We start from the raw sequence: 72,089 nt of genomic DNA, 5'->3' as shown, positions 1-72,089 counted from the left end.
TTGTATGCATTGTGTTTTGTTGTTTGCGTGTGACTTTGGGGATGCTCATGGGCACGTTTGATATTTATAAGCTCTGTGCACAAAGGACATGTATGTGTAAGAACGTGTGTATAATGCAGTTCGATCTACAGGAAAGGAAACTTGATTGTAAACTGCATCCATATGATACACAAGTTGTAATGTTTATTTGGTCCAAATATCATTAATATTATTAAAATTGGGAGAGAACTCAATTGCATGCTAGGATAATTATCGCTCTAATTGAATCCAAAATGATGCTCGGAGTTGCCAGATGTACACCATGTGCTTTTAAAACATATCATATTGTCTTAAGCAAAGAACACTGTGTGATGTGTTGTTTTGAAATTCAAAGACAGCCACAAGGGAGATGAACGTGGCAACAGAGTTCCTCTCCAGCGCACTGAGGTTAAGACAATTATCGTCTTGCTGCTACTGGCCTTTTTATCTGACATTGCATTGTTTTCTGTGAAGCATTGTGCCATTTAAGGATATGCAATGAATGACTCCACTCTCAGGCATGCACCATATGGCGCATTCAATTCGTGCACTTTACTGAGACATCCTGGGCTTTCTTTCTAAAAGGAAACCCACAAGAAGACATGCATTCACAGCGAGACAGAAAACAGCTTATTCTTGAAGGACCAATCCAGCACTCCTATAAATCTGAGGGAGTCAAAAGCTATGCAGTAAATTTTAGCCAGGAACAGTCAAAACAGATGCAGCATACATCAAAACATCATGACCTTTAGCGCCTTATATAGGTTTAAAAGACAGATTTAGATGAAACAAAGTTCTGATGATGAAAACAGTCACATGTTTGTGTGTTGTTTGGCTTTGTTAAAATCAGTAAGGTTTTAGTTTAGTGGAAGAAAAAGATGCTTTTAGAATGACTAATTAAACATAACATATAAGACAAACCTGCAATGCTAAGGGGCAGTCAGTGCATCCATACTGTATTATGCATAATTCAGATTGTCATGAGATGCTTTTATAAGGCACCCTGGGAGCATAAATGCTACAATTAGGTCAATTTAGCCCATTGGTTGGTGGTTGCTGGGCAGCATGATGACATCACAAAATATCAGATATAATTCAAGTTTTGTGGGTATAGTTTAGATGTTACTGTGGTGAAATTAAAATGATACGATGCTTTTATAAGGTGTACTGGGTGCATAAATGCTACAAATGAGACGTTTAAGTCTGCAAGCTGTTGCCTGGCAATGTCATGACATCATAATACCTGTTTGTAGATAGACAGACAGAGATTGAGTGATTAATTTTATCATTAAATATTAGTGTACATGCGTTTTATTTTTTCTTTAGTTATCTGTTATTAACAGGTTGAGAAAGCCCTGCAAGTTTTGACAGATAAAATTGGTGGCATGCCCCTGTAACTCCTTTTCTTTGTCATGTGGATAGTATTGCCCTCTTCAGTATACGACAATTAATGTTGAGGTTCGTGGCCACTTAATTTCATGCAGGTCAGGTTATGAAGTGTTTTGCCACAGCGGTAATCTTTTAAATGCCAAACAATTTTCAGATGGTGTATTGATGGTCTAAATATATCGACAAATATAGCAACGATGCAAACACGTGTTGTCATGAAGTGAGGCCGGCATTGACAGTACAGAATAATAGTACTAGCTCAGCAGTAAAAGGCCACACGTCACGATGTTTTTCTGTATGCTCCACTGAGCCTTCAGACAGACTACAGGCCCGTGTTCTCATAAATGTACTATACATGTCTGAGTTCAGCGTCATAGTCTTTTCGGCACAGAAAGAGCAAAGGAAAGATCAGTCTGTCCACTCATGTGTATTCAGGCAGAAGGAACAACAGCCCGGCGCATTCTGTAGTGACTATAGTGACTTCTATCTGCCCATTTAGAAAGACCATGCAGGATTAACAATGCCTGCTTTAGAACCAAGTAAATCTTCTATGCTCACACAAACACACACACACATACACACGTTTACGGTATTTACACGGCATGAGTGCAACACAAGCATGCATGCACACATCATAAACGCACTGCATAAGTCCCCCATCATGAATATTGATAGTAATGAGCTTTTCCTCTGTACCTGGGTTCATGCTGTTGAGAAGGGATTGTCCCTTATGGCGGCGGTGGCACTGTCACCAAATGAAGATATGCAGTTCATCTAATATTGAATATCATCCAGGCTGGGATCCATAATTCATTATCTAAGTGAAGACGTGACTCTCGTGAAGAGGATGAGATTTAAAGGCTCAATGGGAGGGGTTGATAGAACAATGGCCCGCACCAGGTGCCCTCATTCAGACGGCAGCTGAGATCACTTCCTCTGTCTCTTCCATATCCCTTCAAGAGGTGAAGTTCAAGGCTTGTCATTGCAGGAGGTTATCTTGGTCTTCTAAAGAGCAGCCACAGTCCCTGCCATGCAGTACTTATGCTAATGAGCCCAAGGAAGCACCTAAAAGCTTTTAATTTGCTCTGTTTGACATCATGCCATTGGTGATGTTGTCTGTCTGCCTACATAGGAAACATACAGATTGTTACGACTTGCACTTAATTGCATTAAAAAAACGGCATTGGAAAAAAAAAAGAAGCTTTTTCATAATTTTTTATATTTATAATCTATTGGATGGAGACCTGTGACAGTGGAGGCTACATGAGTACAACGGATTCATTGTCACGTTCAAGGATCCAGTTTCAGTGATATGAGCTTTGTGACATGGCACATTATCCTGATGGAAGAAGCCATCAAAAGATGGCTACACTGTGGTTGTAAATAGATGGTCAGTGACAATACTCAGGTAGGTTGTGGCATTTTAACAATGCCCAGTTGGTACGAAGGGGCCCAAAGTGTGCAAGAAAATATTCAGAACACGATTACACCACTAGCAGCAGCCTGAACTATTGATACATGCAGGATGGGTCCATGCTTTCATATTGTTTAGCCAAAATTGTTGTTGTAGCAGAAATTGTTCTGAACATGTTCTGCTCTATTATCCCCGTGTTGGTGTAGTTCCTACGTCATCATAATAATGCTGGTGACCAATTACAGTATCTGAGCATTATATTAGCATTAATCAAGAAGTTAGGTAAAGGTATTAAAAACTATCACTAACAAAGTCAGTAGCAAAGTTGATCTGGACCACCATTATTATTAGGATGCAGGAACACCACCACCACAGGGATATCAGATACACCAGTCAATGTTTTTCCAATTTCGGTGAGTTCATGAAAATTGTGACTCTTGCTGTAGCTGATCTTCAAGGTTCGATGTGTTGTGCATCCAGAGATGTTCTTCTGTGTGCCTTGGGTGTAAAATTGGTTATTTGAGTTACTGTTTTCTTCTGGTTATCTGGTGCTGTTAACCATGTCATGTTCAAGTGACTTAAATCACCTTTCCTATCCTAAGGTTTAATTGAATGACTGTATAAAAGTATGCAGGCATGCTATAAGAGACTCTGGCTACTGAGTCACAGCATTGTTTTGAGCTAAAAGTTAATACCAACACACTAACATGCTCAGGTATAATGCTAACATTAGCATGACTTCTTTGCTATATATAATTGTGTTCACGATGATAAGTCCGGTTATAGTAACAGTACATTTCACATCATTAGTAGTTGACTGAATAGACAACTTAACTCCATAATGTGACACAGTGAATATTGATAGTTTTACTGTCTTGGTATTTTTAGCTATATGCGAGCACAAGAGTGCTAAAATGCTTAGTATAGGAGCACTGATTGTTTGTGATACACAGGACATGCTGCTAAAAGTCCAATGTGCTGAATCTAAGTTGAAGAGTGCTCCTGTTGTTCTTCTAGGTTTCAAAGGAAATAGGAAAATAGTGAAAAATCCTGTCCTTGGTGATTGTGGATTCCTGCTACAGCTCTGAAGAGTGATGGAGTTATACAGACATATCATTAGGGTTTCAAGTGGGCGCATACCATCCTCAGCATTTTGCTGACTTGGCCCACAACGCCTCCAGTAAGTTCAGCAGTGAGATCCGGTGTCCCAGAACAACCCCTTCTCAGTGTCTGCTTAGTCCACTGGCTTTTTTGCCCAGTTACAATAGTTTCTCTTCAGCCACAACCATTCACTGCCACATTCTGCTGCTTGTGATGTTTTTTTGATGGTTTGCCGAAATGCTTGTCCTTTAATCTCTAGGTCTTTGTGGAGTCTTACTGTAGATGTTGCCACAAATCCCTTGCATCCAACTTCCACTGGCCAAATCTGAACCTTTCAGCCTGGTTGCCTTGCTTTCACAGCCAGTTCACAGTACTATAGTTTCTCCCTCTCAAAAGCTTCTTATATGGGGCACAGTGGACTCAACAAAGTAGGCAGTATGATGTGAGTTCAACCACAGCACAATGTCTGATCTAAGGCTAGCAATGGCAGTTTCAGGGGCCTAGTTTAAGTTGCTGTCCATCCACCCGCATCTTTCAATCTTGGGCTGCTCCAATGGATACATTCCAGGATTGGAGCTGTAGCTTGGTGGTGTTTTCCTCGGCATATTCTCAACTGCTCTTGTAAATGATATCAGGTGAACAGACATCAGGCTGGCTTTGCACTGATTTTAGAACTATGAGTTTCCATATATATCTGCCAGGCACTTGAGCACTTTGCTTTGCCTCCAGGTGTAAAAACCTTGGGAAAGGCGTTACATCCGATGAGAATATGCTTGAGCATTGATGGTGCAGAGTCCAACGCTCAAGATGGGTCTTCACCCACCCACTGTAAAAGATTTGTGGGCATTGGGATGACATCATCAGTTGCTATGATGATAAAGTGAACCCTACTGGTTTTCATCTTACGTTATCTAGCTATAGATTTCATGACCTATCCAGCAGCTTTGCGATATGTCCTTCTGAACTGACTGTCATTGCTGCTCACACAACTAATAAAAGATCACTTAAGTAAATCTTGATGGGTTTTAACTGTACAGGTTGCACTAAAAGTAAAGTCACCCTTTTAAACACTCCTTACCTTTGTTAAACTTTCAACCAGACAATTCAAAGATGTGCTAAATACCGGATATTTAGTTAGGTGATGGCTTCCATTATTTTAATATTCAAATGCCATCTCTTTTTTATGCTTTCTATGCTGTGCTTATGGGGTGTTGTTGAATTGCTTGTTCAGTCTGTAGATATAATGTTGCATTTACATTTAAAATCATTTATTTTAAAGATTGTTGTATGTGCTATGTTCTGCTTTGTACTGTGGTAGGTTGTTTGTACATTTATTGCTCCTGCTATTGAATTATCTCATTCACTTTGGAGACGTGTTGTTGCTGCCTGGAAGGCACTTTCAAAACTGATGCATCTGAATACTTTTCTAGGGCTATAGTTCATTAACTATAATTTAACACTTTAGCAAGTCAGATAGACTAATCGTTCAGACTGTAACTTTAACTTGGAGGGGATCATTTGCCCTGTAGTTGCAGCTGGATCCAGTTTACCATTATGAATAATTCAAACGATACACAAGGCCACTTTTAATTTAGATATTCAGAGCAGCTATGTTTACTGCGTCATCCCCTTTACAGTCAGCACTTTTTTTTCCCATTTTGTGTTGTGCTCACAGTAAGGGGAGGGTGAGGGAAAGACAATGAGATGAAAGAGGAGGCGAACATGAGGAAGCATTTATGCAGCTGCAGCAGCAAAGATAAAGAGCGCGCCTGTATGTGAGCGTGAATGCACGCCCGCTGCTGCTCTCAGGTAGATTGTTGTCAGACATGTTTTATTTGTAGTGAGGGGGAAAAAAGAGATGTAGTTAAAGCCTGAATATCTCCTCTTTGATGTCGCAGCGAACTAACAAAGCAAACAGGGAAACAGCCGCGTGTTACCATTCACACTGCTTCTAAACTCCACGGCATATCATCAGGCTTTCAGTGGTGGACCACATAATTGATATCCCTGCCCCCAATTAGAATAATAATTATCCCTGCTGTTCTGTTGGAGCCATCTAACTCCAGGGGGTTAAAAGTGATGGGGTTTTTTGTGTATTTTTACCCCGTGACTTTTAACATGATTGTTTACTACATGGTACAATAAAAAAAATCTGTTATTGCTGACCTACAACATGAAATGTCATGACATAATAAGATTTTAGTGGCAAATTAGTTTCCTTACAAAGGCAATGAGGATTTAGAACAGAGCTCTCTTTTATAAGTGTGTGCAACTGTAACAGATCAGAGAAAGTAAACTCAGATACAGCCGGACTCCTGCTTCTGTGAGCATTCATCTCTCACTGCAGGACATGTTAGTCTGCACACACAGCTTTAATTATCCAGAAAGATGACTTTGCTGCTCATTAGGCTCAACCAGGAGACAGGTGACTGGCATAAAGGATAGATGCAGGTGATCTAGAAAACACACAACCCTAACCCACCACTCACTTCTCAACATGGACTGTTTGTCAAAAGCGATCGACCATTGAAGGATGAGAGGACAAGGGAACACGGTGGCCCTTCTGCATTTCCTCCTTTTCTCTGTAAATTTGCCCACCGGGGGAATTATAAAGAAGGAAAAACTGTCCAGTTTCATTTTCAGCAGGCCTAAAGAAAGCTAAGATGACTCATGTGGTGAGTGTTTGCACTTAAAGTAAAACCATAACTGTTTGGGGCAATGCAACATGATGTACTTTCCTTATTCTGATTCAGTCCTTTTATCGGGGAATATTTTGGACAGTCATTATTTTGGGCAACCTAAAGAAAAAGCCTGCGCTGTGAATAATTGATAACTAACCGGAGATGGCTCCCAGCCTGTAGTTTATTTCTATAAAAAAAAGTTAACTTGCTGAACGTCAGCCTTGTGTGGTGCATATCTGTCATCTAATGGTTCGTGCAGAAAATACTGCTCAGCATATTTTATACAGTGGAACTTGAGATGTATACAAACTGAGGGGATTATCCGTTTTGTGGGGAGTTTGAAAGTTTCTCATTTTCTCCTTTCTTTCCTCCCCAAAAAAGGTTTTTGCTCTTCTTGCCAGTGCTTTCATCAAGACAAATGGTCTTGGCAAAGCCTTTGGCCCCATAATTAACACCAGCCCAAGGAGGAGCCATCTCGGCCTGCGACCTGACAGGCCTGTGCTCACAATGGCCTCACACATCAGGGCCAACGTGTCACAGCAGATCTCCATTCACACCAATTTCAGTCCGCACATGTCTCATCTCATCACTACACTTCCCCAGGCTTTGTTGGATGTACAGTTTCTACCAGGTTACATGGATGATAATATCAGTATTGTAACCATCATTACCATTGCTCTCTCCACGATATGCTCACATTATATTGTATATTTATAGGGAGTATGTTTATTTCCCCTCTAAAAACGAGAAGGTTATTTTTCGTAGCACTCCTTTTAGCTATTTCAGGCAGAAAGCCACCATGTCCTTCACCACTGCGCTGCCTCCTTTGACAGAGTGGCTCTTTAGTATGGAGGTGGGAATGGACAAAGGAGACTTGGGAACTGAGGGCTCAGCAAGATTTGTCACATTTTGACACTCGCTTTGCTCTACTAACCCATGTCACACTAGGTCAGCGTAATCCACCCCATTTTTCCCATTTCCCAGAACAGATAGAAGTAGGATAGAGGTCATTGTGCATCCAGTTTCTTTCAGTTAGTCCATCTTTGATTAACGCAATAGTCTGGAGTATACATGCTCTAGATATTACCAAACTAGGTTTTAAAAAGTAACAATAGGTAGGTTTGAGTTTTGAGATTATTAGAGGGAATAAATTAGAATTTAAGTACTTGATGAAGAAGTGAATGCCTAACAGTTTTCCAAATAGGAAAACTCAGAGATAGAGTAGTTACAGTATAGCAATGAATGCAAACTTTTCCATATATGCTAAACCAAAGTTTTCTGTGCCCATAAAAAACCCAAAAAAGACAAGAAATACAAGAAATACATGTAATTAAATGTAAACATTTTTATGGATAGAATATTGAGGTGTACTCAAGGGGTTGAGGATGTCTGTTTTGTGGTCCAGGATCACTGGTTACCTTGGCTCTCAGCTGGAAGCAGAAGGATTGACCACTTTGGGTTAGGGATGAGTTACTGCCTCAAATGAAGGAGTTCAAGAATCTCCAGCTTGTTCAGGGTTCAGGGGAAAGGTAGAGTGACTGGTGCATCACACTGTACCAGTGGTTGTGGTACGTGCTGTGATGAAGGGAGCTGAGTATGAAGGCAAAGCTGTGAGGTAGTGATGGTAGAAATTAGCTTCCTCCAAAGGCTGTCTAGGCCTCAGAATAGAAACCCGTTTCTCTGGATCAAAAAGAAGCCTGCTGATGTGGTTTGACCATCTCGCCAGATGCCTCATGGGTGCCTCAGGTGAGTTGTTTTGGGCAGGTGCAACTTAGAGGGCAGGAACAGGATAGTTTATGTCTCTCGAGTAGTCATGGATCTCAGTATCCTCCTGGATGAGCTGGAGAAGGTGACTTGGGAAAGGAAAGTGGTAGAAAATTAATGGATGGTTAATATTAAAATGTTTAATAACTAGAGACAGATAATTTATGCATGAGTAGAGGGATTATTGTACATATAACGATACCTAACATTTAAATTCCACGGTCTGGTTTCAATTCACTTTCCCATTTCCTCATTGAGCAGAATTTCCATTCAGGTCTAAGTTTGTTTATGGATTTCTACGTGGAAAGTGACGTGTGACCGGCAGGTCTCCTTTCCCCATCTTTTCATGGTGATAAAGGGTCGCACAGACGCACAGGGATCTGCAAAGACAAAAAAGTAACTTTGAGAAGACGTTCCGACTGCATACAGTGTGGCATTATCACCTTCCCTAGGGATACTCTGATTAACTATTCCTAACCACAGAGATTTATGTGCTGCTTCTTTTACATAATTCCTTATCTCTGCTGCTATGAATAATTCATGTGAGACTAAAGAACTGAGAAGACATTGTGGTTGAGAGTGTGGGGAAATGAGTGAGGACATCTTGAATTGCCTTTGTAGGAAGTTTGAGACCTGAAGTAAATACTGGATTTTATAATTGGAGGACTTCTAGTGCAATCTTATAATGAAATCATGACAACCTCAGCATATTTATCCAGATTAGTAAGTAAGTTGCTCATAGTATAAAATATAGATTAAATAATTAGTGTAATCATGCTCAAAATACTGAGTTACCGTGGTAGCCACTTATAAAATGTTTTTTGTCTTACTCTTGCATATTTCTTAACGTTAAATTTACATTTTACAGCATTTCTAAGCTAAGTAAAGTATGACATAGAGACTTGGGGTCACAGTAACGTGTCCTTTTCTACCTCCTTTTCACATTATGCATGGCTACACTTTCATTAAACTGCATCAGCATTTTTATGCTTAGCAGCACTCACCCCCTACATAGTACCCCTGAGCTGAGCTCCAAACTATTATTTCTTTAAAAAAATTTGTTGAGTCCATTAAAGAACAAACTCGAAGTTGTGATCAGATATTATGGACTTCTTGTGCTTGTGCACTGTCATATGACGAGTTGACAATGACATATAGCTGACTATAATAAGGCAGGGGCCAGTAGAAAGGTCCAAATGCATATAGGTAGCCTACTCTTTGCAAACCTTTCATGCTTGTGTACTCACGCTGCATTAAATGGTGTAATGGTGTATTTGACAATATAGACACCAATTTTCCATACTTGTATGAATCATCTTGTTTCACGTCTTCAATGAAACTATATGCTTTTATGTGAAACTGCACAAGAAACTCTTTATATACACTTTTACTTAGAATAAACTTATGGAATGTCACCATGTCACATTTATTTCTATTGACAGTTGCAATAAGTTTTCACCATGATCTTGATTTGATGATGGGAGAGCTGGACTTTCCCATCTCAAACACATTCCAGAAGGAATCTCGTTGGGGTTAAGGTCTGGGCCCTTTGGTGGCCAATCCTAGTGTAAAAGTGGTCCACGAACCACTCTTTCACAAGCCTTGAGCCCCATGAATTTTTATAATGTTAATGTGAAATATACGGCTGACATCAGGGAGGAAAAGAATCCAGTGATGGGGGGAAAACTGGTAATTCAGTATATTCAAATAGTCAGCTGATCTCATTTTTTGTGCATAACATTGCTGAACCTAATCCTGATAAACTAAAGCAACTCCAGATAATAACAATGAGTCCAATCTTTAGGCTCCCTAGCAAATGGAAACCCTGTGTCCCAATTAGCTTAACTGATAAGTGGTTTTCTTAAGGCTCTACAGCTGTTTAGTCCCAACCCCTTCACATTGTGAGTTCTCTTCACATTGTGTGGAAATACTTGTACTTTAATTTTTAAACGTAGTTCTACTGTTAATTAAAAAAAATTAAATACTTTGACATTTAAATGAGCTCTAAACATTATTTTTTAGATGATAGTTCAACACTGTACATAGTGTTGTTACTCTGTTTGTTGCCTGTGATGTTATGCACTTGGTCTTTGGCAGTGTCTTTAAAGTGGACCAGCTTTATTTCCAGATTTGCAGCTCCATGTTTTCATTCTCAAAATCTGTTAGGTGTACCTCTGCATGAATTACAGTTCAAAATAATCTTGATTTATCTTATACTGAGCCTCTCTGCAGCTGCTCAGTTAATTCACTAAAAAAAGCAGTTTTCGCTCTTCTCCCTCATCACTCAGTGGCATCACTCAGCACTCTTCATTAAGGATATTCTCTCTGTTTGACATCATTTAGAGCCACGGGTCTAAAAAAAACTGCCAATAACAGAACACGTGGTTTAAGTTTAAGATTTTATGTGAGGAAAAGCAGAGTAGGTTCACTTGATGGATGTATCGTCCTAGATACCTGAGATGCAACCGGAACCAAAGTAACGTTAATTCTCCAACAGGACTTAAGTCACAAACTTATTTTTCTGTTATGATCAAGTAAACTTTTCACCATCTTCATCAGGTCCTGTTTGCATCTTTGGGTTTTATGCTTTATTTTGTGCTGTTTTCACTCGCTGAATTGTTATACTTGTACTCACTTTTTAATTTGTTAAGTTTAGGCATGAAAAACTATGTGATTGGCTCTAAAAACTGTAGCTCAATGCTGGAGTCACTGGTTAAAGCTTTTACTATGTATGTGAATGATCTCTGCTTCTGGTTTGTGTTGCGCTTGTTACAGTATCACTACTAGTCAGCAGCGGGCAGTGTTTGTAGACAAGTCAGCATCTTCCATGCAAACTACAACCAAAGCAGTCACAAAGACACCAGTTCTGACCAATTTCACCTGGTGACAGCTAAAAACCACTCATCAATAAGTCCGAGAATACATATTTTTCCAGTGGGTCCCAGGGGATGCCAGGGGGTTGCCAACTGGTCTCCGGGCTGTGACTGAGGTTGTACCCAGTGTGTATAAAATAGCCAACAAATACCCACATGTGACAAGTTTGGAGTTGCAGATCCGTCTCACTAAACCTGATGTCTCAGACAGTGATGCAAAGAGGTGCTTTGCACATGCTCAGTTTGACAGTATTTTGGCAGAGTATTTGGTAGATGTTGTTGATAAGTGTTAACTCTTGGAAAGAATTAAATATAATTAGAATTAAATATTAAAATGTAAACATTTTCCTTCAAGTACTTCCATTCATTCATTTTCTTAACTCCTTCTCCATCTTTGAGCTGTGGTAGGTCAAGAGACTGGGCACACTATACACAGGCCGCCAGTCCATAACAAGGCTAACACAAAGAGACAGACAACCAGTTACACCCACACCTACGGCCAATTTAGAATCACAAATTAAGCATGTCTAAGCATGTCTTTGGACTGTGGGAAGAAAAGTGAAGTGGTAATTTATACAGAGGCTTTCATCATTTACAACAGATTCATTAAAACTGTGACAGTGAAATCTGAGATGTGGTAATACTCATAAATCTTTAGAAGATATCATAAAGATGAATCACACTTGATGGCAGAAACATCCATACAGGAAACTTTCACAAAATTCAGACAGTGGGTTGAATGTAGGTGATGCTGAGTCTGAGTCTAAATCATGAGCCTCTGCTCCTGGAGAATCTATAATTTAATGATACAAAATCAATAAACACATTATTACTCATGAGTGGATCTATTTAAGTAAACAATGTGCTGTTAAGTGGACTTCCTTTAATCACAGTTTGGGCAGGCTCCTCTGACTGCTGGCTGCAATCATAGGGCTGTTTTTAACACTTTAGTTGAGCATTGACTGACCTGAGTTAAAACCTAGTAAAGTACAAGGTAAAGACAAATATCTAAGCCTTAACTTAGGCTACGTCCATACTAATGCGTTTTCGTTTGAAAACACATCGTTTTCTCTCCGTTTTGGCCTCCCGTCCACACTGAGATGGCGTTTTCCCCAAGGAAAAACGCAGTGTTTTGAAAACATTCTTGAAAATGTAGATAAACGGCAGCGGGAAATGACGCAGGTCGATGATACAATGCTTTTATAGCTGTTATAGAGACTTGAATGTTAGAAATGCGTCATTTTAGCCCAATGGTAGGCTGGTTGCTAGGCACAATGATGACATCATAATATCTGATGTAGATACAAACCGAAAGCTACACCCACACTGAAAACGACTCACTCTTCCTCCATTGCTTTCAAGCTGACTGCTGGTCGTAATTCCAGCTAAATCAGTCATCAGTATCCTGTGCTCTCATTGGTCACTTTAGTCACTCTCAATTTCTTGGGTCACTTCTGGTCTCTGGTCTAGCCATCTCTTCCACTGTGGATGCTACTCAAGATGTAACCTTTGTGCCAAGTTTGCCTGGTCAAGGAAGCCGTTTGCAGCAAACAGACAAGCAGAGATTTGGTGTAATCCAGTAAGAGGGCTTAAAAAACAAGAACTTTTTGGTCTGAGCTGCTAGCAGCTAATTAAAACTGAAAATGGTCAAAAGTGAGGCTACTCCAACTGAAGAGACATTAGAAAAAGGTCTGAAGGAGCAGCTACTTAAAATTGCTGATCATTACTTCACAGTTGCAGACATTTATCTGAAAAAAAATAAAAAAAATAAAACACTTTAAAATCAGAGCTGATCAAAACAAGACTAAGATAAGATAAGATAAGATAACCTTTATTAGTCCCACACGTGGGAAATTTGTTTTGTCACAGCAGGAAGTGGACAGTGCAAAAGTTATGACGCAAAAATTAGAATACAATAAGAATAAATACAGTACACAGCTGTACAGAATAGAATAAAATAATATACTATATACAGTAGAATAAAATAGAATAAAAATATACAATAAGATAAAAATAGAATACGAATGCTATATACAACTGAGTAAAAATACAACGATGCCAGAAAAGATTATTGCACTTAGTGTTATTGCACATGTGTGGATGTGTGTGTTTGTTCAGTTAAAGTCTTTGTTGTGGAGTCTGACAGCAGTGGGGAGGAAAGACCTGCGAAATCTCTCCGTCCCACACCGTGGGTGCCGCAGTCTCCCACTGAAGGAGCTGCTCAGTGCTGTCACAGTCTGCTGCATGGGGTGGGAGACGTTGTCCAACAGGGATGACAGCTTAGCCGCCATTCTCCTGTCACTCACCACCTCCACTGGGTCCAGAGGGCATCCTAGAACAGAGCTGGCCCTTCGGATCACCCTGTTCAGTCTCTTCCTGTCCCCAGCAGAGATGCTGCCGCCCCAGCAGACCACACCATAAAAGATAGCAGAAGCCACCACAGAGTCATAGAAGGTCTTCAGGAGTGAGCCCTCCACCCCAAACGACCTGAGTCTCCGCAGCAGGTACAACCTGCTCTGCCCTTTCCTGTAGAGGGCGTCTGAGTTATGAGTCCAGTCCAGTCTGTTGTTCAGATGAACACCAAGGTACCTGTAGCTGTCCACAGCCTCAATGTCCATACCCTGGATGTTCAGTGGTTGCAGTGGAGAATGCTTGTGCCTGCGGAAGTCTACCACCAGCTCCTTGGTTTTACTGGCGTTGATCTGGAGGTAGTTCAGCTGGCACCAGTCCACTAATGATGAAGGATTGAAAAAATCTGTAGTGGGCAGTAGCTTGATGGGGGTCAACCTGTGCAAACAAACCAGTGTCTAATTACATGTGGAACGTGAGAAATGGCTGCCGTGCAACTCATGTTTACCCCAAATTGCAGTGAAGAAGAAAACTCACGGGGGAAACGGCTAACAGCAGGGGAAAGCTAATCAGAGAGTTAATTAACTAAATTGACACATTATTGAAATTGAATCATGATGATAACATACCCATGCTGACATCACAATGCAGTGAACAAATAGATTAATTCCTCTCTGTTTTGCCCTTTAGAGGTATTATTTCTTCTTTAGCTACACAGATATTATGATGTAGACGACTGTATCCCGTATCAAAGAATCAATGCACTATGACACCAACTATCACATTAAAATGTGATCATAGAATTTCACAGCATTGCATTAACTGTTTCGGAATTACAACTATTTTTATACACAGTCCCCCATTTTCAGAGGCTCAAAAGTAACTGGACACACTGGCATAATTTTAAATACAAGGCTTATTGTTTATATTTGGATGAACATCATTTCCAGTCATTGACTGCCTGAATTTTAGATGTCATAATCATCTTCAAATGCTACCTGTCCTCTCTTAAGATGATTTGACGGGCCTTTCCTGCAGCCACTTTCAGTTGCTTGTTTTCAGTTACCATTTTTGAGGTACACATGAGATGCACATTCTCTTTTACAAACAGCAGTGCGTATAAGGCAAGCGGTGCATGCATGCTTGTTGGGTCATACATTGCTAAAACATCTAGTCATTCATATTTTTTATCCCTAAAGAACTACATCACCCCCAGCATCGGATGTGATCGCTGGCACTGAATTACGCCATGATTCCCACCCCCTGAGCATCTCTATTGACACGCATTTCTTAATAAATATATGCAGGCGTTAAACTGAGTGAGCTTTTGCTTCCTTGCGTGATTCTTACGTGGCGACTGGTCGGTGAGGCCAGTCATCATTAGCAGTATTAATGCCTTGGGTGGTTTGCGTAGACCGCGACCCTCTGACATTTTCTCTTCTCATTCTCTTATATACCCAAGCTGGAGATTAATGTGTGGTTTTTATTTTTGCTGCAAACTGTTTAACAGGGAAACCAGCACAGCCTCAGACTCAACCCTGCTGAAGGCAAGAAAGCACATGAGGAAGAGTTGTGTGTAAGCTCTCAAAATTATTATCCCAAATATGTACGCCTCCACTGCTCTGCTGTCCGGTCTGAATTAGCATCTCTGCTCTAAGCCACAGCTCTCAGCCGCTTTACACCATCTGTATATTTGACAGGAAACAAAGACGGGTTGTAGTGGTAAAGCAGTGGTGCCACAGATCTTATGAGAATGGCCTCTGTGTTGCTGCCACCTCTGAGCATTGTTCCTATTAATCAGAAAGCCATTTGTGATGCCGCATTAAGTCCTCGGATGTCTAAAATGTGACAAATGATGATTACCTGAGGGAAATCGATGTTGATCACAATACTATTAATGGTCCCACTGCAGGAACAGCATCCATCGAAGTACAAATCTGGCAAGATTCACCGGCTGTGAAAAAGCACTAATTTAGAACTAGCTTTGTGTCAGGTGATTCATTTAATAACCGAGGTCTGAGAGAGGGCCGTGTTAAAAAAAAAAAGCTCACATCTGCTACCTTGTGCTTTTTTTGACATCAAACATACTGAACAAAAAGAAAACAAAACCTGCATTGTCTTATCTTGGCAGTGTGAATACAATCGCGCTGTTATGTGAGAGCAGCTGGTGAGTCACTCGCTGTAGTATTGCAGATAGAAAGACAGAGAAAGGGGAGGGGAGTAAAATACTTGATAGTACATGGATGCCGTATTACAGAGCACTTCTTCAGGGTCAAAAATATACTCACTCATCATTTATTCCCCTCCCCATATCTTAGGTCAACCAGGGGCAACGAGCTCAGCGGCACCGACTTTAGCTATGCGTTCGTCTTCCTGTTACTCCTCTGCGGGGGATAAAATCCATATACCACCTAAAATTTATGGTCTACTTCCTGCATGTAGCCTCATATGAACAAGTCCACATATGTGTGTGAAGTGTGCTTCAAGTTGGACAAATAAGTCCTTCAGCATTTACGTGTGCTCTAACTGCTTGTTTAATTCAAGGATGCAGGAGCCTCTCATAGCTGACTTTGGCCAGTAGGATGGGCACACCAGTCCATCACAAGGGTTGCAAGAGATTCTAACAGTCACACCGATAACCAAAGTTAGACTCAGTACTGACCAACAAGCTAGCAGTCTGAAGAGGAGAAGCCCATGTAGGCACAGGGAGAAAGGATTTATCTTACCGAAAGGTTCCGAACCATTTTACCATGAGGTAACAACGCTAACCAGTGCAGCACTTTGCTCCTCTCACTTTCTCATTTGGAACTATTCTTCAGATTTTTGCATCCAGGAAAGATACTTTTGTGAAACTGAGGCATAGCTGTGAGAGGTCACATGTTCATTCTGGCCCATATAGAAAACATTAAACACATCAAATACAGTTCAACGGTCTCCTTCCATAAGCCACTAAAACTCAGATCACATACACCTACTAATCGGAAGGCTGGTGGTTCAATCCCTGGCTGCTCCAGTCTACATGCCAAATATGCTTGGGCAAGATACTAACCTCGGGTTGCTCATATGAATGTGTGTGAATGTTAGATAGAAAGCACTTACACAGAAAAAAAAGTACTTTTATGAATGGGTGTGAATGAGGCAAGTTGTATAAAGTGCTTTGAGTGCTCAGGTAGAGGTGAAAGTGTTATATAAGAACCAGTCCATTTACTATTTTCAGACAGTTTCAAAGCTATATAATGTGTTAAGAAACAATCTTAGATTTTCACATACAGACTTGTGATAAGGATTATAGACTAAATGATTAAAGGTGCCTGCTTACACTTAATGACATTTTCAAAAACAAACAGTCTGTTTTTAAAGTGTAACACAAAAGCAAGCAACAAAAATTTGCATATGAAGCCTCCTTTTTTTGTCCTGAAGGCAAACTTCTCCCATGTGCGTGCTATTTACATCAGGATTCCTCATCTTTCTTGCCCTTGCTATCGCATTGTTAAGTTTGTGGATGCACAATCACCACCTGTCAATCAGTGGAAAAATATGAATCCCCAACAAAATGTCTTTTGGCTCACTCTTGTGTGTGCATTAGATTTAGAAAACGGGGCATGCCAATGGTACTAATGGTCAGAAACCCACAAACTGATACTGAAAATCATGCTTTGTCCAAACTGATACTATGAGCCTATGTTCAGTCTTGCTTGTTGATCAAAGACCAGTGGCTCAACACCAGTGAGATGGTGGAGGTGTTAAAGAGGTTCTGGGAGAGCCTCATCATCCTCCCACCAAGCAATCATAAGAAGACCATGCACGAACAGAGGATAGTGAGAGGTGAGCGTGTGTGAATTTACAGTTTGTGTGCTAGACAAAGGGAGAGAGTCACGCAGAAAGGGAGGAGGAGATAAAAAGAGAAATAGGTATAAGAGGGAGGGAGGAGATGAGGGGATGGTGAGAGCCTAAGCAAGAGAGGTGGCAGGCAATAAAGCGCCCCATCAATCTGGTAAATGAGTGTCCTTCCAGCAGAGGGTACTCTGAGAAATGCAGCCTGCTCTGTGTTCATCAGTCAGAGGTTTAACACTCATCCTCCGCTCCAACACTTCCTTATCGAAGGAAAAAGCAATTGAACAAATGCTTGGAGTACAGGTCGCTCTGCCAATTTACTTACAGTATGAACTTGTCTGCTTGGCACCTTGAAGGATCATACTAGCATTAGTGAGGCTTTTGCTTAAATTGCTATTGACACTTTCAGTCCATTTACACAAGTTTATTATGGGTGTTCATTCATTGTGACTTCTATTGACCTCAGTGTGGCTACAAACATCAGCAGCACTTTAAAATCTGTTTATATTTCCATGATTTTTTTTCTTTTTTTATTTCCAGGGCTATTTCTTATATGGCCAGTGCAGCAATATCATCTGGTTAACACACAACACCTTTTTCACTTTACACGACAGATTGCACGGTGAAGATGTTGCTCACGGGAGATGAAATTGACTCAATAGCTGTACTTAGCCTAAGAGCACTTTTTATGCTAGTGCTCACGTATTGTAAGATTTCATCAACCTGTTTGTCTGCTTGCACACTACCTGTCCACCAAAATACATGGTCAATGCAATCATGTGAAAAAGAAAGAACATCCTCTTTCAATTCTAGGACAAAAAAAAAAATCACGTCCTCAGAAATAACATAATCTGAAATGCAGAAGCAATGTGCGAAAAACTAAGTGCTCTTTTATTGATTCCATAGGAATTAAGAGGGTAAGTAGCAGCCAGGTGCTGCTAATCAAATGCACTTGAGGTGTAACCACCTCTATAAAAGCAGAGCTCTTGGCAGTTTGTTGGTTTAGAGCATTCAGGCGCCAAGGAGGAAACACATCAGCAATGGGCTTCGAGAAGCAATTGCTGGCCATCATCAATCTGGAAGGGTTATAGGGCCATTTCCAAATAATTATTAATAATTTGAAGTCCATCATCCTACACTGAGAAAGATTATTCACAAGTGGGAAACATTCAAGACAGTTATCAATCTTCCCCGGAGTGAATGTCCCAGCAAATTTACCCCAAGGTCAGACCATGCATTGCTCAGAGAAAATGCACAAACCCCAAGAGTTACACCTATGTATGTTAATGGTTAAAGTTCATAACAGCACAATTAGAACAAAACAGAACAAGTGTGGCTTGTTTGGAAGAATTAGGAGAAAACACGACTTGGGTTTGTTAAGTTGTGGCTGAACAAACCGCAGATATCTCTGGGGGGGGGGTTACTACACCACCATCTCTCTCTCTCTGGAGACATTTATTTAAACTTATGCTATAAATTCACATAATTTTCTTCAACTATGCTACCACAACCCCAAAACAGATTTAGCCTTTCTAAAGTAATGCAAATGCAACTGTAATGTCTCCAAGCATGGAACAAAAGAGCGAAGCCTATTAACCTCCAGTCCTCAAGGACAGTCTAGACTGGGTCACTGTACCAAGAAAGCACATAATCACCAACTGTTTTCAGTGAACCAACTTCTAGATATATCACACACACATATTACAATATGACTGCATATAACATATTGTACAAAAACACAGACAAACTACACACCAATCACAACTTTAACTTTTAGACCTCATCAAAACCAGTGTCCTGGTTGTATACTCACCCTGCTCTCCTCTCTCCATCCTTATTTGAGAACCACTTTTTTGCTTTGGCTTGCTAAATATCATGTATAATGCTAGAAAACTGATGAACTACTCTATAAGACACACAAAAAAAATTCATAGTTGATGTCAACAGGTTCATGGGCATTTTGAACAAATGACAGAGAGCAAGGCCAGGAAGTGCAAGTAATATATTTCTGAGCATAGCTGAAAAGCAAAGTATTAAGGTGTTGCAGTGACCTAGTCAATGTCCAGACATCAACCTTACTGAAATGCTAACATAAGATCTTAAGACAGCTTTGCATAAACAATTGCAAGTACGCCTCACTAACGTGAGGCAATGTTATTAAGAAGAATGGTCCACAATGATCTGATAGACTGACAAAGTCATACACAAAATAAATATTTTAAGTTTTTGTCGTTAAAAGGCCGGTGTGTTTGAGGTGCGGACCAAAACGCAGACACGGGAGAAAAACAAAATATAACAAAAAGCGAGCCTTTATTGTGGCTGATATCATAAACACAAAACAAAGGCAAAGGCAAACTGAGAATAGAGCTAAACTAAAACCTAAACTGGGATAGGCTAAGACTAACATGAAAACTATCAAAGGGGAAGTGAACATGAATCAAAACAGGTACATTCAACCTAAACTAAAGCTTAAAAATAATCCTGAGACTTGACATACATGATACCAGACAGACAACCTAACATTAAAAACACAGAAGGGTAATGAGGGAAGTGGAAACACCTGTGCAAACAGCTGACACAAATAAGCATGATGCCACAGGGGAAGGAAAACTAAACACACTGAACATGGAAATACGACTTTCAAAATAAAACAGGAAACGTAGAGAGACATGAACTGGGACACGCAAGCTTGACACAGGAGCCAGAGAGAGGAAGTGAGAGAGGGACAGAGACAAAGAGGAGAGAGACACAAGGGGAACCTACACGGTCGAGGAGACAACACATGACAAACAGAAAAAGACTCACAAACAAGGAGACATAGGAGAAAAATAACCTAGACTAAAACTCAACTAAATCCTGCACATAAACCTCTGTCACCATGCATGTAAGCCAGGGATCATAACCATCACATACTGAACCCAGACCTGCAGCTTCAGCTTTGATCGTACTTTGAGTCTACATAATGCAGTTTCCTATGTGAAGAACAGAAGGCACGCAGATGTAGCTACAGATGGATAACCTTCAGAGAAACTACAATCTCCGAGGAGCTTCAGATGCTCATTTGGAACGTTTTTACTGCCGTTGTTTGCTAAATAAGATGTTCGGCACATTTGGAACCTTTTTGTAATTTATTTTTGTTCAGAGAGAAGTAAGATGCTGTTGTCAAGGCTGAGTTGTGTTGGTGGAATTGTTTTGTGGTGATATGATGCTTGGAGCGCAAAACAAGCCAAGCGTTCGTCATTGTTGTCATGAGCATTGTGACTCGACCGCACAATCCCATAGCTGTTAGTGGCGGTGACAATGTGAGAATCAGTAATAGACTTCTGAGATGAATGTTAATACTCTATTCTGTGCTCGCACAATGATGTGAATGTTTGATATCAGCGTCAGTCATGGAGTCACACAGAAAGAAATCATACACAGATTAGAGCTTAATGAATGTCTGCGTGTTTTGTGTTTTAATGCCAGCTTTCTGTCAATACACAAATACGCAAAATACACAAAAAGCATTCAAATGTGTGAGTGTGGTACTGTTTATTGTGCGCAGTCTGGACACCTTCAAATGATAAACTAATGTCTCTTGAAAGTTTAGTAACCGGTAGTTATTATTCACAAACATAATAACACTTTCTTTTGTCTTAGTATTTGTTGGACTTTCACCAAGCTATCATAGAAAGACAGAAGTAAATAATTGTTCCTCATAAGTGTTGTGTTTAACTTTAATAATCATTTTTGAAGAAAAAAAAACGATGTGCATCAAAGGGTAATAAAGGTATCAAAACACAATAAAAAGCTGAGTGCTTTTATGTCTATGCTTTGAGTTGTGACACTCGTGAAAGCATTTAGATCACACTCGTGAAGATATTAAACAAAATCCCAAACCCTAAATCGATACTTCATAACTTACATTATCTTCTGTGTGGTACTGTTGAGCTGATCCTCCTTTGTATACCAAATTATTCTTGAGTCAAATATAAGGCTATCTGTCTGACAGCTAAAGTTTAGCCAAAATCGAATCATTAAACAGAACAATGATTATAAACACAGCAGCAAATCTACATCAAAATGACTGAAAAAGAAAAGAATGAAGGTGTTACAAACTTCAGACCTCAACCTGACATTGTGGCAGGTCGTTGATCTACAGTCATTGGGCAGGACCTTAAAAGTCCTGTGCATAAACAAATGCCTGAAATGAACTGAACCAACATTGTAGAGTAGAGTGGGACAAAAGACTGAAAAAGTCATACAGAAAATGTTTAGCAGGAGTGACACACACAGGACCTATAGAGCCACAAATTATGCATAGGGAGGTCGGGCAGATTAATGGTTGACATTTAACAGTGGAGACTGCCGTTAGTTCTAAATTTCAAACTGATACTCATCATTTATTTGAACCTTTATATTACCTTAAATGCGTGTTTGATTGTATAAATGTGACAATAAATGTCCTATTTTAACAAAAAACAAAACAGTTGTTTACTTATCAAATTGTTTTGGTTGGTTTTAGTTCAAGTTTGTTGAAGTTAGAAATTCAGAATTTATTATTAGGTGCTGTTTTTGTCATCCATTTAAAAATATGTATCATTGCTACCTTCAGATGTTACAATAGAAGAAAGCATTTTCACTGTCAGTCAGATTTAATTTGTCTGACCATTTGTAAAAGATAAGTGAAAGGCTTTTATTCTTTTATGGATTTATTCACTTCTATTCTGTTCTTAATGCTTTAATTATGGACGGTGTTTTCTTTCATAATGAAACAGCTCTTCCTTTCATCACCGCGGACGTTAAATATGTAGATGTACTGTACTAGAATCTCACTGGGTTGCCAGCACATCATGAGCTGTGTGTGTACAGTATACATGTCTGGGAATGAAAGTGAGCCAAGCTGGTGAGTGACATGGTTTCATTTACATTTTCAGGCTTGTTTTTCGGCTGTGCTGTGTCTATCAACTTGAATCTACAATTCTTCAGGAAAAACACAGCTCTGAATACATTTATATGTAAAACTAAATAAATAAATAAATGGCTGTGTAACATAAATGTAAGTTCTTGCTGTATAGTATAGCACCTAAATCCACAGAATGATGCTCTATTTTCACTTCGCCCGCTCGGTAAGCTTAGCCTCTCATCTCCTGTCCAAGATGACAGCGTAGTCAAGGGTAAATTAGTCTGACACTGCATTGGCTAAATGCTGCCCATCATTTCCCATCTTCGTTGATCCACATTTACTCAGCTTCATGTCCCTTGGTGTCAAGCACGCATGGGATCACAGACCAGCTGGAGAGCACTGAGTGATGAGCTTTTGTCAACTGTGAGATGGCAGCAGAGGATATGGGAGTACAACCAGCACTCTCCCAAGATGGAACTTCAGTGCGTCATCTGTGAGACATACCCACACTGGCAGGGCAGAGTATTCAGTCTACCTCCAGTTCATCATCAGTGCTCCAACTGCCTGCTGATGGGTGTCCACAGGGCAGGCTTTATGATATCTGAGAATCTGTTCTGATGTGATCAGACAAATTCCAGGTCACGCTTTGTGCCACAATATTCCTCCAGCTACATGTACTGGTAGCTTCAGAGTGTGTGATATGCTAGAAGGGCTAGAAGCAGTGTTACCAGATTTGACTGATAAAAAGTATCCCCCACCCAGGTACCTTAAAAACAGCCAAGGTATTAATTTTTATTTATTAATTTTTATTAATTTTATTTATTTCTTGTCCCATCCTTTTGTGTCAACTGTTAAGTTCATTCATCTGTCTGCGTTTTCCCATTTAGTTTAGTTACAAATATGTATTCTCAGTTTTCCTGTGTTGTCTTGTTGTGTCATACTGTGTTCTTCTTTTATTAGTCCCAGTTAGTTTCCTTAGTTTATTTCTGGAATTCTGAGTATTCATTGGATTTTGGACTTTGCTTCTGGTCTTGGATTTTATCAGCCTCAATGAACGCTTGCCTTTATTCTGCCAAGTTTCCCTCACAGGTCTTACACTGCCATACTCTCCCATCCTCATGACAGTTTTACTGGTAAAATTTATGCAAACTAATGAATGTGATGAATAATAGAAGTCCTAAAATATATAAAGTTAGAGCCAATTTTGCCTGTGTACACCACTACAGTGGGTTTGAATTAGTCAAGATATGACTTTCAGCTTTATTTTAAAACACTTAACAAAATTTTGCACTATTTAGAAATCATTGCACTTTTTATATAGATATATATACATATTTACATACAGATATGTGTAAGTCAAACAGTTTGAATGAAAATCACTCAGTCTGGCAACTTTATTCAGGAGTCCCTTTCAACTCTAAACAAAAGACTAGGGCCTGGAGGTCAGCCAGGGATTACATACTATGTTAAGGTGGCCAGCAAACAGAAGCTGTCTGGTATACTTGTCTCATTGTCAGCTATGACTTTGAATTTAGTCTAGTACATTGAAAGACATACATAAAACAGCTGCATTACAGCCTTGGCCCTGGCCTTAGCCCACTTTTACCCTGACCACCCAACAATTTAACAAGTAATATTTTTCATCCACGTTCATCAAATATCAATCTGGTACACAAGACAAAAGTGTGTATCCCTACAAGTACAGGCAAGTGACCTTGGTCATTGATGCTACCTCTCAGCCTCTGCTAAGCTGGCCCTGTAACCAATGATTCTCTGTCTGAATTGCTGTAGTCCTAAGGGTCTTCTGTTTTCTCTCACAGCTGATAAAAAGACAGCCTTTTTCATCCACCCACTATTGGCAGGGGCTGAGTTTGTATGGTGCTCAGGAAATCTTCTAATGAGATTTGTAGTATTTTAGCCATGCTAGCACCAGAGGCTCTGAAAGCTTTTGTCTTGCCCTGTGCCCACCTGAAGCTCAGCAATGAGCTGCTCCCCAAGGTGAGACCTTGGTGTGGTCTTCATAGAGGTTGTTTTGGGTTTGTTTTTTTTATCCCAACTTAGTCTGGCCCCTCATGCAGGGTCAGCTAACCTTGGGAATCACAATGGCATTCAAACCCTCTCTATTACGATGAAGTGGCAAACTAGAGGTCTGTCCTTCAGCACCACCCCCGAGGTACAAAAGTAAATACCTGAGGTGGTTCTAGCACCTGACTGGGACGCCTCCTCCTAAGTGAGGTTTTGCTGAATTACAGATTACTGCTCTGGGATGTTTCTATATACCTCCACAAGAGCTAGAGGAGGTCTACGTATTTCCCCTTAGAGTGCTGCCCCCTTGAAATGGACCTGAAAGAAAAACAGTTAAATGAACATTTTTTTTAACCACGGAAAATAAATCCATCTATGACAGATCAGCATTTAAGGAATCTTTTGCTTTCTTTTTAAATCAATGAAAAGGTTCATTGGAACTTAGATGGATTACCAATAAATTTGGTGATAGTGATATCTTAGCTTATCATTTTTCTATGCAATAATTTATTTTGTAGGAGGGTGGTTCTTTTGCTGTGGTAGTCTAATACTGGCTCCTGACAATTAGACGAATTAGGATATGCCGTGTTTCAATGTTCATCTAGGTTTCAGTAAAATCTATTGCCATAAACAAATTGTTGTGCCAATAGTTTTAAATGAGATTCTTTTGATCCGATTGCTCTTGTTGCTGGCTGTACAGCTTGGATGTTTGCTGTAATTATACCACTTTTCAGCACTTTATTTAAAAAAAAAATCTTTGCATATTAATATGACCTTGGCGTAATCCTCACAACAGCTTCTGCTCTTGTTTAAGTGTGTCTCTTAATGAACAGATATGCTGCTCCTCAGGCCTGACTGCTGCAGCTGTACTGCTCTCTCTGGTCATGTGCCGTACACACTGAAACCTAAATCCTGATACTCTTGGATGCTCTAATCCCTCCACAGTACGGAAGCCGAAACAGAATATTAATTTCATCTTGTTTTTAGCACATTACCAATTTGAGCAGTTAGGAAATGTTCAGCAGGCCTAAGCTTGCCTCCCATGATTTACATTGGACTATTGTTGGAAATCTTTTTAATATGACACCCCAGGCTGCAATAAGATATAGCTGAAGTTATGGGAATGCAACTGCAAACCCCCAATGCAATGTTTTGCCTTTTGCAGTTGAATAATTACACACTGGGTTTCATTACTATTATTATTATTTAGGCTCAAATGCTCACACTGGTACCAGGTTAACCTATTTTAAATAATCCGACAGTACTCCATGAAGAACTGAGTAGGCACAAAGAGGATCTTTATTTTACTGGACATGAAATCCGATGATTTAAGGTCACCGTCCTTCTTTAAATTGAAGAAAATCCAGTCCTGCTCTAGAGGTCAGCTAGTATTGAAAAGATAATCACTCAGAGTTCACAATCAAATGGATAGATTTAATCCAGCCAGAATTAAACCCAATAGAGAGAAGATTTAAACATTTGAGTTTAATACTCAAACAATGCTCAAACGGACCCATTGTGTTTCCTGTGACATAGTGCTGTGTGTTCTGCCTTTTCAGTTTTCAAAGTGAAGAATTTCCTCTCTAAGCCCTGCCCCCCAGGACTATTAAAGCTTTGACAGCATTTTAAACAAGCGCTGGCGGAGGATTTGCCATGCTGGCTACTAACCAATAGCATGTAATAATTCCCCAGTGCCCAAGTTCTATTCTGAATTTATGGATAGAGTGTTTTAACAATGTAGACATTGGGCTGTGCATGCTTAGCATGCATGACACAACAGCACATGACTGCAGAGGTTAATGCGTGCAGCATTGGGTCCTTTATGTCTTGTTTCGCCTGAGTCCATTGTAATGTCTAAGTCTGTTTGACAGGGAGGAAAGTTCACAGCTCTCCTACAGCTTAGGCTTGCTCTTTTTCATGAAAAGAACAAAAAAAATTTTTTTTTCAAACCCAGAATTTGACTTTTGCTCTTATTCGTATCATCACAAGCACAGTTCAGCCTTACCAGCAAGTGCTGTGAGAGATTTGCACATCATTGTGCAGCTCGCCTCTTTTTTTTTAAAATGAGCACCATAAGTGTTATTCTGTCCGGCACTATGACGTTCAGTCTTGCAGAATCACTGAAGTGAATCTTTGTGGCGCTGGCACAAGACGTTACCAAATGAAAACATGCAGAAGGGAACCAGAAGCAGTACAATGAGGATGGGAAATGGCTCAAGGGAAATGGCAACGTCTCACTCTAATTACACTTCAGTGTGTGCAGTGGTGAATGAGGGAGAGCAGCGTTTTGGGATCATTTTAATGGGCAAAGCACTGATGAGAATCCCATGAACAGCAAATGCTTCAAGCTCTGAATTTTTCAGTAGGCTTCATGTTTTGAGTGCAGCGGCCTCGGTGTTCAGCAATGTGAAAGGAAGATTCTTTCTGATTTTGGAAGGTGTGCACGCATGCCATCCACATTGTCAGTCACTGAATGAGATAAGCAGGTGCTTTGGAAAACCTCTACCTTCTGTAAATACGCAGGGGGTGCAGTACCAAAGCTGTCAGCTGTCTCTCTCAGAGTCTTTCCACACTGTAAATGACATACTCAGTGCATGGCAAGTCCTAAAGTAATAATCCGATCTTCAGGTTGCACCTGTTATGACTTCATTTTCGGCAGTCGTTATTAAAAACAAATAAAATTTAAAATTTAAAAAAGCTCAAAATAAACTGTAAACATTGACAGCTCTGTTGGGGGGAAATACCCAGTGTCAACGATAAAGTTGTATTATGATTGCATTTTATCATCACATTAAGTACAATTTTCCTGAGTGTAGCTGATTCTTTCAGCAAACCCTGCCTTCTCCTGTAATGTGATTGGCCAACACTTGGCAGTTAAATCCCTTCCAGACAAAAATGCCTCTGTGTTGCAGCCCCTCAGGTTATAAATGATGTTTGACATTAATGTGTTTTTGGCTATATACAGCTACACTGTCAGAATGGCTCTCTTATATCTGCATTATGTTACAGAACATTATACTGATAATCTCAGAAAAAAACAAAAAGGTATAACGGAACAGGAAGTGTTCTAGCTGTGTTACTATGTTTGACAATATGAGTAATATTATTTTTTAAACATAAATAAAAGCTGTTTGTGTCATGCAAGAAGCAAAAGATTTCAATGCTTTTTTTGCTGTGAGTGTAGTTACCATTAACACGTTGACATATAAATGGGTGCATTTGTCGAACATACAGTAGAGATTCCAGAAATTAAATGACTCTAACCATGAAATAGTTGAAAACCTCATAAAAAGATCAACTGTCACTTTTAAAGTTGAGTTGTTTTGTACAAATTTAAACCTGTGAGATATTGTTCTGGTGCATTGGTGAAGCAATGTAGAGAGTCGAAATATCACACTGTACCGACGACAGTGATTGACGGTGTTGGCAGTTTGACAAATAGGTTTGGGGAAATGTGTTAATGAGAGGGAAAAATTTAAATGTTCAAAAAATTCCTCTCAGATGCATGTATAATGTACATCATGTGGAAAAGTATTGTGATAAATGTTTAAGGTTTTTGTTCTCATTAGTCCTGTTATCCTCAGGTCTTGCTTTCCCAGGGCAGTAGAGAATAACAGTTGCTTTATCCACAGGAAGCACCAAATGACATAACTTAGCGACTGCAACAAGCTATTAGTAGATTCTCACTAGACAGTGGGGATAGCGGATGGTGTTGGCCCATCTTAAGTGTTATTACTGTTAACATGGACTTTGTACTTGTGGAAATGTGGAGGGAGACAGGCACATTTTCACTGGTTGTCAAGATTTTATTGAATTTCCATGCTTTTGTGAAGTCGGGTTTACAAAATATAGAAGCAGGAAGTGTAAAAAAAAGAAAGAAAATAAAGAGATGATACTTTTTGTTCATGCATTATTATTATTCATCATGTTCTATTGTCAGTGATTTAGGTGGACTATAGTATACATGCACAGAACACACAGGTCTTATGTAGATGTGGGGTTGTCAGCACCTGACTGCTTAGCATCATATCCCAGTGATTTACTGATTATTCTATGTGTGTGCGTAATTGTTTTCACACCATATAAGTATCAATCCTGTTTTATTGATATAGACATGAAATTATTGAGTATTTTAAGGTTTTTATTTTATTTCTACTAAATATAGCATCTGCAAAATATTGCTGAAGAAGGAAAAAACTTTTGCACATACATTATATATATATATATATATATATATATATATATATATATATATATATATATATATATATATATATATATATATATATATATATATATATATATATATATATATATGTATATGTATATATATATATATATATATGTATATGTATGTATATATATATATGTATATATATATGTATATATGTGTATATATATATGTATATATATATATGTATATATATATATATATATGTATATATATATATATATATATATATATATATATATATATATATATATATATATATATATATATATATATATATATATATATATATATGTATATTAAATAACTGAAGTTGTTTCATTTTGTTTGAGCAGGAGTTCCCTGAATATCAAAAACATCTCTAATTTAGTGGTAGAAAAGTCTGATGCATAATCTAAAGGATCCTAAAAAGATTTTTTCTCCACTGTGATTTATTTTTCTCTTGATAAGCTACTCTGAAAATAACATTAATACAAGGTATTTGGGAAGTCACTGACGTCTTCCAACAATGAGCGTTTATTCTGTTTGCAAAGCTGCAGCCTTGATAATATTTGAGCTTGTTTATTGTTTGTCATCTGGCTTTGATTTTCCAACACAATACCATGAGAAAGTAATGTTGTATCGGGGCCAACTCAAATAATCGCATATACGCGTGTGCACACAGCATACAGTAACAGCCAGTATAATAGGAATACTTTAATAAATCAGCCAGAGAGGAGCCTTGACTGATTAAAATTTTACTTAAGGATGGGAATCTGTCTCTATATAGGACATCTGAACCCTGGATCGTATCTTGCAACAGTGCAGAGTTAACTGTTTGTCACTGTTTATTTTAGTACAATTTAAAATATAATGGGTTATATTAATGTTTCTAAATCTTTTGAACCACTTTTCAATATATCTCCAAGTACAACAGTTCAGACGATCAACACTATTTATAATATTTACCATGGTGACAGAATGGAGCCACTGTCAGTGTTACTGCATTCAAACTGAACTTACTCGATGACTCAAGTGGCTTCTTGAGTCTGTAGCTTTGTTTTTTAACTCGAACAGAGAGCTAACTTGAAATGAAACTCCTTTAGTGAATTTAAAGCAGCTGTAATCAGTATGTGCTGAGTCTAATGATTATGTATACTGTGAATGGAGCAGCTTAAGCCACACAGAGCTATAACCTGAGTCTGCAGCTCCCCCCAGATCACTCCCACTGCTCATAAAAAACTGACTATACCTGCTGAGCACAAAACAGAAGCAGTTTCCAACCAGCTGCTATCATAACTGTGCATTTAGCAGCTATTTACCTCAAGAGTTAGTTGAGATAAAATTGTTGTTTAAGAAGAGCGAATATTACTCTTAAATTTGTCAGGTGGCCAGCGGCACAGCGCCAAATGAAGGATAATGTTGCTCTGTACTGTGTCTGCAGGCTGTGTAAACAGGAAACTGTTTGCTAACAAGTTCAACATATCAGCTTAAAAGGTGATAATATGTCAATGTCGTGTTTACAGATTGTTCTTGCAGCACCCAAGTGGCCAAAAATAAAACGGAATTGTTGTCTGCAAATTCGTTAAGCAGGGAAATCTAGTTTATCATAATGGGTATCACGGTTTGGCATGGCAGACCGTGGGGATATGGGGAATGAGGACCCAGTCGTGGTGCTCTGTGTATAAACAGTGCGCACACACACACTCACATCTACAAGCATGGAGAAGAGCAGCCGCAACACCAAAAATACATATAATATCACCAGTCCATGACTGCCCAGGGATCCTGAGTCGCTCAGACCCAAGACCCTGACAATAGGAGTTTAAGTGTGTTTTCACTACTTGTGCATGAATACTAAACTCATTTTATTTTCCCAGTATGAAGCCAGCTTTAGCACTCATTATGAACTCTCAATGTTACACGTTGTAGAGCTTGAAACATCCCAGTGCTTTTTAAAGTCTCTCCGGTTTAGCTCTTTTAACCTTTTCAGCAGTATATTGCAGTCTGGGGAGAATAGGTGGTGATTCTTCAGTCTGCTTTAGCTGATAAAAAAGACGATAGGTTTTTGGCTGTGTGATTTGTCACAGGGAGAATGGGGTTTCAGACAGCAGAAGAAAAATATGAGCAAAGTGTATTCTCTTTACCTGAGTTCAGCACAGTGGCGCACTGCTTAGCATTGTTGTTTCACAACAAGAAGCCTCTGGGTGGAACTTCCTGGTCAGTTAGTGTCTTCATGTGTAGAGTTTGCATGTGGCCTCTGTACCTGGGTGGTTTCTGTCTTGGTGCTACGGTTTTCTCACATAATCCAAAGACATTGTGTTAGCCTTATTAGGGATTCTGCGTTGACTTTAGGTGTGACGCATTTGCCCCACTACATGTGGGCAGTGTTGGGAAGGTTACTTTTAAAATGTATTCCACTACAGATTACAGATTACATGCCCCAAAATGTATTTTGTAACGTATTCCGTTACGTTACTCAATGAGTGTAACGTATTCTGAATAGTTTGGATTACTTAATATATTATCATGCTTTTACAACCACATGAATGTACTATTGCTGTGTGATTTATTACTATTACTGAAGGTTACTCGCCATACCAACACCAACTAGATTTTTAAATCTTTTTTTTTCTCTTAATATAAATGAGTAACAGTAGGTTGACATTAGGTAAGGCTGCACTTTTTGCAGCGATCTCGTATAGAAAACTATTCCGCGTGTATATAAAAAAGGTCCGCGGCTCCGAACCGTAGTAAAGGGACCTCTGGCTAATACGTCGGGTTCCGTGTCGGGCTCGTAGCTGAAAACTAGCTTTACTTGGTTGTCTGGGTCAACTTTGTATATACATATATATATTATATATTTACATGCTTCCATCTCCCGTTTCTGCTCGGTGATAACTCGTACTTTTCCACTCACCTTTTTCTCCCTCCTCGCGCTCACAGACACATAACGGGTATGGCAGTCCATTCTCCCTGCAGCACAGACTACACTACCCATGAGGCTACATTCTTTAGGGCTATGACTGTAACACTCTGCTTATTGCCTTCATATTAAATCATTTTGTGAATAATCTTTTAAAATATTTCTTCACATCATTATGCGGGCCGCCAGTAGAGGTGACATGGGCCGCAAGGTTGAGACATAGACATTAGAGCTTCTTAATGCATGTTTTGTCTCCAAAAATATGGAGTTCATGAAACAGGAAAATACCGCTGTGTAATCCATTAATTTCAACAAAGTAACTGTATTCTGAATACCAACTTTTAAAACGGTAACTGTAACGGAATACAGTTACTAATATTTTGTATTTTAAATACGTAACGGTGGTACATGTATTCCGTTACTCCCCAACACTGCATGTGGGACAGCTGGGATGGGCTTCAGCTACGTTACAACCCCGATCTGGATGGAAGAAAATTGGAGGAGTGGACATATTATATTTCATAATGAGCAGTCGGTTAATTGTTAACTGAATTAATTATTATGCATTTTTGTCTTTGCCAGAGTATTGTGTTGAACTTACCAATGACTGACTAGTCATTGAAGACTCCCCAAATTATCTTTGTTTTAGGAAAATACATAAATAAATCATATACATATATTTATCAACTCTAATAAAATAATATTCCATTTATTGTGTCTCTAGCAGGGACAACATTATTAATTGTAAACTTTCAAGCTCCAGATGTTGTGATCATTTGCTGGCCTTTTTGTTCTGTTTGTGTGATAATACATATAATAGTTCGGTCTTTACATTTTGGTATGCTAACATAAGCAATTGACATTTTTAACCATTTTCCTTACATAACTGAGTAGAATAGAATAGAATAGAATAGAATAGAATTCAACTTTATTGTCATTGCACATGCACAGGTACAGGGCAACGAAATGCAGTTTGCATCCATCCAGAAGTGCTTTAGTGATATAGATATATTACAATATATATTAGCAATAATATAGATATGTGAGTATATTACAGAAATGGGTCTATTATGGTATGTTATAATGTACACGGTATGAAGTATGTTGTGAATATTCTATAACTATAAGTATGTACAGGCTGTAGTGAGTACAAGCTATGTACAGGATATGAACAGGATATAAATATGAAAAACTATACAGAATATGAAATAAATAACTTTACAGAATCTGGGATATACAGCTATACAGAAATGGGAACTATGCAAGTTGTAAACAGTTGTAGGATTAAAGATTATCGAATGTACAGAATGATTATTTACACAGAGCTATACAGTAGTGCAGTTAAGATAAGTGAGGGTGTAGATAATTTCTACAGAGGCTATATAAAGTGCTAGTGGTTGTGAGTGGTGGTTCAGTCCATGTTATTATTGTGTTTGAGGGTATTTATTCTGTCCACACAATGTAAGGAAATTAGCAATTTTATTTCACTTTCAGTGTAGTGATTTGTTTTATCTTGATTTTTTTCTTTGTTTTGAGAAGTAGCCTAAGGTAAATAATATTACTGTACACTTGCCCATTCTTTTTCTTAAATGCTTATCTGGTTCAGTGTTGAGGGTGGCCTCGAGTGTATCCCAGCTGTAATAGCACAAGACGCTGGGTACTGCCTGAGCTGGTTTAAAACATGCTTTTTACATAAAAGGAGCAAATTAAGTCTGAGAATCTGAATTTAAAACCAAATTTACTTTCTTGTTATATTCTAGTAAAGAAATCACAATATATCTGCTCAACAGCTCTAATGTGATTTTCCTCACAAGCTATTTACACATAAGATAATTATAAATGTTCATTTTATAATGAGCCAACATATATCCAGTGTATAAATCACTAGGGACAGCTTTTGTTTTATTAAGCATATTGTTCGTTTTAGTTTTACATTAAATCCATACATTTATCAAGTAACTTCATTTGCTTTTGAGCAAGATTCTTTAATAATATTCTGTGTTTTCATTCAAAACACTTTTTCTTTTCTCCTTTGGGATTTATTTTTAATTTCTCCCAGCTATTTGGGGTTAGTTGGACCTGATAAGTATAAAAACTGAATGTCATCTTTGAAAGGGAAGTAATTGTTTTTTAAACAAAAGCATGTCCTCATATGGATACAACAAGTTTATTTCACAGTGTAATACAATAAAGTTTAACAAAGTATGCCAAAATGTAATGTAATATGAGGCCTGGGGTTTCAGGACGATAACATGCAAGACTTACAGGTGTTTTTTCAAATACAGAAATACCGTACTATACACCTGACTCTAACTCTCATACATTCTGACAATTAAAGCCAATTATCACAAACAACACATTCTGTGTGTCACATCTCTTTTCGTATTATATATAATGACGGTTGTGGCCTTCCATAGTTCACTTCCAAAACCCTTATGGGACCAGGATACTCAAAGAACAGTAAGATCACTTACCACACTACCTAAGCAGACTACAGCTGTAGCTAGTATAACACTGACAGGTCACACCTTAGATACTGAATGACAACACAGTACCTGGAAATGCTAGTTAAAGACATTTCCGTCACCCTGTGACACCCAGTTCTCTGTTCAGCAAGTCACTGCTACATCCGTGTAGTGTGTGAGCATGTGAAACAGGTCAAATGTGCTATCTTCATTGCAGTCTAAGGATTCATTCACCTTGTAATTATGCAGTAGCCTTCTGGCCACCATCTCACAGACAGACAGACAGACAGATGCACTGAACCTGCGACAGAGTTACATGAACTGTGAACAGTATTTCTTTCTCATCTTCCCCTGTGATGCTCAACAGTTGACAGGGTTTCGTTGGTGCGGTGGATGGGTAGGTGGGCGAATTAGCACGTTTCTGTGTGTGTCGGTGTGCCAGCGTGTGTAGGTGTGTGTCAGTTTGTCAGCAGTGGCACCTACAGGACGCGAACACGTGGGGCTACAGTCAGCTCAGGCGAATGAATTACAGCAGGCTGCGCCGTTGTAAAACGCTGGTGTATTTGTCAGCACACTGCTGCGCCCGTCCAGGAACACTGACTCAGATAAGTGGCTGCTCCCTCACTGTAAATTGTGTATGGGAGGTCGGAGAGATGTAAGAAGTGACAAACCAACACAGCAAAATGAAAATGTGTGCAGTTAACATTCTGCATTCAGCTCCCAGGCAAGATTTCATGCTTGCTGTGGGAGAGGGCTCTTACCATTGACTGATCGGTGAGTCACTCCACTCTGATACAGACAGCATCTGTTGGAGCGAATTTAATGCAACATGGATTTCTGCTTTGTGAATTATGAGTTTTCATAACCTTGATGCAATATTACTGTCTTTTCATAGTGAGCTTTGAGGATGAATAAACCTGTGATAGAAGACACACGTGACAGTCACACTCAAATATCTCTCTTTCCTTGATTTGCTCTCTATTGTGTGTCTGTTTTTCTGCTTATGGTCATCCTGCTGATGTGTTGCTGAGGCACTTTATGACAGAGATACATCTTATGCAATAGATGATGAAGTGCTGTGTTAAAATTATCGTTGTTGCACTGGAAACTGTGGTGTCTATTGTTGACGAGGAGGCTACATTAGATTTAGTGTTACCCCAAAAAGGCAGTAAAAAAGCAGCCATTAGCTACACATCAGAGCTGTCATCCCCTGTCAGTTTGCTGGTTATAGCTGTGACATGGGCATTAGAGTGAAGTTTTATTTTAGATTGCTCTCTGTTTTTATTTCCGCTTGTACCCAATATAGTTTCCTCTGAAGTGCAACCGCAAAATATTTGCTTTGTCTCAAAATTCTTCTTTTAGTGAGCTTTAGGGAAGATTTATTGTTCCCTTTAGTTAGAAAAGAAAGAATCACAATTCCTAGTACAGTAAGTAGATTTGAGAGGATGGCAAAGGACCAAAAATGATTTGTGGAAATGAGGGTTTATTTCCTGCTTTGGAGACAAATGGTGCTTCTTAAATATAAAGCTCATTTACATGTATGAGTCACAAAATCGTTCTCCTATGCACTGTCAGTGTAGTATTTCCTGGCTGTACATCATAATGATGTCTTATATTGGGCCCTTGGCTGTCTAGTTTCCTGCTTTGCTGAAACAATTCATACAGTAAGCTGAATAGCTTCTTCTATTCCCTGTGAATAATATGTGATTTACTGTCTTTTGTTTTTTCAATCTTGAGGCTCTATTGCACTTATGTATTCAGCGGCAGAATAATAGAGACAGTGATTGAAGGAAAACTGCTTCTAAAGTGTTCAGAGCGTTTAAATGGCAATAAATTTTCTATCGCGTAGTAGGATTGTTTTAATATTTCATACACATATACTTCGTTAAAGTTTGATATATTCAATTTGAAGTGTACTTTAAGAGCCAAATACAAAATGTGTGTGTAAATTTCCCCTCAAGCAACACACTGTTATGTAGGCACTTGCTACTGGTGCTCCACCTAGTGGTGTGTTGTTTTAATCAACTTACAGTATGCAGGAACTTACAGTGCTGTAGAGGACAGTAGATCTCCTTTCCACATTATTTTCATTGTTGTGTTTCTTCTGTGAAATGCACCACACATTTTTTTTTTCAGTTACTCCTCTGATAATCCAAGGACACAGAGGGATTAACACTTCTAATTGTGCTCCAACTCTAATTTGGTCATTAGCTTTAAATATGGGAATGTAGAGTTACTTCTATGCTTTTATGAAGCTTAAAATTGTTCACAAATGGCTTGGTGGACTGTCAGCAATCCCTAGAATGGGAATGTACATTTTAAAAAGAAAATGAAACATTACTTTTAGAAAGGGCAGCTAAAAAAAGTTTAAAAAAGAAAAGAAAAGAAGAAAGAAAAGCTAGTCAGTCAATGGAAGTAACAAAAATATGGCACAAATGTGCCCTGAAGTCTTGACATGTTTGTATTTGCTCTTTTCATTAACAGACTGCATGTACTGAGTATCAGCATAGAGACTTGAATTTCTATTGTTTAATCGGATGTTTTCTCTGTGTTTCATTTTTCTGCATTGCAGAATGGGCCCAGCAGGTCAGTAGACCCGCGCTAATTGGAGACATGTTTTAAGGACAATACCTCAGCCACCATGAAAGGGTTAGGAGCCAACCGCAGTCGTCACCTGTCTGACTCGTGTGAACCAGCGGGCTGTTCCCAGAAGCCTCTGTGTCCTTTGACCTCTGACCCTCACAGCTCCTTTCTGTTGAGCCCTACTATAAACCACTATGGCACTCTGGACCCCCATCTCCACCAGTGCCCTCCCACCAGCCCCACCACCTTGACTCCTGACTGCTTGCTGCCTTTCAGCCAGATGTCCAACAGCAGCACTTTCCCTCGTCTGCATTTTACCTCTCAGACTGACCAGGTTGACTGCTCCCAGGCCTGTATGGCTACTGGTGGTGGAGTTGGGCAGGGGAGCAGGGCAGGGGCACTATCCACATCCTTGTCTATGGGTATGGGCTTGGGTCTGGGCCTGACTGGTGCCCCTATGATCACCAGTGGATCGGCCACTATCTCGTCTGCAGCAGCAGCAAAGATGAACCGGTTACCTTCCAGCCTACTGGATCAGCTAGAGAGGCACCTGCCCCTACAGCGTGATGGCTTCAGTACACTGCAGTTCCACAGAGGCCGTATGTCAAAGCAACGCAGTGAGAGCCCAGGACGCATACGCCACCTGATGCATTCTGTGCAAAAGCTGTTTGCCAAGTCTCAGTCCTTGGAAAACTCTGCAATCAAGGGTAGCTTAAATGGGCGCTCTGCAGGAGGAATGACTGGGACTACAGGAAGTGGTGAAGATAGTGGTAGACCAACCCGCAGGAGCAAAAGTAAAGACAGGGCTAAGACTGAAGGGCAAAAGCAGAGACCTAGACCTAGTACACTAGGCCTCTGGGGCTCAGATGATGCCCTGGACACTGACACTACCAAAGCTGGCACTATAGCTGTAGGTTACCGCAACCCACTGAGCATGATGACTCTTGGCAGAGCGGTGTCAGACAGCCAGGCCCCTCCAAGACATATTCCACAGGGCTATAATACAATTTCTGCACATACTCTCAAGACCTCCAAAAGCAGCAGTGACCTCAAGTTCCTGGCATGCCCAGCAACACAAGTAGGATCCAAGGAAGAGGAAGAAAGAACTAGGGGAAGCAAGGACGATACACTGGTGAAGAGGGGCTCTTGGTCCACTCTCACACTTACCCAGGCTAGGCAGGTGTTGCAGAAGGGCTCTGCTACAGTCAACAGGACCATGCTTAAATCAAAGTCATGCCACCAAGACTTGGCACAACAGTTCCTTCAGGTAGGAGGGCTTGTGAGTATTCATCTCCATCATCATTTTTTGGAAGTTTGCATGGATCTGTTTATAATTTCTCTGTGTATGTCTTGTTTTTTTTAAATGTTTGAGCACCGGGAATCTTTATTGTCACATTTGCAGAGTTTCTCACAAGTCGTGACAATCATATCACCTTTTTTAAGCCATTGCTGCACATCCTCACAATCATATTGCGAAATACTAGGAAATGCCAGCAGGGATACTGTATTATCCTGTATTTTAAAGTTTTTCACAAAGCATTTGTTTGCATAATCCAGGTCCCCCTGGGCGACTGGGCAGGAACTTTGGGTCATGGAAAGACCAAAGGAACTGAGATCCCTTGTCGAAGGATGCGCAGTGGCAGTTATGTCAAAGCTATGGGAGACGTAGAGGACAGTGATGACTCAGAAGGAAGCCCCAAACCTTCGCCCAAATCTGCAGCTCGTCGCCTGAGCTACATGAAAGCCACCCAGCAGTCACTGAGTGAGCAGCAGCCGCCACCGACGCCACGCAAGTGAGTCCCACAGTGTAGTGAGTCAAAATATGACCTTGTTTATCATGCTCATTGTTTTGCCACTGTTGATTTTGTGCCCTTTTACATTACATCCATTAAAATATAAACAGGCATTGAAGGGGTATTTGCTATAGGGGTATTTTTCTCATGCCTCCAAAGGTAGTCAGCAGGTGGCAGCATCCTGTCATGAATAAATGTCAGTGTGTGCAAAAGTACTTGGTCAAAACAAGATCATAGAAGATATACATTGGAGATAAAGATGCAGTCTAAGGAAAGGGGACAAGAAACTACATACATTCCATTTTTATGTGCTGCAAAAGCAGTCGGTGAACTTGTTGCCATGTGTTTTACCTCTACATCCAAACGGACAGGCCTCGTTGCTACGCTCTCATGCGGGAGGATTATCTGTGGTCATCTCTACAAAGTGCGTGCTCTATGCAGCATCTGAGGTCAGTGTAACCTAGAGGCAGGCAGTGTGGCCCTAACCACCCTAAGTGATCCTTCCACTGTTTTCCATCACTTTTTTTGCCTAACCCTGCCAGTAATTTTCCTCTCCACCCACAGTTCCATCTTTCACCTTGCAGGTACCCTGAGTGGCGTGTTAGTACTTTTACCCACTTTCTCAAGTCCTGATTTCATAATATGTAAACTTTCCATGAAAATCACTCCAGCACACCCTGTTGCTTATTGCACACACATTTTCACTAACACCAGGCGCCAACTCGGCAAGGCAGAACAGAGGAAAAATTTTTTAAAAATAAACTGAAATTCAAATCTCTCAAATTCTATTTAGCAGTTTTGCTCTTGTATTGTTATTTCCTCTGTACTGCTATTTAAGCGCTAGTACACATCACTATCCACACATCTCAGTCGTGTTTAATTTGAAAAAACCCAGGGGAACATTTCCCTGGTTTAGGTTACTCCTGGATATCATCAATTAAACACAGCCCCTTACTTATTCCAGGCTCTGACTTCTGAGAGGCTGATTATTACGTTCACTTCCACAGCACCCTGCCGTCCCTGAAAGAGCTGTCCACTAATCGGAGCCTTGATAACTTAGACTGCCTGGTGAGTCCTTTAGAGGCCCCTCCACGCCACAGGAACAATGATTTCAGCCAATGCTCTGGCACACTGGGCAGAGGCTCGGGCACTCAGGTATGTCTATGATCTCTTTATTATTTATTGTTGTTATAATTGACAAAGATAATTTTAATCAGTCTGTTTGAATTGGGTCTTTTATTAATAAGTTCCCACAGAGAAGTAGTTTTATTTAAGTGAGCAGTGTACAAAATAATCGAAAAAACCCAACAATCGTCTTTTGAAAACAGTTAAAATATTAATTTAATGAAGGAAAGATTTAAAGCTGGATTTAATGCAACAATATTTAAAGCATACATACCTTCTAAAATTTCTAAAATTGCATAAATTTGATTGACTTCAAGAACCCGTGTATATAAAATAGACTGCCACAACCTTTACATTTTGAAGCTACTGTGAGAGAATATTTAAATGAATGTCTATAAGACTGCAGAGATGGTTTATGAATAAACCAGTCGGGAATAAACTTGACGAATCAAAATGATGCCTCAGAGTGTTTGCAGAATTTCAGAGTGGAAGATATGACTCAGTAAAAACCTGAGGGAGCTTGTTGTACATCTTCATCAGCAGGATTGGAGGTAAAAATACCTTTCATAGAGAAGGAATGGCATCACTATCTTTGGAAATGAAATGTTTAATATTAATGATAGAGAGACTCGATTTAGGCCAGAGGTAAAGTCAGTCGGACCTAAAGGATTTCTTGGTACTCATGCACAGCTTTTGGAATGAGCAGGCCTAATTTTTCTTGTTTATATGCCACCCACAACACTTTCGTATTTGGTCCTGAAATGCCAAATATAAAAATAACTGCTGATGCTTGTTTCTGCTTCTTTTTATGTCGCTTGATCAAACATTTCAGTTGCTGCCGGATGTCAATGCTTTTTCCCATCGTGCAGTGACAACACAAATCCATGCAACAATGAAAGCTATTTTAGGCAACTCAGACAATGCATTGTGATTTACTTTCATACTGACCCTGAGGCAAGCACAAAACGATTAACCTGGTTCTAGGTTTTAGGTGTGTTCAATTTTTATACCACTGAACACAGATGTTAAAAATGCCATATCTCTTTAAAGTATCCTACAGCTTTATTACTTAGTATAGACTTTTAGACTGCCCACACACTTCAAATTTCCACATTTTTATTTCCAACCCCATCACTCATCTCACAACCCCACAGATTTGTTTTGTTAGTCTTTGGATGACACCCAAGACCCAGTTTTAAAACCACTGCATAAAATACTTGAATGTATAAAGCAGTTTTAGGAAACTCCTCACACGACCACAGGGACATTTTTACCACATCTCTTTTGGCTTCATTTGCTGTTGATGCTTTGGTTTTACTTTAGTAAGATTTTTATATCTGAGCAGTTTTTCCATCATAAGCATAGGTCTGTTTAATGCATGTTTATCAGTCTGCCCTCTGCCCTTAGCGTGTGAGTCTGCACACGTTCTTTCAGGTATGCGGGCAGGGCTGTGGGCACTCTGTACCATACTGTGAGGGGGAATCGCAGGCTGTGGAGGCTCTGGATCTGCCTGCGCCTACATGCTTCCGGTCGCGCAGCCATAGCTACCTGCGGGCCATCCAAGCAGGCTGCTCCCAGGATGAAGATACAGCTTCTGTGGATTCAGAGTCACCACCACCCACTACTCCAGGCTATAGCTACAGCTCCAACACCAGTGAGTACCTGAGAGAAGAAGGTGGTCTTATATGATTGCAATAAGATTACAAAGATTTGAAATTACCTTCGAGTCATTCAATTCCTTTTGAATTCATTTATATAGCACCAATTCACAAAAACAGTGGCCTAAAGGTGCTTTACACTATAAGGAAAAGACCCTACAATATTAGAGAAAAAACCTCAACAATCAGACGATCCCCTGTGAGCAAGCAAACCAGCCTAAAGGAGGGGCAGTCATCTAGGGTCACTGGCTTGGGAGATGAGAAGAGAGAAAGAGCATAGAGAAGAAGAAAGACAAACTATGGGAGAGAGGACAAAGGTAATTGTATCAGGAGTATAAAAGAGGAGCGTAGAAGAAAGTGCATCATGGCAAGTATGAGCCTAAAGCAAGCATGGTTCAGGGTCAGATGATTTCTGCTGTATTTACTCCGCTTCATAATAGCAAAAATAAGTATTGTCTGGAAAATTGCCCCTTAAAGGAAGAGGCCACTTTCCTGAAATCCAACTTGTTTTACTGTTTTTGAAAAGTACACCGAGTAACAATTTCACTGTGTATATTTAGTGTATGCAAAAGACACCACATGCGCTGCTATTATAATAGTCTTGACAATACTGTACACCTTAACTATTATAGGTATAATTCAAATAAATAGTAGGTTACTTTCCATTGTTAAAAACGTAAAGTAAAAAGGTAGCACATGCAAAAAAATCCCAGCCATTTTGTAAAATTTATAATAATTTTTTGTGTGTATGTGTTACCTTTTTACCTATGGGGTTTAAGTGTTAACCCTTGTATGGTGTTCGGGTCTGTGAGACCCGTGTTCAGTTTTTTTCAAAAGAAAAATTAAACAATTAATTATTTTTTCACGTGTAAATGTGTTGTGTCTTTCCACTCACTCCACTTGATTATAACTGATTTATTTATAACATTTTATATAAAAGAAAAACGAGAAGCACATTAATTCATAAATGTGATCTAACAAAGGTAAAGGGAAAAAATTAACCATGTTTGCTGTTCATATGTCTTGTAATTGGGATGAAGTAAACATCTGTTGAGTAATTTAACATAAAATTGTTTGATAGTGTTAATTTGGAAAGCCAAAACTCTAGCGGGTCCACCAGACCCATGAACACTGGCTGAGTAACAAAAATACGAACACCACACAAGGGTTAAACTTAAATGACTGTGGTTTAGAAATACGGAAGGCAGATCCTTTTAAAGATCTATGTAGAGTATTCCTCTTGTTTTATTGCAATAGATAAACACATATCTACCAGAGTACGGGCTTTTGTTATTAAGGTACTTATGCTTTAACAATAAGAGTTTGCAGCATATTCAGTCTGCAGCTGGATATTGCAAGCTGCTCTCTTCTTTATCGCTGAGAAAATGGATGGAAGATGTACAGCACCTTTCACATAGTCATTATTAGATGGAAAACTAAACTCAAGAACATTTTGCTTGGCACATTTTTTCTGTATCTTTTTACATTTATGTGTAACATTATTGTTATGTTTTCAGGGAAAAGTGCGCAATAATGACTCCTCCAGGCTGACAGGGTGAAGGGTAGAGATGCTGTTTTAGAGAGATAGAGAGATTTGCAGCTAAGCAAAGAAAACTATCTATTTTTTCGCCTACAATTCAGTTCAAGCATTGTTGCAGTAAAGAAGAAAAAATCTGAACATTTCATAAAAACATCTACTGTGTCTATAGTAAATTCATGCGGTAAATCAAGCTTCACTTCTGTTTTTATGGTGCATGTGTGTATATATTTGTGTATTATTATTATTATTGAACAAATTGCCCTGTAGCTTAAAAGTGTCAGACTTGTGATGTGTGGTTAGTATTTTTCTTCTAAAGAGTTCTATATGACTTTGATGTTAAATCATAAATTCATACTTATGAGTATTTTTTTTAAAAATTTTAATTATAGTCCGAGATACTTTTAGAGGTACTTTTAGCTATTCACCACAAAGATCTGCATGTTTGATTTGGCAGTTTTACACCCTCCCTGATGCCACCCTCCGATTTATCTGGGCCAGCATGAGGGACACACAAGCCTCTGATCTCCTGAGGCTGGTTTTATTTCCCTTTGCGATCTCAAGACAGGGATCTTTCACATGTAAGGCAAATTTGTTAACTACTACAACATAGAGGCAGGTGGATTTTTCTTAGGTCAATAGTGAATCAAAGTTTTAGGGACTAAAATTTCTGATTATTAATGTTTTAAATTTTTATCTGATTTGACTTTTGCTTCTGTACATATGCGAATGGGAAAAAGCTGGACTCTATATGGACTCAATGTATTTTAAAAAATAGTTAACAAGCTAATGTAAGAACAGAACTTGACTCTGTATCACCACTGCTCAGCTGTCTACTCTGCTACATGTACTGCAGAGAGATCTAATCTTAAATAATGAAGATCTTGAATAATGACGCTGGAGCTATTCTGCTGAACAAACTATGTGACTTTTTTTTTTCTAAATGACCACAAACATCTTTTTTTCTTCTTCTTTATGTTCTGTAAAGAAAAGGTTTTCATCTCAGCAGTGTCAGGACAAGGTATTTGCCCCATTTCTTATTTCTTATTTTTTTATATACTTGTTCCACTGGAAGTTTCCAATCATCAAGCAAAATGTAATATTAGACAACGATAACCTGAGAAAATATAAAATGCAATATTTAAATTATGATTTCATTTGTTAAGGCAAAAGAGCTATCCAAACCTACCTGGTCCTATGTGAAAAAGTTATTGCCCGTCTTGTTAAGTCATTAATTAACTGTGATTAACCACATTTTTTGAGCTAACATCAATTTCATTACCTATACCAAGGCCTGATTACTGGCAGACCTGTTGAACCAAGACACCACTTATATAAAACCTGTATGACAAAGTGAAGTATCTTATAAGACCTTAAAAACTACACACCATTCCACAGTTATTATTATTACAGTATAAAGAAACTCAGGAACAGACGAGAAACAAAGTCATTGACATCCCTCAGACTAGAAAGGGTTACAATGGTATTGCCATTTCTAAGGGTTTGGGACTCCAGTCAAACACAGTGAGAGCCATCATCCACAATCGGAGCAAGCTTGGAATAATGGTGAACCTTCCCAGGAGTGGCCAGCCTACCAAAATTACTCCAAGAGCACATTGGCAACTCATCCAGGCCACAAAAGAACCCAGAACGTCAATTAAGGAACTGCAGGCCTCACTTGTCCCACTTACGTTCAGAGTTCATGATTCAACAATAAGAAAGAGACTGGGCAAAAATGGTATCCATCAGAGAGATACAAAAAACCCACAGCTAACCCAAAAGAACACAAAGGCTCTTTCTCTCATTTGCCAAGAAAAAAACATCTTGATCATCCCCAAGATTTTTTGGGAAAATATTCCGTGGAGTTTTGAGACAAAAGTTGAATTTGTTGGAAGGTTTGTTTAGGGTAAAAGTAACACAGTATCAGTACATAAAAAGAACATCATACCAACAGTCAAACATGGCAGTGGTAGTGTAATGGTCTGGGGCTGCTTTGCTGCTTTAGGATGGAATCATTAATTCTGATCTCTACCAGAAAATGCTGAAAGAGAACCAACACCAACAAGTTCAACCATCAATGGCACAAAAAAGAAGAAAACAAGTCTAAAAAGAAAAGTGGGCCAAAATTCTTCCACAGCAATGTGAAAGACTCATTGTTAGTCACTGCGAACGCCTGACTGCTTCCAAAGGTGGCACAACCAGTTTTACAGTTTATTGGGGCCCTTTTTTCATGAAAGGTCAGGTAGGTTTGGATAACTCTTTTCCCTTAATAAATTAAAAAACTGTATTTTATGATTACTTGTGTTATCTATGTCTAATATTGGTTTGTCGGACGATCTGAAACATAAAATTGTGACAATCATACAAAAAATAAGAACTCGGGAAATACTTTTCAAATACTTTTACCTGTGTAGCGATACAATATATATCTGTGAAAGATGAATATAAGCTGATAATGTTGGTTGAGCTCTACGTGCCACCCAGCAATTTAGAAATGTTTTCTGTCTAGGGTATCTATTTGATATACTGCAATTCACATGTCTCATTGCTTCATGTACCTAATTCTATTAAAATCTTATATATGAAAACCCTATATTTATATTGTACTCTTGCCTCAAAGACTATTTTTTCTGGTTTCTTGCAGGGTTTTTTTTTTTAATTAAAATCACAGCATTATAGCATGATTGTAATAGGAGAATAAGGCTATATAATAATAATTATAATATATATATAAAGTAGGGGGGACATAGGAGGAAATAGCTCAGTTCACTCCTTTGTTGGGGTAACAATAGATCACCACATGCTGGATATGTGCTTATTTTTTTATGTCTAGACTTAAGTCCGTTCCCGCGGCGCCGCAGACAAACTGAAGCGCACCTACCGTGAACACATTCATAAACAACGTAATACCCAGACATAAACCAATCACCTTCGTGTTCGATTAGTTTGAGGTCCGGCTCTGTCCAATCGTTTAGAGAAATCGGTTACGGAGAAAACGTGGACTCCAATCCTCGTCGTCAAGGGCGTGTACTACAAATCTTTTCTTCACAGTGTTCGTTGTGTGTCTCCCAGGCACTACACCCGTGTCCATCTCGTCCGCCGTTCATGAATGAACAGAAAATAAGGATTTCTCCGAGTCCACCACTAACAGTAAGGTCTTTGTCACCTTTTTCCCGGTTGAGCGTTATGGTTCTGACAGCCAGCTGCTGTTTGCTACGCTAGCAACAGCGAGCTAACGTAAGCTAATGGTGTGGTAGGTTAACTAGCTAGCTAACGTAGATGAAGAAAGAGGATGAAACCCTGATACAAGCTGTTTGAGCAAGGCGAGGAGCAGCAATGTTGGCTGCCTGTTTTTAGAGTGAAAAGCCATCTCTTTGTTGCCCCGCTGATATCAACTATACAGCGCCTCCGGGTAGCATTACTCAACGTTAAATACCCTGTGTGATAGCACGCCGCGGCAAGCCCTGGACTGGCTAGCAGCAAAGGCTAACGGTAGCGGAGCCGTCACCAGCCCGTTAGGGACATCCCGGCGCGGGCTTAGTTTGGCTAACCAGCCCGTTTATTAGCTAACCGTGGCTAGTGGGTTGTGTGGGTGAGTGATCTTATATTTCCAAATAAGTTTTTATTAGAGACTGTTGTAAGTCGTAATCCACTGCCACAGATCGTTAATTAAAACGATAAAGAAGCTCAGCGGCTCAGTGTGCTTTAAATTGAGCTCATTGGGTATTTAATTTATCTCCCCGGTGGTCTTTTGGATTAACGTTAGATGAGGTAACGGCTCTCTCTTATCCCGGGTATGTGACAGTGATGTGTGTCCAGAGGCACGAAGAAAGCTATGATTCACGTTTATCTGAACCCACATGTACAATCATATTGGTCTACTATAAAATGCTTCCCTATAGGTCAGAAAGTGAGTGCTGTACTAAAGCTCATAGTGTTGTTTTGTTGACAGAAACTAGGTAATTTTTAAGTCGACTCCACTTGTAATGGTACCGGTATATTTATTTTCTAGACGTCCTGTGGTGTGAAAGGAACAAGTAATTGTCTGGACAATCCAGCTTCTTGAAATGATTTTATCTCACCTGGCACAAGTGGCTATATTTGGTCCAAAGGGCCATCTTTATTCATTCAAGACCTGTGGCACAGTCAATAATTTATCAGCTTCCTGCACTCAGTAGTGCTTCGCATTTCGGACACTTCTGCTTAGGCTTTTTAAGGACCCCTGAAACAACTAGGATGTGCACATACAGCACTGTAACATTAGAGCGAAACACAGTAACCGTACTTAGTGTTTAAATTGACTACCATTGTAAAGTTAGAAAGTAAAAACTTAAATCCTGCTTAACATGTGACCAGGTGTAATCAAACTAGGTGGCTTTGAAGCTTCAGAAAAAAAAGGTGTGTTCACTGTATCCAGAACTACATTAAACAAGACTTGGTGTGGCTGTGTTTTATCATGGACAGACTATGAGTCATTCTCCACAGTATTACACACTCTTCCTCTCACACTCATTGATGAGGTAATCTCTTGACTGAATGGCAAAGCAAGTGTAGCTTCTCAATAAGGTCAGCAGCAGACGGGCTTTCTAATGATGAATGTGGAGCTATTTGTTAACACAGTTGGACATTACAGTAAAGGCCAGTCCCATTTCCTGCTCTAATGGAATGCCTTTATCTGAGAACTGCTTTCGCATTGGTTGAAATACTTTTGTTCAATCCAAAATCGCCAGCTCCTAAAAAATACAGTTGATTTTTAACTTTATGTTGTATTTTGCGTGCTGAATACAACAATGTGTCTCAGTGTAATATACATTTTGTGTATTACACTGAGACACATTTTAGTTGTGTTTAGTCTAGACATCAGACATAACATGTTTACTGACACTAACAATCATGTATGTGTTTCTGTGTAAAAAAACAAATCAACCTCAGGTTGTTTAATTTATTTCAGTTATATTTCTAAGGGGCACACTTCACTCATGTAGAGCTTAGTGTTTTTAATTGGTCATTATTAGTTTGAAAGAGAGTGCTGTATTTTGCAGTGAAAATTATGGAGTTGTGAAAGAGCTAATCTCAGAGACTTGTGGCATGCGTCCTTGATTTAACTGATTAGCTTCCAACCCAGACTGTTGACGTACTCCAATAGGTCAGATGTAGAACCACAGATGGCCTTAAAGATGTCAGACATTTCAGTAGAAAATGATCTCCAGTAGTAGGACAGTTGGACATGTTTTTGTCTGTAGACAATTATATGGAACATTTAATCTTATAATACTAGACAGAATAATGAATAACCTGTAACTGTAGTATTAATGAACCCATAGCTGTTTGTTTTCATAATGTACTTTTGGTTTGATGTTGCAGTCTGTTGATCTGTGTTTTGTGTAAGCGCTTTTGCTTTTCCTATCAGTATGTAAGCTTTGTCTGTTTAATGGCTGGCTGCCTTTCCTTCTCAATAGATGGTTTTCTCCCATGAAGTCTGCCTGCCCTACCCAGTGATTTACTGTGTCTTCACTGACACCTTTAAGCCTGTTGCCCTTGTTTCTTAAAGAGTTGTGGAAAAGCACTATGTAATCCATACCCGATTCTTGAAACTGTGGTAACAAAATTAATACATGCCACATAATGGAGCTGTAGAAACCAGCAAAATTACAGTGCAAACCAACCTGTCATTTAAATATATACAAAAACTAAAATTTGCATGAAAACCTTACAGTAGGCTGTATTAAGCTCTACTGTGCAGGAAAAGATCAACTGTTGGTGACTGGCTTCACTCCAAGTGTTGGTTTTCATGAACGTTATACTAACCTGCTGTAACCTTAAAAGTCTAAGAAGTTCAAGGCTTTCTCTTTCTAAATAACATTTGAAATTCCTTTGTTATCCTGCTATGGTAATGTTTAACTAAAAACTCTGACACGCCTCCAAAGAGTACCTCAAACAATAACAGGTTTAAGCCTAGACACACTCAAACTCAAATATCCTCCTATTTTGTGACGTCTAAGATCCTTTTGATGCAGAATCCCTTGTGTAAATATATCCATAATTTCAACAGATACCCCATGCCTAATTCAAATGTGTTATAAAACTCAAACTAATTTCCAGCTTACATGTAATTGGTTTTGATCAGATGCTCCATTTTGCATTTAATGGTTATTTAATTTGATTTAATTCATTTTTTTGAATCTCTGAATGCCTTCCTGTACATGTGAACAGTGTTTGTTTGTTTTTTCGTCAGAAGTCATGCTCAGCGTGTGTCCTGCTCTAATCTTTCAGTCTGTGACTCCCACAGTCTGTCTGTCTGTTGTGCAGTAACACTGGCTAATCTTGGACAGAGCTTCCATCTCTTTTCATGATACTTGGCTCATGTCCCGAAAGGTTTATTCACAATAGGCTACAATATTGTTTGTGAGGGTTGGTGTGTGCTTTGCTTTTATGTACACCGAACTTGGTGCTTCAGTAGAAACTAATGTTAAAGCACAGTTTCTCCCCTTGAAGTTCACTCTGCAGCAGCCTAATTAACACATCAGACTGTAAGTCAGAACTCAAAATGAGATCAGCTGTGATCACAACTTAAATCCCAAACTGGCACACCAGATATCTTAAATTAAAATAAGAAAGTAAATCAAAAAAATAAATAAACAGTTCTAATGGCATCAGTACACAGCTATGAGAATAGTCAGTCATATACATGGATGTTTTAGGCTGGTGTTCAGGTCGCATTAGTGGTCATCTGATAGCACTCAGACAGACCTGCTGATGGAGCCAGAGCATATTATGGGTCAGAGACTGCATAGCTCTCATAAGGGAAGCAATTTAAGAATTGTTTGATGATCATAGTGGTGTTGACAGCATTGGAATTTATCTAAATTGTTTTCTGAGTAAGAGAGAGCACCTCAAATAAGTGATTTGAAGACTCCTGCTGTCCATATAACCTTTCAGACTGGCAATGGGCTTTCTGAGTTCTGTTAGCTTAGTGGCTTTTAATGTCTCAAATAGCTATACTAAAAATAGAAAATGTAAAAAGTAAGAGAGTAGATGAAATGTTTGAGCTTTTAAGCCGTTCAAAGTGGGTACATTGAAACTACTATTAAATGAAAAATTTGTTTTACTATAACAATGATTACAGTAATAACAGTGTATTTGATTAAATATTGGAAACAACTTGAAATATATTTCTTGTGTTGATGAATCTACAGAGAAATGTAAGTAAAATGTGTAACTCCCCTAGTTTTTATGATACTTAAGAGTTTCAATTCATTGTTTAGCTAACCATCCAGCGGTTTTATTGTTTTGGTTCCCTGTCGGCGCACTCACAGCACTAAGTTTGGCCACACAGAGCTTCGTGCTTACTTTTTGTTTTTTTCATAGGTGCACACGCTCCAAAGTTTGAGATATTTGGGAGGCCATTATGAGTTTACGTCCAACTTCTAGTTTGAAAAAAAAAAAAAAGTAATAGTCTATAGCATTCTTTATACTTCTACTTTAGCTTTTTGTTTTGTTTTTTACATGTGTAAAACAGCAAATAGGCACAGCAGGGCTTTTTAGACTTGGAGGTGCTCTTGGTTTGTCATACATTGGCTGAAGTTCTGGAAGCAAAGATAAACCATCATCAGGCTATCAGCTGATCTTGACCCAATGTTTCAGGCATCGCAGACCTCGTCCATCGCTTCTCTGCACTACCCCACATGAGGGCAACTGTCATATCACATACTGATAGGGCTGCCACGATTTGTCGACTAGTCACGATTACGTCGACTATCAAAATCGTCGACGACTGATTTAATAGTCGACGTGTCGTTTGAAGCTTTGTAAGATCGCAAAAGACGCAGGAATAATAGCAGGATTTAAGAGTGTAATAACGGACTGAAACAGAAGATGGCAGCACTGCATGTACAAGGATTCCAGCTGCCGTTAAACCCCGAAGAAGAAGAAGTAGCTGTGTCCCAGAATTCATAGCGCGGCCCAGCTTAGTTTCCAACAATGGCGGTAGCTAGTTAGTTTTAATATTACTCTTATTATTCTTTCTGGGTCACAAAATAAACGTTTAACATATTTTCAGGCGAGAATGTAGCTGTGTAAACCTCAAATATCGGCTCAGTTTATCAGGACACCACCACATATTTTCAAAAGCGCTCCGACGTTTTCGGAGACGTCTGTTACCCACTAGCTCGATAGCTAGCTGGGGGCTAGGTCACTAGCGCCGTGAGAACACCGGACTCCCGGCAAATTGTTTTCAAACCCACCGCCGTCTTTCGCGACTCAGGTTAAATATATATGAGTCACTTAGATAAATTAAAAATGTTGTTGTTTGGCTTTTTTTTTTTTTTTTTTTTTTGTATTTTATTTGTTCCTGAGTAAATCGGTTTGGCTGAGATTAAAGTTATAGTTTTTACACAGCTGAATAAACGTCAAGCAGACAGCTGATTATCAGAAGTGTGAGATGCTGGAGAATATACCCTGGTGTCCTGTTATATTTTAGATAGCAAGGAGTTTATTAAACTTTACCGAAACAATCTGCAAATTTCATTAAAATTGAATAAACTATCATCTTGTCTTTATTTTTAGTTAGCACCTTAAAAGCTTAAAGCTGTAAGCTAATGATAGTTATATAAGCTGTAGTTTTACGTCCAGTGGATGATGATCTGATTAGTCGACTAATCGCAAAAATAATCGGTGACTAGTCGACTATCAAAATAATCGTTTGTGGCAGCCCTACATACTGACAAAGGATAGCAAAATAGGTTATGCCACTTGCAAGAGGTGTAAACAATCTGCAGTCAGCCCCCTTCACTGTGAGTGAATGTTTGTAAAGGCCTATTAACTTATTTGTTGTTGTTACTTATAAATTGGGCTATTGTTGAATTGAATGAAAAGTGCACATGTGTGGTTAAGTGTTGACAGATATTTGGCTTATGATCAATTTTATTGCAGTGTGCAGTTAAGACCCAGTGCAGTCACCCAGCAAATGCAACTGAGGCATATGCTGTGACTCTGTATGTAGTACGACACAATTAACTTTGGGAATTTCATGCATCTAAGCTATGAGTACTACAAGAAGTGCCTTTCTTTGGAAATAATAAATGTTCTGTTTTGCTCCTACGAAGGCATGGTTTCTAAGTTTGACACTGCTCGCCAGGGCTGCATGAGTGACACATAGGGTGGATTCCAATCCACAGACATGTTTGTGTATGTTTGTGGGATTTAATAAGGGCTTTACTGGTTCTGTGAGTCACAGGCTGATGATGGGAGTGCAGTGCCTACAGAATTACAGGGTGATAGGTTGCTATTTAAATTGAAACCACTACCCAGTAGAATAAATACTGCATTTTTATTATTGATTCAAAGTGGTGAGCTTTAAATTACTTGGTCAGCTAATTTTAAAGAAATATTTCATCCATCATGTGTGTCAGTAAATGCTGTATGTGGGTAGAAGCATTTGCTACTGTGTATTTTGCAACTCTTTGAGGCATATGTTGCTGATTATCGCACTGTTTAAATAGCATGCTTCCCCTTATTTCTTGTAGAAAGCCTGTGGTTTTTCCTGGTTCCTTGCTTTTTTCCCCTTTTTTTTCATATTGTAGTACATTCTATATCATGCACCAAAACCCTGCATTCAGACTGATGACAGAAAAAGAGGTACCGTTCCTATTCCTTCACCCTGAGTCAGATTGTCTTAGTTCAGTGGTAATCCACTTTCAGGCCTCATTTCAGTTTCCCTTGAAAGAATTTGTAAGCGCATAGTTCATGGGTTTCGGAGTGCCAGAATATGAAGCTTTATGTAAAGAAGTGCTCTGCTAAAGGCAAACAGTGTATCGGTCCAATACTGACCTAAATTAGTGGATCGGATATCGGAGAGAAATAAAAAATGTAATCCGATCCATTAAATATCACGAAAGCACCTCACAAAACTTGTAACATGGCGTAACTCAGCTCATAACCTTAGCACGTCGGAGCAGTATGTGTCACGTGATAGAGCAGCTGTGGCATGCGAGACCTGTCGGTGGTCTGGTTGAGCAGTTGGAGCCTCGCTACCAAACCGGCATTTCATCTCCGAGAAAGTTATCCCAGAGAGAAGTAAAGCAAGTGTGTAAGTTCATCTCTGAATGTTTGTAAAGCATTCCCACGTTAAGCTTAACAACTGATACTGAATAAGGAGCAACTGCCTCTTCTCTCTCCCACCCTCTCCTGTTGCTGCTTTAGTCATGAAGCTGATCAATGATCGGCTGATCGGCTTTTCTGTTCTCTTGTTTGTTTTTGGCCCACTTTGCACCAGAAAGAGGAAACTAGCGGCTGAACAACAGCAGCACGTTTAAGCTTGATAAGCTGTTGTTAGAATGTATTTAATATTACTTTCTACACCAGGATCCTTTTCTACATAGCTGACAGCTGGTAACTGTGCAGGGGCGGGTCTAGCAAAGTTTAGCCAGGGGGGCAGGTAGGGCATTAACAGGGAAAAGGGGGCACAAAGACATACTTTTCTTTCTTATTCTCATTTAAAATGTCTAGCTTTTAACAAATAATTATCTGAATCTTACACCCAAAGTTTTAATCTGATATAAGATGTATAGAAGTCCATTACTGTATATAGTAACTATTAAGTCTAATATGCCCTAGTAAGCTATAGTACTTTTTCCTTCAGGAAAGTACCATCTGTGCAGTCTGCACAGTCTTTCTGTTGAAGAAAGATGTTGAATCTATTTAATTATTGTGGAAAAATAATTGATTTCTGTGCATTTTATTTTATTTTTTTTGCATGTGCATTAAATTAAAGTTGATTACGTCGATTAAGCATCGATGTAATCAACCTAACCCTGTTAGTTAGGTTGCTTAATATTTTTGCCAAGTACTCTTTAAAATACCATAATAGGGAGGAATGTGTAGGTTTAAGTTTATTAGATTGATCAGTATTGCTGAACTATGAAATATTTTGGGTGCAGTGTATTTTTTGCATACGGGTATAACAGAATAGCTTTAGTGTTTTTGTTTTTAAACTTGAGTTTGAACTTGAAAAACAGTTTTATTGATTAAAAAATACACTATCTGATTCATATCGGTATCGGCAGATATCCAAATTTATGATATCGGTATCGGACATAAAAAAGTGGTATCGTGCCGTCTCTAGTTTTTACTTACTAAATACTTAATTATAAAATAGTAATTGTTGAGTATTGGATTTGAGTTTGTAAAATGAAAAAGTCATTATTAGGGATGGGTATCGTTTAGGTTTTATCCGATACCGGTGCCAAATCGGTACTTTTGAAACGGTGCCGGTGCTCAAACGGTGCTCAAACCGGTGCTTAAAGAATGGAGAACACAAAATTGGTCCAAAAACCTCTCATGTTCAGCTGTTTTTTGTAAAAATATAACAATGTTAGCCTTTTCTGCAGCTATGGGGCATATATGGTATCACTCTTGGCTGGAAGCAGTGCTTAAACAATGGAAAAAAACACAAACTTTGTCCTAAACCTCTCATGTTTAACTGTTTTCCACTTTTTCTTTGGTCATTTTAGCCTTTTTAGCCAGGGTGAAGGGAGTATCTGCCATCAAACAAGAAGACAGCCGCATGTAGCTATGATGATGTTTGCTAGTTCACCTTACATGCATTAATGTAATAACGTGGTTAGCCTACTCAACGTAAATTAGCTACTCATGCAGAGAAGAACGGCTGCTGCCACCATCATCCGTCATCATTTCTGCTACACTGGCAGGGCTAGGGGCCAGGACTCTCCTCTTCGTGTTTTTGGGGGATGTTGCATAACAGGCAACCCACCCGCAGTAGATGCGCTCGGTGTGAGGTCTCGCAGCAAGCTATCAAATACGGCGCATTTCTGGGCTTTTAAAAAAAACGCTATGCGTCACCAGGTGTTTCATCGGATTTGAGGTGTTACCTCCTTTGACAGTATCACAGTATCAGCTTAAAGCACTTGTTGCAGGCTGCTGAGTTTGCATATTTTGCTATGAAGTACAGCCCGACTTTTGACCGCTTCGCCTTGGACATTTTTAATCTGTAGCTCTGCTCTAACAGAACGTACGTACCTGGCCCCGCCTACTATCCTCGGAAACGTAAAATGATTGGCTAGAATCTAAAGTGTATCACAGCTCAGGAAAAAAATCACCGAAATAAAGCACCGAAATGTGCGCTGCTTTTCGGTCTGGTTACTACCGTTTATGTCAGAACCGGTGCCATGATGGCACCGGACACCGGTACCCATCCCTAGTCATTATTGAAAACACTAGTCGTCGGTGGAGTTTCTCTCTGATCCATTCTATCCTGTTTGATTTGAAAAATTAAGAACTAGTAGCCAAAAATCCATAGGAGGAAATGATGATAAGGACCAAATTCTACGTATCTATGCATGTTGCTGCCGATATAGTGTTTACAAGGCCAGTTGTCGCTGATTGGTCTAACAAAGCTGAATGTATTGAGAACAAATGAAAGAGGGAGGCTCAATGGTAGTTGAAAGAACAGAGCAAGTGGAGGAGGGGAATAAAATACAATTGTTTGATTCCTTTTTGTTATGCTGTGGAAACAAAAGAAAAACATCACACACACAGATAGCCAGTCAAGTTTTGAATGTTTTCCTGCTTCCTTTCCTATTCATACATTTACTGAAACATGTCAAGCATGACTGGGGAAAAAATGCAAAATGCAACAGGATAACTTTATTTATATGACTAATCTGTACTTCAAATGGGATGAAAACACAAACAAAAGCTCAAAAATAGACTGCTACCCTCAGTTCCTGGATCCATAAGACCTAGAACTGTTGAGCTGAATATCACTAGAGAAGGCAGAGTTGTCTGCCTGACAGTCCCCAGAGCAAAAGGCCTGTGAAGGTGTGGCATATAAAGGAAGATCTCCAGAGACAGGCTGACGTCAATGGAACACAGCCACCAACAGAAGTACATTACTGTAAGCATAGAGGTAGCTTTTAGTACGGCCCAATAGAGACAGCAATAAGGGCAAGGTACACGTTTGTTTTTCAGATAGCCATGTTAATAGTTTTATGTTTTGGCATTTGGTACACACCAGCTGGCTTAGGGCTGGCTTAGTCGTGCTTTGTTTCAGTAGTCTTATGTGACAAAGTGCAGGATTCCCTTTCTAAGCCTTGTGTTTTCATTCTTTTTGTTTTCTTTTTTTTTCTGTTCTTTTTTTGTCAGCAGTCAGCAATAGGAAAGCTCCACCTCCAGTCCCTCCCCGTACCACCTCCAAGCCCCTCATCTCAGTGACATTACAGAGCAGCACCGAGTCAGCCCAAGACACATACCTTGACCAGCAGGACCGTGGCAGTGAGGTCAACAGCCAGTCAGGACGGAGCAACTCCTCTGACAGCCTCTGTAGCATACGCACGGGTAGCCTGGCTAAGGGGACCCAGCCTCCACCAGCGCCTGTCCCTGCTGCAACCCCAGCACCATCTGCAGGCTCCATACCTCCTGTTCCAGCCCCCCGTGACCTCCCAACTACCACCACCACAACCACTACTGTTGCTACAAGTACCACTTCCACATATACTCAGTCCCAAAATGACACCCTAAGCAGTGGTACCACTCTAGAGCAGCCCCCGACTGCACCCAAGAGGAAACTTTCCTCTATTGGAATTCAAGTAAGTTTCTTTTTTTTGTTGTTGTTGTTGCTGGAGATATAATCAAGCAGAGACAGACAGACAAACAGAGTTGCATTTCACTGATATATTGTGTTGTTCATTTTTCAGGTTGATTGTCTTCTGCCAGTTCCAAGAGAAGAACCCCTGCTGCTGGCTAAACCTCTTAAGTTTCAGTCAATCGGAGTTCAAGTTGAAAACGGCAGGCCGTAAGTATACACTCATGTTTCCAGGCTTAAGCCTGATGTAGAGTTCTGTGGTAAATTTATGTCCTAATTTATGAGGTAACTGGAAATTGCTTTCATTCCTACACTGGAACCTGAAGTTACTAGGTAGATCTGATGTAGAAGTATAATTATAATTGTAAAACACAATAAAGAAAGAAAATAGATTTTTGTGACAGAAGATGTTAATTTTTACATCTTCTAATTTTTGTCATTAGTGGTTTGATTTGAGTTTCATTGATCAGCTTCCTGCAGAGGTCCATTTTATATGCCCAGATGGGTCACACCTGTTTTTGCAGTACAAGATGGGGAGGGTTGGATAATGTTAAATAGGCACTATAGATGTGCTATAGTTATATTATTGGCTTTAAAACAATGGTATTCTGGTGGTGGTGTTTGTTTTTTTTAACTCTACTGTCAGGCCTGGTTTTAATGTGCTGTAGCTCTTGTACTTTTCCCTTCCTAACTGCATGCACTTACTATCTCATTATTTCATCTCTGTTGCTCGTGCATCTGCAGCCTATACAGCAGTGAGTGGCTAAGGTCATTCAGCAGTCAGCCTGGCAGCAGCATAGCGCTCTGATTGATGGATTTTTACTCTTGTTTTGACTGTAGTGAGCTGAACATAGTGAGAAAGAGGCCATTTAAACTTTTGCAGAACACTGTAATTTCCCGTAATCACATTTGTTTGACAGTCCACTCTTTTTCTCCTGCTCATTATCTGTGAAGCCAGTTGTCTGATAAGCTTTCATGTTGTATACCTGATTTGTTGCTAATATCTGTACTGTCACATCCTCAATGCTATCTTTCCGAGTCTTTGCAGTAAATGATAATGCACAATCAGCTGCCACAGTCTTGTCAGTCAAATGCACTGACCTAGATCTGTTACTGTGGAACATGTTTGCCCCATCACTTAATTGTCTTTTTTGTTGAAGTTTGTCAGAAGCTGATATTTATGCATGTGTCTGCAGTCTCAGCCGGGACAGCAGCATGGCCTCCAGACAAAATACAGAGACTGAGCCTCAGGAGCCTAAGGATGCCGCACCCATAGAAAACAACACAACCAACTGCGCCAACAGTCAGACGGTGAATACTGCGCCGAACGGACGGGACAAAGCCATGGAGCAGCAGCCACTTAAACACAACTCAGCACCATCCAGGATATCCATCTCACCCCCAGAGACTCTCGACCCAGCTTTAGACCCCTCCTCGTTGCCGCCTCCAGATCCCAGCCTCGAGTCTGGAAACTGCAGCAGCCAGGGAGATGCTGTTCAGCCTACCACGCCAGCATGTCTCAGAGACGGCAACTGGTTTCTGAAGCTACTGCAGGCTGAAACAGGCCGCATGGAGGGATGGTGTCAGCAGATGGAGCAGGAGACCAAAGACAACAAGCTCTCAGAGGAGGGTAGGTGACAGAAATGGATAAGGTGGCTATCAGCACATTTACATAGGCCCCATTTTACTTTTGTCATGTGTCCTGTTTTCAGATAAGATATAATAATCTCATTTGCCCTTTGCCACATATGCTGTATGCCTGTCTGTTGGCCAGATCACAAATCCCTTTGCAATCTGTCTTAATTTTCCCACGCAACATGCAAATCAGGGTTGGGCCTTTTCCAGACTGGTGTTATCGCTTCTGTCGCTCTTACTCCCTCTCACTCACCCATGCAGATCAGCACTATCTCTGTTGTCATTCAAGTGCAAAACAGATCAAGGGCCAGATAAATCCCACAGCATGTGAGATTAATGTCAGTTTACACATGTAAGAAAGTGCTGTGTTTACGCACAGTATTTACTTGGTACTTGTTTTTTTACATTTTGAACATTTGGCTTGAATCCTCAACTAGTAATGAAAAATTGAAATGAAATTATTAAAAAACTAAGCATATTAGGTTGATTTCAAGAGTATCTTTCAACGTTAGATGTTAATGTGCTACAAAGAAAGATGTTTATTTTTTTTTAAAAGAGCCACAGTTGTATAAAAATTGAAAGAAATCTGCTATCAGTTAATTGCCAAGAAGAATTGAGTTGCTGTGCTTGTTAGTGAAGTTCACCGACAGGACACTAGGTCAGGTCTCATCCTGACCTTGATTAAGGACACAGAGACAAAGCATGACAGTCATTACTGCCATTGATTCACAGTACTACAGCTTATTAGAGAGGACGGGGGCAGGGTAAGCATTAGTTTAGCTATAACAGAGCCACTGCAGACTCATTTCACTTATTCATGTCCCAAAATACCACTCAGGCTCTTAAGTAGATCAATCTCTGCAATGCCTTAAATATGAATGAGCAAGAAGCAGATGAGCAGTGTAGGCTCCTTCAGATAATCATTCCTCCTACTCTCTGTGGACCTGAATTATGAATTTCCATTTACATGCAAATACATGACTGAAAGAATCTTTTGTTGTCAACGCTATAAAAGAGTTTATAAAATACTTGTAAGAAAATTATTTACTGTCAAGCAAGGTTAAATGGTAATTGTTAGTAAACACATTGCATCACACATCTTCACGTCTTGACCCTTTATGTACTTGAACTCAGACATGCAAAAAGACTCGTGTATTAACTCTAAAACTCAAAGTTTGTTTCTAATGTGTCTTTTTATTCTAACTGGAAATGTTTGTTTGCTTGTTAAGGGTTTGTCATATTTGTGTCTTTGTAGTTTTGGGGACGATCCGCAGTGCAGTAGGGAGTGCTCAGCTCCTCATATCACAGAAGTTTGAGCAGTTCAGAGGGCTCTGTAATGAGAACTTGGTGAGTGGCTTCATTATGTCCTGTTGAGTGTGTGTGTGTTTGCTGTCCTTCTTTTGTTGCCCAATTGTAAAAGATCATTTGTTTTCCATTATTTGACCTACGTAAAGTGAGATCTCATTATTTTATGTTAATTAGGAAAGTTTCAAGCAGAAATGCAAACTTCACACCGATCTTACACGATTGTTCACTTGTCCTACTGCAATATTCTAATTGTTGATTGGCGTCAAATGTATTTTATTTTCATCTATTTGCTTAAAGGCAGGCTGCCCGGGAAGTATTTGTGTGGGTAAGGATGTGACTAATTTTCTCTGTTTGGTCCAAATCTATTCATCTGTCTCACTTTCCTTTCCCTAGAATATAAATGCCAACCCACGACCAACATCGCAGGACCTTGCAGGGTTCTGGGATCTGCTACAGCTCTCGATAGAAGACATCAGTATGAAGTTTGATGAGCTCTACCAACTTAAAGCCAACAACTGGCAGCTTCCTGAGAAGAAGGTGATGTTGGGTACCTTACATTTTTGTTTCACTTGAGATTTTTAGATTGGTGCCATGGGTAGAGTTGTCATAATTAGTCATTCAGCAAAAAGTTAATCAGCATAATATTTCTTTGGTAGTTTTTCAAGTAAAACTGCTAAATGTTCTCTGGTGCCAGCTCCTTAGCAGTGTGAATTTTTCTGTTTTAAATGGCTAGAAATTGGACACCATTGTTTTTTTTGGATAGTTGGCTCATTAAGCCAAATGAAGTTGAAGATATTTCAGAATTTTCTGACATTTTAATTTAATTGACAGCTTGATCAATAATGAGTGTTAATTTCAGTTGTAAATGCAAGCCTGGAGGATTTTAAATTATTTCCTAAGTGCTTAATGGACTACATATGACACTTAATCATCACTACTGGAAGTGTGTTTTGCTAGTGCCACACCATATCTCACTCTTTTCCCCTCTTGACATAATTTCCTCAGGATGAAAACAAGCAGCTTCCATCATCTGTGCCAAAGAAGCAGAGTAAGCCGCGGCTGTCAGCAGAGAAGGACAAGAGCGTGGACTCTGCTGCAGACAAGCAGCGGCAAGAAGCCAGAAAAAGGTTGATGGCAGCAAAGCGTGCGGCATCAGTACGACAGAACTCCGCCACAGAAAGTGCTGACAGCATCGAAATCTACGTCCCCGAGGCCCAGACCCGCCTCTGAGAGCAAACCAGCACCGATCAAAAAATTGCTAACGCACTTCAGACATTCATTGACACAACACAAATCTGAGACACACACAAAATATATATATATTGGATGCACAGCACAGAGGCCAATCCCTCATAGCTGCACAGGAGATATGTGGGGATCACAAATAATCAAGAAAAATGCAGATCACCAACCTGCTGCCATGGGACAGAAGTAACCTTGACAGATGTTAAATACTATTGTTATTATTGATATTATAATAATTATTATTATCTCCTAAAGTATTTCAAGACTGTCTTAAATGTGCAAGTATCTTCGATAAGGACATCCTGTACCTTGTGAGCTGAAGAATCTTGGTATCCCAGAAGTTTACTCTCTTAAAAACTCCCTTCACTGCTGAGTCTACCGGCAAGTTGCGGCTGCCAGGTTTACGAGCTGAGCGACCATCCACACACACTCAGGACACACATGCAGGTGTACTCACTGTCCACAGAGTCTTCCTGTTCTCTCTCTTTGTATTTGGCTGCCACTCGTTGGGTGTGGTGTGTACGCTTTACTGTGTAAGAATTATAAGATGGCGTTAGTGTACTCAGAGGTTTAAAATGCAGAGAACCAGAGGAAGGCAGTAGCATATATATTATAAATATCACACTATTACAATGTTCATTTTGTAAATGTTGTATACCAGATTATTTGTTAGAAAGAGGTCAGTGTTCAGTACCAAGGTAGTTTTTTATAGATCGAGTACATTTACTGTCATGATATATTAGCACTTGATGCAATCATTCACTCCCCATTTATCTTCCTCTTCTTTTCACCAGTGCACATTACACAGTCTGTGGATACCCATTCTTAAAGTCTTACTTTGGTTAGTTTTTGGTAAGGGATATGAGGAAGGATCGCCCAGCCAGTGAGGAAAAAGTGGAATGTATGAAATGTATGCGTTTGCAGCTCATGTTGACTTGATCACTGCACTTTCCATTCACCTCAGATCAAGTTTGCCCACCTTTTGTTATCCTAATCATTCTGACCTTCACTACATCCTCATGCGATGTAGGGGGACCAAGACATTCACCACTTGATATGGCATTCCCATTCAACCAGACTTGTGTGTGAGGGTGGGGGTTTCCTTGCTTCTGGAAAGAAAATGGAATAGCATAGCAATAATAAAATCCTATTAGAACAAGCAATGCAGTAGGTACCCAGTCTTAAGTTATTTAATCAACATTTCAAGTAGGACTTTATTAGCATGAAGGATGAATGTTTTGGGGTTTTCTTTGTTCTTCTATGAACAAACTTTCCTTAAAATAACAAGAATCTCAGGTTGAACACTTAAGCTCAACAGTGAAAACCACTATGGATGGAATATTTATTATACAGCCTCTGGGCCAAAATCTTGGATCCTTTGCCAAATATTCCATAGGACTCCAGGCCTACATGGTGTTCTTCTATAAGGAAAAGGACTTTTTAGTAAGGTTCGGTGATGTAACGAAAGGGGTCAGTTTGACTCCTCTGAAATCACCATTCCTTTACGACCCTTTCTAGCAGCTAGAACTCCCACCCCTTTTGAAAATGAAGAACTGTGGTACAATGTTTGTTTTGGGGGGTTTTTGTTTGTTTGTTTTTTATGCCATTTGACACATTTTTGTGACATTCATCCAAAATGAGATCAATCTAAACATGCGTGGACGTCTGTAATTTACAATAATAAATGGTGCTGCGAGGGATTTGATATTGTGCCAACGTGGCAATGATCATCAACCTTTTAGTTTCATCTTATTAGGATTTTATTTAATGTTATTATTATTTAATCTGCTCATGAATTCAGTTGCCTGTGTGTGCATTCTCAGAAAAGTTTGTGTTTGCATCCGCTCACTCCAGATATGCTATGCCTCATCTCTGTATAAGCTCATGACACTTTGGCTATGGGACTGGAATAGTTTCCGTGTTTCCAGTTTCTTAAATGGAAACTCAAGTGCCAAGGGTATATGAGTGGAACAGGGCATAGCACATACTCATGCTAAAGTGTAGGCAGTGTAGGTTGACTCACTTTTTCTTTTTCTTTTTTGTTGCAAGAGCTGGCTCTCCCCCTACTGGTCAGTTTTTTGCATGACACTCCAGACATTTTGTTCTGCTCCATTTTGAATTTTTAGTTGACGTCCAAAAAGACACGAAATTGAACTGGGAATGCTGACACAACACTGCGTTGTCAAATTTCTTATTCTCTTATTTGTATTACATCAACAATGGACATGTGCATTTCATTGTCCAAAGAAATCATTAAACATCCCTTTGCTACATGTCCTGTCATCATTCTTGCTGTCTTTTTTTATTGCACTCATTCATGAAACGGTAGTAATATTAGCTGCGAAGTTAATATTACACAGATAAATCACAAGCATTAGAGTAGATCTTTTATTGTTACCGTGTAATCTCTAAAAGCATGGCCTTCTTACATATAAAATATACAAAGATCCTTGCCAGTGAATTTTCAGTATTCCATATCATGGGTCTTACAAATTATCTGAAGCTATTAAATCTGTGTAAGGCATTCAGGGTATGCACTGTACGTAAGTGTTTATTACTGTGACAAATGGTGGAAAGTCCTTTACTTTTTATCTTCTATCATTTGAGAGCTGGATCCCTTTATTTGCCTGTGTACTGAACTTTTAAGAGAGCAAGACCTGATCAGGGATCTTCAGACAGTTTGTTTACCAGTACTTCCTGAGTTTCAAAGGGCTACAAAATGGACACATGATGACCAGAAGGTGCAACTCTAGAGGCAGGTTATGTGGATTTGCTATTCAGCCACCATGTGGACGAGGCAATATTCTTCGGCTAAGACGTTTCTAGAAGTTTTTGAAGACACAGACATTTTGGGTAATCTTTTGGGTAAAAATTGGGTCATTGGTTGTGCTTAATGGACAGAAAGCCCATTCTGACTTCAGTGCTCACCCTTGTGGCCACATATCTGTCCTCTCAGAGACCAGCCAGGAAAATGAGCAAAAACTATGTAGTTCCAGATTATCTCCTACTGACAAACATTATTTTACAAAATAAGCACATATCTTGCAGACAAAGGGTTGTTTAATGTTATGGTGTATTAGTTAGACACTGTGAGGCTAGTTTCTTTTAAGAGAATAAAGAATTGTGATTCCCATGACTTATGAGTTGGCACTTTTTCTGTGTTAATTAAATGTAGAATTAAATGGGAATGCCACTCATATTTGAAGTTCACTGTATGTTTTTTTTCCTTGGAAATATGTTTTTAAAAAGATACCACAATTCTATCTTGGTTGTTCTTGCAGCTTTTTAGTCCATCTAGGCATGTTGTCCTGGTAACACTAACAATGACAAAGGACATGTAGAGAAACAAACCCTTAACCCTTCTTGTAAGATATTCAGAGGTATCCATCCTGCTGGGGGCTTTTTGATGGCAGGAAGGTTCTGTTCCACTTGTGTACTTGAATGCAAACACACTGCAAAACAATACAATAGCTAAGATTACCTTTAATCTATGATGAAACATTTCTATATTAATGGGAGTGGCCTCTTCCACACTGACGATGCCTCCATATATGGGACACAAAGAGTCACTGAATAGTGATCATCAAAACACAATTTAAGGGAATATCTTCCAGAAGAGTGCCAGTGGAGTACTTTGTATGTCGTCAGTTTTTTTCAGTTCAAGCGTTGGGTTTTTCTTACTTTATTTGTCACTTTTGTCTGCTTTTTTGCTTTGTCTTTTATTTTTGGTCTTTTAGTTAAAACTAGAAAAATTTGCATTTCCTGCGAAAATGCAGTGTGGATGCTTAAAGCTGAAGCTGTATGCAAAAAGTAGCTGAAAAAGCTGAAAAGTTGCAGAAATTGTAAAAACTTTGCAGAAGCAAAAGAAGTTTGCTAAAATGGAATAACTTAGCAGAACTGCAATATCTTAGAGGAAACATAATACTTGGCAGAAATACAATAGCATAGCAGAATTTAGCAGAAATATTGTAACTTACCAGAAACATGATAACTTCTCAAAAATACAAGAATTTAGGAGAAATAGTATAAGATAACAGAAAGAATATATTTAGCCAAAAATACTTAAACATTACAGAAACACTATGATTTAGAAAAATAGTACAACAGAGCAGAAATATTGTGATTTACCAGAGACACTGTGATGAACTATGAATATTGTAATTTTAAATTAAGACTATGTTTTAGCAAAAATATTATAATTTGGCAGAAATACTATAATTTAGCAGAATTACTATATTAAGCACAAATCCTATAAAAAGCAGAAATGGTATGATTAAGCATAAATACTACATTTAGTAGAAATACTTTGTTTTAGCACAAATCCCATAAAAAGCAGAAATACTGTACTATGATTTAGTAGAAAAACTATAATTAATCAGAAATACTAAATTTAGCAGAAATACTATATTAAGCACAAATCCTATGAAAAGCAGAAATAGTATGATTAAGCATAAATACTACATTTAGCAGAAATACTATATTAAGCACAATTCTTATAAAAAGCAGAAATACTATATTAAGCACAAATCCTATAAAAAGCAGAAATACTATGATTAAGCATAAATACTACATTTAGTAGAAATACTATATTAAGCACAAATCTTATAAAAAGCAGAAATACTATATTAAGCACAAATCCTATAAAAAGCACAAATAGTATGATTAAGCATAAATACTACATTTAGTAGAAATACTATGTTTTAGCACAAATATTATAAAAAGAAGAAATACTATATTAAGCACAAATCCTATAAAAAGCACAAATACTATATTAAGCACAAATCTTATAAAAAGCACAAATACTATATTAAGCAATATAAATATCCCATAAAAATCCTTTAAAAAGCAAAAATACTGTACTATGATTTGGTAGAAAAACTATAATTAATCAGAAATACTATATTTGGCAGAAATACTATATTTAGCACAAATCTTATAAAATAGCAGAACTAGTAATAACTTAAACAGAAAAATTGGAAAAGCAAAATGGACAGCTGATTTTTGCAGTCTATTTCTCGTAGTGCGGACTCCCCTCAAACAAATGGCCGTAATTTCCTAACCGTAGAGGCTAGAACGGTCATTCTTAGACCATTTTGTTCAGAAGAGATGGGGGAATCTTCCAGTGTTGACAATTTATCATTAAAATCTGAATTATTAAAGATATTTGACTTGTAATGCACCATAACTGAGTAGAGGCGAAGCAAAAACTGCCTTGACTTGCCCTCAAACAACGCTTTCTAACTCTAAATCTATTTGGAGTATCAATATCATTCTTTCACCGTAAGAGACAGCAGGCTTTGGTGAACAGTCATGGAAATTTTCAGGTCTCTGTGGAAATCCAACAAAAAGTTATGACAAGAGAAAAAAGTGGTTCATTTCCAGAGTTTGAAATCTGAGCGAAGGACAAATTTCCTACCCTCAAACAAGTCTAACTCATTTCAGAACGGTAATAGGTGAGAAAGAAATTCTTGAATTGTGAGCGTCAGGAGTGTCTGAAGATATACTGGGACAAGCCTCATGTCTTAACTTTGTTTCGTTAAGGAGATATGACGATTCGAATATGCCTCTCATTACAGAAATCAAGCGGTGATTTTGAACAAACTCTCCATTGACTTTCTATGGAGAGTTTTCCGACTTTGTGTTGGTCTGAGGAGATTTGCAAAGATCCTATAAGTCCCACAACAATGATAGTGACATTTCCTGAAAGCCAGCAAAAATACCTACATTTTGATGTATAATTTGTGGAAGTTGAGTGAAAATTGAGCAAGTAGCAAGAAGTTGTTCGGACATGAAGAGAAAACTGCAAAACCTTCAGTGGCACACTGGAAGCCAAGAGTATAGCAACCATAACAACGCATGTATTTTGTGAAAAATCACAATTTGGCAACTCAAAACTTTAAGAGGAATAAAAGTAAAACGGTAAAAGCTTTGAAAAAGCTGATTTATACCTGAATAGCCCAATAATTTGAGAACATTTTAAAGTTTGAATGGTTGTTCTACGTGAAAATATGAGGAAGTAGTTAAGTTTCAAAAACAAGCAAATTTTAGCAGAATTGCAGAAGTTTCCCATTCATTTCAAATTAAAGGAAAAAAGCTTAATATTTTAAAAAGTATAATAGTGAAAAATACCAAAAGATATAGCCATCATTAACAGAAATAGCAGAATAGTTTAAAATTTGAACGGTGAAAATAACACAAAAATTGTGGAAGTAGATCCACGGCGAAAAGTGTACGGAAACACCAAGAAGGAACTCAATAGTGTGGATGCTTAAAGCATCCACACAATAATAACTAGAAAGATTTGCATTTCCTGCGAAAATGCAGTGTGGATGCTTTAAAGCTGAAGCTGTATGCAAAAACTAGCTGAAAAAGCTGAAAAGTTGCAGAAATTGTAAAAACTTTGCAGAAGCAAAGGAACTTTGCTAAAATGGAATAACTTAGCAGAACTGCAATATCTTAGAGGAAACATAATACTTGGCAGAAATACAATAGCATAGCAGAACTTAGCAGAAATATTGTAACTTACCAGAAACATGATAACTTCTCAAAAATACAAGAATTTAGGAGAAATAGTATAAGATAACAGAAAGAATATATTTAGCCAAAAATACTTAAGCATTACAGAAACACTATGATTTAGAAAAATAGTACAACAGAGCAGAAATACTGTGATTTACCAGAGACACTGTGATGAACTATGAATATTGTAATTTTAAATCAATACTATGTTTTAGCACAAATACTATAATTTGACAGAAATACTATATTTAGCACAAATCTTATAAAATAGCAGAAATAGTATGATTTAGCACAATAGTAATAACTTAAACAGAAAAATTGGAAAAGCAAAATGGACAGCTGAAAAAATGCTGAACATGCTAAGGGTCCCTCAAATATACTTGTTAAATGAAAAAAATTGGCAAAAAAAATATAACAGCCACACAATCACAAATATGGACACATATGGAAACACACATGCACAGAGAGAGACACACACAAGATCCAATTCAGTCAACCAGTCTAAATATATTGAATTTGAATCTTACAATGAGATCATCCCATAAAAAGGCTTCCTCTCTCTCTCTCTCTCTCTCTCTCTCACACACACACACACACACACACACACACACACACACACACACACACACACACACACACACACACAGAAGTAAGTTTCTAGCTCAGTCAAGCAGCCTTGGAGCTGCTGAATTTGAATCCACCAATCAGAGAGCCTGTGCACTTTTTCCCGCCAAAACAGGTGCATGCAGCACAGAGAGACACAGGATTTTTGCAGTCTATTTCTCATAATGACGACTCCCCTCAAACAAATGACCATAATTTCCTAACCGTAGGGGCTAGAACGGTCATTCTTACACCGTTTTGTTCAGAAGAGATGAGGGAATCTTAAAGTGTTGACAATTTATCATTAAAATATGAATTATTAAAGATAATTGACTTCTAATGCACCATAACTGAGTAGAGCAAAGCAAAAACTGCCTTGACTTGCCCTCAAACAACGCTTTCTAACTCTAAATCTATTTGGAGTATCAATATCATTCTTTCACCGTAAGAGACAGCAGGCTTTGGTGAACAATCATGGAAATTTTCAGGTCTCTGTGGAAATCCATTAAAAAGATATGACGAGAGAAAAAAGTGGTTCATTTCCAGAGTTTGAAATCTGAAGAAATCTGAGCGAAGGACGAATTTCCTACCCTCAAACAAGTCTAACTCATTTCAGAACGGTAATAGGTGAAAAAATAATTCTTGAATTGTGAGCGTCAGGAGTGTCTGAAGATATACTGGGACAAGCCTTATGTCTTAACTTTGCTTCGTTAAGGAGATATGACGATTCGAATATGCCTCTCATTACAGAAATCAAGCGGTGATTTTGAACAAGCTCTCCATTGACTTTCTATGGAGAGTTTTGCGACTTTGTGTTGGTCTGAGGAGATTTGCCAAAATTCTATAAATCCCACAACAATGATAGTGACATTTTCGGAAACCCAGCAAAAATACCTACGTTTTGATGTATAATTTGTGGAAGTTGAGTGAAGATTGAGCAAGTAGCAAGAAGTTGTTCGGACATGAAGAGAAGACTGCAAAACCTTCAGTGGCAGACTGGAAGCCAAGTGCATAGCAACCATAACAACGCATGTATTTTGTGAAAAATCACAATTTTGCAACTGAAAACTTTAAGAGGCATAAAGGTAAAACGGTAAAAGATTTGAAAAAGCTGAATCATACCTGAATAGCCCAATAATTTGAGAACATTTTAAAGTTTGAATGGTTGTTCTACGTGAAAATATGAGGAAGTAGTTAAGTTTCAGAAACAAGCAAATTTTAGCAGAATTGCAGAAATTTCCCATTCATTTCAATGGGACAAATTAAGCTTAATATTTTAAAAAGTATAATAGTGAAAAATACCAAAAGACATAGCAGGAATTAGCAGAAATAGCAGAATATTTTAAAATTTGAACGGTGAAAATCGGCTGAAAATTGTGGAAGTAGTTAAGTGCCAAAAAGTGTACGGAAGTCCCAAGAGGAACTCAATAGTGTGGATGCTTAAAGCATCCACACAATAAAGAATAAAGAGAAACAGGAACTCAATAGTGTAGATGCTTAAAGCATCCACACTATAAAGAATAAAGAGAAACAGGAACTCAATAGTGTGGATGCTTAAAGCATCCACACAATAATAAAGAATAAAGAGAAACAGGAACTCAATAGTGTGGATGCTTAAAGCAAAAGTCGCCTTGAGGCGACTTTTGTTGTGATTTGGCGCTATATAAATAAAATTGAATTGAATTGAATTGAATTGAATTGAATTGAATTGAATCACTACCAAGACAGCAAGTACAATAGATATCTTCTTAGGCACTTTAAACGTGAAATTCTGGGATGATAAAAATGTTTAATGAGCTGATAGTTGCTGTCATTATATTTTTGTGTGTTTATTTTATTTTTGCTGTCATTTACACCTCCTATACAAAATAACTGAACTATTTTAAAGCCTTTCAACTCCATAACAACTATAATGATAGTCTATGCAGCCAAAATCACAACAGCTAAAGGTCAGCCACTGCATAGGTAAAATGCCATTTTATCTGGCATCAGGGCAATAGCAGTTAACAAGGCCAGCAAAAGGGCCAACATGACACTAATAGGTCAGTATTTATTAGTATAATATTAGTATGTGGCTCCACTTTTGAGATTATACAGTTAGGTCCATAATTTGCTGGACAAAGTAAACGCCTCAGTGGATTTTGAATCAAAACATCAATATGTGATTGAAGTGCAGACTTTCTTTTCTTAGGTGGATTAAAGATGTTTAAATGTTTAATAAATAATAATAATAATAAAAATGTTTAATAAATAAAGCTATTTTCAGAAGCTCAAAATTAACTGGACAGACACAATTTTGAGGATTGTTTTTAGAACTTGTAAGAACAGCAGCTGCCTTAAAGTGCTGCTTTTTTCTCTCTTTTTTTTGGAGGTCTCTCTGCATTAAGTTTTATCTTGATGGGGTTTTTTTGCCTTAAGAAACTCCTGGGTTGCTTTTGCAGTATTTTTTGACTCATTAGTGATTTGCATTGACATCTGTCGGATCGGTTTTGAAGCATTTGTCTGAGTCTGAGCAGAGAGCATAGCCCTGTACACTTCTGTCAGCAGTCACATCATCAATAAACATCAGTGACCTACGTACCCACGCTATAACATCGCCTTTCACCATGTTGAACAGATAACGCAGTATGTTTCAAATCATGAGCTCCGAGCACGAGCTCCATATGTTTCTCTTCCTGCTAATCTAGTACAAGTTAACCTTGATTTCATCTGTCCAAAGATATTTTTTTTATTTATACCTGTGCAGGCTCTTTTAGATGTTTCTGAGTGTAAGGTCTTGATTGTAGACCTTGACATGATGATACATCTACGTCCTTGACGGTGTTTTTGACTTAGTTAGATGCTATGAAGCTGCTTTTCTTAACCAAGGAAATAATTCTGTCATCGTGCATTTTAGTTGTCTTCTGTGGTTTTTCAGGCCTTTTGGTGTTACAAAATTGGCTTTCTTTTAATTAATACACCCGACTGTTGCATTAGCTGCTCATAAACTTAGCTACTTTTAGTCTGATGGCCTACCTAATTAAAAGCTATACAATGCAAATTCAACACTTGGAAACAATTTCATATATTATGCCTGCTTCAGTTGTCATGAAATAACATGGGGACAGGCCTCATGTGATCGTGAAACACCTTTTCAGTTTAAATGTCCAGTTATTTTTGAACCTCTTAAATTCAGGAACTATGTATGAAATGTATTTTTTGTAAAATCTCATGAATTAAAGCTGAAAGTCTGCACTTTAATCACATGTTGATTATTACTTTTTTTATTTACCGGTAAATCCACTGTGGTGGTGCACAGAGGCAAAACTTCAAATATTGTGTCCTTGCCTAGCCAATTATGGACCTGTTACCATAATGGAGTGTAAATGCATTTTTAATCCTATGCAGTGCGGTGCATTATTTTTTACATTGTAGTAAATAATATCTATATTTATGCACTTGTTTTCTCCTTAATATTTTCTATTCTCACAATAATCTGCTCAGTGGCTTATCATTGCTTTCCTTCAATATAACAATAAGGCTTTTATATAAGTTATTATCAACAGCTTTTTTTCTACAGTGAAAAGTAAACAAATTACAGCAAAGCACTCAGTTAAGTCAAGATTAGGAGATCACTGAGTAAGTTGAAGCTTTATCCTTTTTGCATAGCATATTATGGCATGAAGCACTTTCAAAACTAAATTTAACAGGAAGCACTTAGAGCATAATCCTCCGCTAAAGCAGCCCACATTTGAGGCACTATTTACTTTTAGGAGTTAACAGTATTTATATATATATATATATATATATATATATATATATATATATATATATATATATATATATATATATTTATATTTTATTTATTTATTTTTTTTTCTTGTTCTTTTTAAGCATACTTGGAGATGTTTGTGGTGCAGGAAAAATCAGAAAGAGCAGCATGACAAATGTTTACTTTGATTACATAATCATTATGCAGGGCTAGGTAATGGATAATAAGTAACGATATGTAAATGATTGGACATGAATATAACTTGAGCTTGTTATACTGCAGTAAATGTTTACCTTACTGGGCAGCTAATTCTCTTTCTTTTATTTTTAAAAATATTCTTCTTCTTCTTGAGAGCTGTCTCTTCTTATTTTCTTTAAAGAGACAACACATTTTGGTGTCCACTTGAAAGAAGCAAAGATGAAATGTAAAAGTCAGCTCAAAGATCAAATGTGACATGATATTTGGATGCAAACTATAATGTGACATTTAGAATCCCTATATACTAGTATAATTTCATAAATGTTGCCAATACAAACAAATGTATTAGAATTATAAAAATGGTTTTAAAGATAAAATAGATTTTAGGAATGTTTGACCTTGAATAAAAGGTCAGAGGTCCAAAGTAACATGAAATTTAGAATTCTGGTCTATAATTCCGTGTCCACCTACATGTTGTCAGTAAAAAACACGGAGAGTTAGAAACATAGTTTTAAATAACTCTATATTGCATTATTATTATTCCTTTGAGTTTCAGATCAATCTATTGAACCTGAAGGAACGCAATGTGACCGAAGC

At 38.7% G+C, this 72,089-nt stretch overlaps 1 protein-coding gene across 1 annotated transcript; it reads left to right on the top strand.

Annotated features, from left to right (window-relative positions):
• Nucleotides 1-36,526: 36,526 nt before the first annotated feature.
• dlgap4a (discs, large (Drosophila) homolog-associated protein 4a) lies at nucleotides 36,527-62,710 on the top strand. Its single transcript, XM_085393356.1, has 11 exons — nucleotides 36,527-37,799; nucleotides 38,078-38,313; nucleotides 38,685-38,762; nucleotides 39,321-39,468; nucleotides 40,846-41,092; nucleotides 55,795-56,237; nucleotides 56,346-56,443; nucleotides 57,430-57,863; nucleotides 59,124-59,215; nucleotides 59,570-59,713; nucleotides 60,182-62,710. Exons 1-11 carry the CDS (start codon nucleotides 36,579-36,581, stop codon nucleotides 60,404-60,406), a joined length of 3,366 nt encoding a protein of 1,121 aa, XP_085249482.1. The 5' UTR covers nucleotides 36,527-36,578; the 3' UTR covers nucleotides 60,407-62,710.
• Nucleotides 62,711-72,089: the final 9,379 nt, after the last annotated feature.

The sequence above is a fragment of the Rhamphochromis longiceps genome, linkage group LG20 (genome assembly GCF_057381845.1).
Source record: "Rhamphochromis longiceps isolate RC_006_pf linkage group LG20, R_longiceps_female_GT1.1, whole genome shotgun sequence".
NCBI lineage: Eukaryota > Metazoa > Chordata > Actinopteri > Cichliformes > Cichlidae > Rhamphochromis > Rhamphochromis longiceps.
The sequence above is the reverse complement of the archived record's forward strand: the minus strand, read 5'-3'. Positions and strand labels throughout refer to the sequence as shown.

Excerpts from the sequence above, each read along its gene's own strand:
- dlgap4a (XM_085393356.1), top strand. The coding sequence starts at position 36,579 with ATGAAAGGGTTAGGAGCCAACCGCAGTCGTCACCTGTCTGACTCGTGT. Across the intron at positions 38,314-38,684 it reads CCGCCACCGACGCCACGCAA|GCCTCGTTGCTACGCTCTCA; the intron begins GTGAGTCCCACA and ends CCAAACGGACAG. Across the intron at positions 59,216-59,569 it reads GGCTCTGTAATGAGAACTTG|AATATAAATGCCAACCCACG; the intron begins GTGAGTGGCTTC and ends TCCTTTCCCTAG.